We start from the raw sequence: 69,845 nt of genomic DNA, 5'->3' as shown, positions 1-69,845 counted from the left end.
AATTTGGAAGTGTACTGCTCAACCTACCTTTGCACTCTGGACTAAGAAGGAAAAAATGTGAAAAAACATTTGGCATCAGTATTAATGACTCAAAACTGTGCTAGAATTTATCTTTCCAGTTTAATGTTTATATTTGTAAAAAAAAAATATCTGGGTTTGTGTTACTTGATGATCATAATGATTATTATTGTTGTTATTACCGCCCTTTTTTTTTTTTTACATTGCAATCAAATCTAACATCACTGCAACATCAACTCCATACAGTCTCACCGCCGAACCAAGTTCTGTGATCTTAAACATATAATTGAAGCTTTATCAGGCAATGGAATGTGTGCAGTTGTCATTGTCATCCAACAGAGACACCCTCTTGAACTATATAGCGTGTGGCTTTAATGCCAAATCAGTATACATGACCTGTGCATTTTCTGTTGTGCATTTCTAAATTATTGACGCTATGGTTGAAAAGTGGTGCAAAAAGACTTCTTTATAATATTTTTTTCTTTAAATAATCCAGTCTTTGTGCAACCTGAATAGAAGGCCCTCCATTTCCACAGTTGAAATTTTATGGTTCTTTAACTTATGTAATTTCATTTGATCTTGCACTGAGTGTTGCGGCACTCATGATGCATTCCAGAAAAATAAAACCATTTCACAACCAGCGTGATACATAATTTATGCATCTCAGGCAACAAGGGAATAAATATGCCTTTTGAACACACATTACAGAGGCATGGCCTGACAAGAAGTAGTTTTATTTTTCCTTTTACATAGCGTGTAAGGAACATAATAAAACTCCCCCTCAAGACATTTAAATTGATAATCACCACATAGCTTTAATATCATACAGACAATAAATAATTAAGACAAACGTCCATTCGCGTATTTCATTAACTCTCTTTTAAACCTCTCCTTATTTTCAATCTTTCTGACCTTGAAACACTTTAATCCACTGATGTTAAATGAGATAAAATCATAATTATGGCAGCTGAGTCTGTTATTTAAACCAGATCAAGGACAAGAAGGACTTTGGGGATCGTGGGATGTAGTACAGATAGCCATGTAGTTGGAGTAAGAGAGGGCTGTAAATGGGCCAAATCCTCCTAGACCCTTGTTACTTTGTTAAGGTGTATTTTAAACCCATAGACCATGAATGTCTTTACGAACTAATATAGAATCTTTTATACTCAGGACAGGAAGTGTGTGAAAATAAGTAGATTCATAGCAATCCACTCAAGTGAGATGAAACAGACAGCCAATGGTGTTGATGAAAACTCTCAAATCGTGGCTGTTCTTAGAGTCAAAAGCGTCCTTATGCAGACCATTCATAGTGTCAAACAAAGAGGATGTTTGAATATACTGTATTATTATTATTATTAACACAATTTATGTCGTCGCACCAGTGGAGCTGAACGCAACCCAATGCAACACTGTTTTTTACCATCTGTGCTCTGGTATTTGGCACCGTTCATGCATTGGGGCATTTTATGCAACTCTTGCATCAGTGAACTGTGAATAAAAAAAACCAAACAGTATTTGTCTTCTCGGTGACTTGATACAAGTGCAAGAATGAAGTAAATACAGTTTTTGTTATGACCTGACAAAGCGCACCAGTCTGGTGCGGATGGTGTGCAGAGGTGTGTTCACTGTGTGTGTTTGTGTGCGGTAATGGTGGTGGTGGTGGTGGATGGTGGCCTGGCCGGCATCACAGCCACACACGTCAGTGCTCCCCCCATAAGTAGCCACCTTAGCCTGGCTGCAGAAGTACAGGAAAACCACTGCAGGAATAACAAGTCCAAGATGTTGGATAAAATCAGGTCTCTATCCACAAAAGTCAAGAATCAACATGAAAAATGTCAATGTTTGCGCAAAGAGAAAAAAAAAGACATCTTAAAATATACATTTATTCAGAGCCTGTGCAAGATCAAACAGCAAAATTGATCTGCTCTTCCTTCAACCCTTGCTCTGCTCCCTCCCTTCAATTCCACTCCTCACCTATCGACTTTCTGCACAGGCCATCGCCATGACGACTCCAGCTTGGCCTGCTGTCACCTCTCCTTGGGCCAGAACCCTGACTATTATGGGATAGGGTTCATTTGACTGCCGTGGGCAATGAAGTGTCTGGCAAAGTGCACGGATCCCATTTCACACACACACACACACACACACACACAGAAAGGTACACACAATCATAAACTTCTCACCTGGCCCCTCTTGGGTGAGATACTGTTTCCCTAGGGGTCTCTTGGACCACAGACTATGGCCTAATCAAGGCTGTGAATGCCTAATGCTTCAATTCTCCTGGATCTGCTCAAATTGATCCAACAGGAAATCAGATTACTCACTGTGCCCCTTCAAATTTAATTATCAATCTGTGTCTTTAAATTGTTTCTTTGCACTAAAGACGTTTCAGGAAAAATAAAATGAACGAAATGAACAAAGTCAACGTCCTGTCCTTAAACAAAGCTTACTTAAGTGCTTTCTGCTTGCTATTTTGCTTTTTGTTTTTTATTCCTTCTTTCCTGTTTTCACTGGCCATCAAGACCATTAGTCCTAACACTTGGCACTTCATGGATGGAATTTTTGATGTTTAATATAATGAGGAACAATGGTTACAGAATTGTATCAGATATAATGTATCACATGATTGCTGCTTTAAGAATTGGCAAATAATAAATCTACACTTTAAAAGTGGCACTTCATTTTTCAGTAGGAGGTCATTTATATTGGCTTCAATTGTTTGAACAGTTTCAAAACATTATTGCCAAGGAAAACTTGCTACTGTTGATAAATACATGCCATGAAGACAAAACCACAGATTTGACATAGTTCGGAAGTGATAAAAGCAAACATATGTGATAATGAATCACGGAAATCATGGATAATATATTTATTCAATTCAATATATTTTCACAATAAAAGCTAATAATGTGTGATTTCTCTCAAGCCGATTTAACTGAAATTATTTTTTAAGCATGTCAGTAATGTTAAAATCTATGTATAACAAATCAAATCTCTCAAATCCCTCTGGGCTGCCGTTCCTGTTCTCTGAAGAAAGAGTCACAAAAATATCTTATTTTAAAAATTATTAAAAAATAGAAACATGGAAAACACTTCCATAGTGTATTTTAGTGAACTCGACGTCATCTGTTGTAAAAAAAAATTTAGCAACACCCATGGGGCCTTCACAGAGGCACATGTTACTTGTGCAATGTGCGTGAATACACTCCATTTTTCCAAAGTGGTGAATCTTTACTTTTGAAGGCCTATCTGATTTCCATCCATCCATCCGTCCATCCAGTGAGTGCTGGACCCAGTTCCAGCTGACTGGGCGAGAGGCAGGTTACACCCTGGACAGTACATCATAGTGCTTACAAAGAGACAAGGTGAACCATTCATGCTAACATTCATATCTATGGCCAGCTTAGAATCATCAAATAAGTTAGCATGCATGCCTTTACACCCTGTTACCTGCAGAAAGCCCTGAGACAGATTCAAACTCACAATCATCCTGCTTCAAGGCAAGTACCATGCGTCTCTCCTTTCCCGAGATGCTCTTTTTCCTTGAAGTCCTTAAAGCAAGACTTACCACTCAGGAACCATGCTGAAAAACCTCTGGGTGATTCTGTAGGCAGCTATTTCAAACATTATTTAAATTAACTTTCGTTTCTTTGGTCACTTGGATTTAAACACTACATATACAGATTAGTAAAATCTTACAATAAAAAATAAAAATAAAAATGCTAAAAAGGTTTTTCTGCAAAACATAAACTCTCATGAGTTCTTTCACCCGTATCTGTAGCTGCAAGTGATTAAACCTGATTTTCTTAAGCTTTCTGAAAGTTCAAATGTAATGCTGGCATTCAATCTAAATCATATTACAACAGGTGGACAAGAAACAAAGGAATATTTACACGCTTGATATGCTGTAGATAAATCAGTTGATTAATTAATTCTGTTTATATTTGCACTGTACACCATCTCCCACCTTTTTGAGCAACCTTGATTTTCATTGAATTTTGAAATGTAGTCTAGTTTAGAGAGTGGAAATCCAAAATTCACTTCATCTGATAAGCGCTGTTGTCACTGGACGAGCACTGGGTTTGGTCCAGTGGTGCAGATATGGATGCAACAGCTCCCGTGGAGGCAGATCTCAAATTGGTCAGAGAGGAGGATCGATACCACCAGAAAGAGATCGAGAGAATGATGGGCATCCCAGGATACTCAGGGAAGTAAATTACATTAGAAAGTTAGACATTGATTCATGATGAAAACAGTAGAGAGGAGGGATAAAAACAGCCAAAGGGAGCCTTTCCCCCCCAAGATGAGTCAAATCTTACATTTATGAACCCTCAAATTTGGAAACATGAAATTATTGTTTGGGTTTTTTGTTTTTTATATAAATGATGTGTAGCTTTTCAGTCAAGGAATTTTAAATGGTAAGGGTCCTTTAGTTGTGACAAGTTGTGACAATTATAATTTGACTCAAAAGTCGCTAAAACACAGCACATGATTAAATATGTAACAACAATATTTGATAACTTTTTCTTTGATATTATAGGAAGGTAGAAAAATTATGTGCATTATCCAAATTATTTACTTCAGTATTTGTTTTGTTGATGTTTTGTTTGTTTGTTGAGGTTTTGTGTATAATTTTAATATCTGGGGAAAAAAAAAATTCTTGGGCTCTTCTTATGATTTCTTTACAAAATCTTGTTGTCTAAGGTCAAGGTTAAAAAATTAAAAAATAATAGTTTGTCAGAATTGTAGTTATGTACATGTACTTCAATACGTTAATAATTTAATATCATCAAGTCTGTCAAACCACCTTGAGGGCCACATTTTTCAACTCCAGAGTAAGTCTATCTGTGCTCCAGTTCCTTGACCCAAAGCTCCTCCTCTGGTCAGAGCTCACTGATAATGCATTTCTTTTTTAGAACAGTCTGCTGATGATCTTGATCTGCCTCCCTGTAGTCCACCATGAATACTACTCGCTGCCCACTTATTGTGTAATGTGACAGTGTAGATGTAGGTGACCAGTGGGTGGGCCCCGTGAGATCCAGCCCAGAGGTCAGCCGGTCACTGTCCCTACGAGGCAGCCCTGCCGTGGGTCACCTGCTGCCCGCTTTCCCCTCATTATTTATCTCTCCCTGGCAGTTCATTCCTCTTCCTGTCAAAGCCCCTCCTCTTCCATCTCCCCATTTTCTTCTCTCCTCTGCTGAGTTTGGCACCAGTCCTCCAATCCTTTCGCCAATACCGGCTACCCAGGCCAAGGTCCACTGAATCACCAACCCCTGTCTGGGTCATATGACATCGAGGTTCAGGGACCTTTCTTGTGATGATGGCCAGGCCACGGTCCTATATGTGAAAGTCCACTGTGCGAGTTGCTCTGTTTGGATGGCAGGGCTCCTCTCAGCGGCCCACGAGAGGGGTAATTACTTCCCCGCACTGGGCTTGGAACTGGACTCTTTGCCCCCTTGAGTCTCCGAGGACTGGCTGGGACGCAGCACCCCCTTTCATTAGGAGAACAGCTTATAGAGGGAAAGTCTCTGAAACAGACAAAGTGAAGGCCCTCCTTCGGCCGGTGATAAATTGGTTTGCCTCACAGGCGAGGTGTGGGGGGGGTTGGCGAATGACACTCAGAGGACATGAAAAGGATGAGGAAGTCACAAATACAGTGCAGGAGAGGAGGGACTGTGCAGATAAAAATATCTTAGGTTGAAGGTACAGAAGGAAAGACATGCAAGAGCTGCTTTTTTAGCAAAGCAGGTCTGCTCTGGGCAGCGCTCATCGAGCTGGGAAGCACACATCAAGGTCAGAACCCAAGTGGTGGGCATTAATATCAGTGTGGCGCATTAAAAAAAACTTCACAAGGAAAATAACTGTTGTCATCTTCTCTTGGTCACTTTTCTCAACTCCGGTTAGAGCATTTTATACCTTCCCCTACCTCCCAGTGATCATAGGCAGTATGAAGTGACATGGTGAGCAGAAAGAGGAGAGGAGTGAACGTGTAATTAGCAAGTGGTTTTATAAGAGTGCTCTTTGATTTATAATTCAGCATAGCAAGAACCCCTGCTACCCAGGGCTAGTGCTCCTCTGAATTAGCCCTGCGACTGGGAGACGCAGCAGCGAGGAGTGAGGAAGAACCTCACTAATTTGTGTTCTGTTGAGCTGGGTTTGAAAAAAGAAGAAGACGTGAGGTCCATACCTGGACATCGCATCGTAAGATACACCATAGAGGGGTTTAAGGATGAACTGCTATGTAGGCCTCTCACTCCCTGAGAGAGTGAGACTTGCAGAAAAGTTTAACATCCGGAGCACTGCTAAATTGTGATGTGAATCTTACCCCACTGATCTGTCAGTGGCAGCGTATTAATAAGGGCGATGCTACAGTTTTCAGGTAAAACTTGTGTATGAAGTTATTTTCTATGGGAATTGAGCAACATTATTCTCACTCTAACTGCGTCTTTGATAAGGGAGGCTTTTTTTGTCAGCAGTGGCCTCGTTTTTTCCTCAGCTCTGCATGCTACATACTGGATTCTCTTTAGTTCCCCATGGGTCCAATGATCCCCAGATCATCTATATTCTGATGCCCTTATAAAGCTAATGTGCTGATTTTACGTTTTCAACCTGCCATGATCCCCCCCAATCCCCTCTGTTCCCTCCGTTTCCTCTTTCACACTCAAGCGAGGATCCGCTGCCGCTTTGATCACAGTCCCCCGTTAAAGGTTTAAAACGTCTCAATTCCTGACGATTGTTGGGGCCTCTGTGGTTTACTTTAAGCATTTCCCTATGCCCCCTGTCCAAATTCACTACTCCTAAATGAGGTACCCTTTCTCCCAAGCTTCCCATCCCTGCGCTGCTTTCAAGTTCCCCCGATTGGGTGCCGCAGCTGTAAGCCCTAGATTTTGTCTCCTCCATCTTTGTCAAGCCCATTTGCCAAATACAAAAAAGACCCAATAAGCTAAGTCTTCATTGCTGCTCTCCAAAGTAATCCCCAGATCTCCCACTCTCTCGAAAATCAATGCAAAGGTTGAGATGAGGTGAATCTCCCTTCTTTAACTCATCGTGCTGGGAAGACTCTTATGATCACTTTTTTTTGTAATCGTCGTGCCTCCATGATGAAACTAATTGTCCTATTTCGTGCACTCCTCAGATTTGCAGCATTACGAATGTCCTTTATCGCCACGCTTAAAAAAACAGAGCAGCTGAAGACGCTGGCGTTAGTCGTAGATTAAGTCGGAGTCGAACTAAGTTTATTCGTTTGCGAGGACAGGACTCCGAAGCAAACTTTGAACAGCAAAGTGCTAACGACTGATGTGACAGAAAAGAATCGCTTAACTTAGCAAAGGAAAAACATTAAAGCATGAACCTCCCTGTTGAATGGCTGTCCTGTATTCACTCACGCTGTACCTGAAAACACACACAACTTTTCTTATATGGGATATATGTGAGAAGCATCAGAGTTGGATGTATCTCTGTAAATTAAATTAAGACGTTTAAAAGTGGTTGAAAATTTTAATGTTGAATTTTTGTGGGATTGGATGAATGTAACAACAAAAATTGTATTTTAACTGAGACATTTGAATAACTAACATTCAGATAATGTTTAACCCTGGCACTGACATATCTCATCTAATCTCATCATCATCAAAAGTGAACCAAACAAGTAAAGGCATATGGCTAATTTATGGTTAAGGGCACTGATAATCTGCCAAGCTGAGGGAAAATTCACAGTCATTCCCTTTGGATTGCTTAGTATAAATAATAATTTTAGCATTCTGTTTGATTTATTATTAACACAAATGATCTGTACACTGCCACCTGCAAATATTTTTACTGTTACTAATTAAGCTGTTTACTACCAAATACATTTTGTCTTAAATAAAATTCAAATCCAACAGTTTACATTCATTATATTGATAATACAGAGAGTATGTTAGAAACTTAATGCAACAAGTGTTAGTACATCTTTCCATACTGACATTCATGGAATGTCTTTCATTGCTTTGTGTGTCAGCCTTTATTTTCCAATGAGGATTGTGCTGTTACACAAATTGTTGAGAGATGTTCTGCCATTCTTTGGAGTCTGTTTTATAGCTGCTCTTTGCTGGAGGGGTTGTGTTGCTCCATCCTTATCTTTCAAATACTCCAAATGTGTTTTATTGGATTCAGGTCTTGTCCAGGTCATATTTATTTTTCTTTTATCATCTTTAGAACGTCTCTTGTTTTTGCCAGTACGATTTGGATAGCTACCAGGCTTGAATATTTCACTTTTGCTGAGCTTCACCATTTGGGGGGGTTGTCTTTTCAGTCCCTATTTTTATTTATCCACATAATTTATATTGCCAACTATAAATGCTATCTCCCGCCTCTGTGCTTAACTGCTGGAGTTATGCATTTATTGTATTAGACAGGTTTATGCAAAGCATTCTGGACCCATATGACCACAGGAAGAGTGTGTTTCTTTCACGCTCTTCTAGAATGGCTACTCTTGTAATATTGTGGTAATAAAAAAAACATGTTTTATTTTCTATAGGAGGCTGTCATTAGATGTTTTCCTCTGATAACCCCTGAATTTAATGCCACAGTTGTGCAGTGACGTTAACATGTTCTCCCTGTGAATCTGTATATTGTACCTTCCTCTCACGGTCCACAGACATGCATGTTCGGCTGTTTGACTATTTGGTATTTTATAAAGTGCTTAATAGGGATGGGTATCGTTTAAGTTTTATCCGATACTGGTGCCAAACCGGTACTTTTGAAACGGTGCCGGTGCTTAAACGGTGCTCAAACCGGTGCTTAAAGAATGGAGAACACACACTTTGTCCAAAAACCTCTCATGTTTAGCTGTTTTTTTGTAAAAAGATAACAATGTTAGCCTTTTCTGCAGCTATAGGGCATATATGGTATCACTCTTGGCTGGAAGCAGTGCTTAAACAATGGAAAAAACACAAACTTTGTCCAAAAACCTCTCATGTTTAACTGTTTTCCACTTTTTCTTTGGTCATTTTAGCCTTTTTTGCCAGGGTGAAGGGAGCATCTGCCATCAAACAAGAAGACAGCCACATGTAGGACAGTGTTTGCTAGTTCACCTTACATGCATTAATGTAATAACGTGGTTAGCCTACTCAACGTAAATTACACACGAACAACATTAAGCTACTCACACAGAGAAGAACGGCTGCTGCTGCCATCATCATCCGTCATGATTTCTGCTACACTGGCAGGGCTAGGGGCCAGGACTCTCCTCTGGGTTTTTGGGGGATGTTGCTAATTCCGGGACCGATAACAGGCAACCCACCCGCAGTAGATGTGCTCGGTGTGAGGTCTCGCAGCAAGCTATCAAATACGGCGCATTTCTCGGCTTTTAAAAAAAACGCTATGCGTCGCCAGGTGTTTCATCAGATTTGAGGTGTTACCTCCTTTGCACAGTATCACAGTATCAGCTTAAAGCACTTGTTGCAGGCTGCTGAGTTTGCATCTTTTGCTGTGAAGTACAGCCAGACTTTGACCGCTTCGCCTTGGGCATTTTTAATCTGTAGCTCTGCTCTAAAAGAACGTACGTACATGGACCCGCCTACTATCCTCGGAAACGTAAAATGATTGGCTAGAATCTAAAGTGTATCACAGCTCAGGAAAAAAAAGCACCGAAATAAAGCACCGAAATGTGCGCTGCTTTTCGGTCTGGTTACTACCGTTTATGTCAGAACCGGTGCCATCATGGCACCAGATACCGGTACCCATCCCTAGTGCTTAAAGTATTTTGAAAAAAAGGCTTTAGGAATAATGGCTAAATGTTAAACGTGGCTTTGTGGTGGACCACTAGAGGGCTCCACTCACACCCAGTGTATAGGAAGTGTGTTCCTGTGTTTTGTGGCACGATATGCGCAGTTGATGTTGGAGACGAATAAAGAAGGAGTGAGAACTGAGAGCTCTGTGTCGTTGATGCTTACCTCCACATCTTATAGTTTAACATGCTTTGGCTGGTCAATAGGAATAGAAAGGCAGAAAGGAAAGTGTCGGTCCATTTGCATTTACACTGTAGGTCATTCTCATTTTATACTGCCTGGCTGGAGGGTCCATATGCACAACACATGGAGACAGAATGAAAGCCCAAAAATGGATCTTTAATCTGAGTCAAATGCAGAAATGCTGGCAGTGAATGATGCAAGTGTGGGGCAGGCACCCCAGAAGGTCGTACACGAAAATTAAAAATGAGGAATAAAACAAACCACAAATTGGCAACACTAGAAAACAAGGTACACAAGAAAATGTGCAGAAAGCTGGACTAGTGCAAAACGGGTAGTGAATTGAGAGTGAAGCAGGTTTGGACAACTTATTTCCCTTAATAAATGAAATAATCACTTAAAACTGCATTATGTCTTTACTCTGGTTATCTTTGTTTATCTTTAAAATTTGTTTGATGACCTGAAGCATGTAAGTGTGTCAAATGCAAAAGGAGACTGAATGAGTGAATGAACACAGCTGTGGCACAAGAAGGGCGACAAACAGAATGAAGGCTAGAAGAAGACCGGAGTGAAGTTCAAGATAATCAGGAGAAACAGGAAGTGACTAAACTCAACAAAATTATACTCATCACTGCTGAAGCCACATTTCTAGGAAAGACAGACAATCAGACTTTTTTCTGTTCTTCTAGCAGTCTTATTTTCAACGTGGAGCCATGTTCCGCTTCAGTACATAGAAAGTGGTCCATAACTGGTCATTCTAGTCATGTTCCTGTAAAATCAGCTTACTGGAAATCACGGGCGCGATTAACCACAATTTTTTTTAAATCTTGTGTCGGTGACCACAGGTAAATTCACTTTTGCTTAAAGTTTCTACTTTGTGGCTGTATTTTCCAAAAACATACCTTCAAAGTATTTCTTGTCAAAACCATGCCTTTATTGAGAGGTGATGCAATTTTCAATCAGTTAGGCGATCTTGCACATCAGTGTGCCCGCTTCTGTTACAGAGCAACACTAACATGTAATACTCTGTTTGGATAGCACCTCAACTCAGACACAAGCAGTCGTGGTTACACCAATCCAAACTGCTGCCTCTGCATCCGTGCGGTTTGGTTGAAAAAGAGGGGCTAGTGCTGGGACAGCAGAAATTCTGCCAGCTAGTCTTGGCTAATGTCAGCCTGATGGAGGCTCCAAACCAGTGGGGTGGGATGTACCACTACAACCCTCTGCCCTATGGTCTACCATTATAATTAATATGTTGTTGTATCAAAGTTGAAGCATTTGCCTCCAAAATGTCCTGCGCCCAGCCCCCTTATTAAAGACCTGACCTCCAAGCAGCTGAAGGTTGCTCTGCAAACTTGGCACACCCCCGAGCGAAAACATCTGCTTTCCTCACAGGCAGGACCGCCACGGACCCCACGTCTCAGCTGGTTCCCACAGCCCAGCGAGAGAGCCCTTCCCCTGTCCTCGCGCACTGACCCCCACATTTATAACCACACCCCCACCGCCACTGAGACCTCCTTAAGCCTTGGGCGCAGGCCTGGACCTCTCCATCACCTCACCCCTCCCCTGTCCACATGTAGCACTGTGCCAGTGTGGTCACTTTACTGCTGAGAGGACTGCTCCTGTCTTGTTATCCCCGCATCAGAGCCTGTCGAGAGGAAGGGAGGGATGGAGGGATGAGAAGGAGGGCAGTCGTGGAGGGAGGGGGGAAGAAGGCATCTGCGCTGCTCCCACAAAGCGGCGACTGTTGGAACGCTGACAGAAGCATCTGTCATCCCCTGCCTTCACACATCCACCTGCTGTCCTAGTCCCTCACTCTTTCCATCTTCCTCCTTTGTTTCCTCCCACTTCCTCTCCACCTTCCTGCCTTTTTGAATGTTTTGGTGATTGTGTGGAGCTCTTGGGCGTCTCCTTTAGAAGTCCCATACTCTGAACACCCACTCATTCTCACTTTTAATGAATTAGAGCTCCAAGTGCAGGTCCAGACTGCATTAAATATGGCACCTGTGCTGGGAACTTTTCTTTCGTCTGGTGACTGCTTTCCACCGTACTTCTTCATCTCTAATCATCATAGGCTTTCTTTGCCAAGTCAGTGCCAAATTAAGCCATATTTATTAACAAATATTGCCACGGTGTTAATGAATGTACTGACCTGTCTTGTGACTACTTTATCATTCTCCAGTGGCACCCCGGCCGTTCCCCTAACATGCTGAAGGGTTGCCAGCAGTAAGGGGAAAGATGCCAATCCATGTGTATGACACACATACATACACATAGACACACACGCACACACACATAAAAAGAAAGCACAAGCTCAAGGACACCATCATTCATTCAAGTCAGGAGAAGGTGCCCTTCAGATGATGCCACAGAGGAGTGTGCAAAAACCCAAATCGATGATTTCATCAAAGTTTGACGGGGAAAAACCTTTGTACCTTTTCAACATTACTCGTACTTACACTGAAAGACAGAAGATAGTCTTGCTTGGCATTAAATTCTGCTCATTTTACTCCACACTATGGATTTTGGGGGTATTTGTTTTTGTTACAAAGGCTTTAAGAAGGGGGGGAAATGCATCTTGTACAGATTTGGCAATCTGGAGCTACAAACCTGACAGACGTGGACTCTAATTTTTGTCTTAGCAGCTTATCTGTATATTAGGGATAGGTTTAGTCAAACAACCAATGTGCACACGCCTTCAGATACAAGCACAAAAAGCTTGATTGCACATGAAATATGCACGAGCTTAACCAACTTGCACAGAACAGAAGTTTTATTGTGTAGATTTAAACTTTTTTAATTAATGTAATTTTAAATCTAAATGCAAACTATTCCGATGTTTTATGATACTCTACTGGAACACGTTGTTTGCTTAAAGCTATTTTTTTAAAACCCCCATAAGAGGATTTTGTGGCTCTGCTCCCACTTTTGTCCTCTGATTTCAGCTACACAGCCACTGAACAATTATTCAGATCTTTTAATTGAGTAAAAGTGGAAACACCACAGTATGAAATCACTTCATTAGAAGTAAAAGTCCTCCTCGGAAAATGGAACTCAAGTAAAAGCTGATTTAATTTTTTTGCAAAATGTGCTCAGATAAATAAGAGATATAGTGCAGTTACAGAGCATGCACACACCTATGAGAGACAGCACTAAGACGATAAAAGCTGGACTGGTTAAGTAGTGGTGTGGCTAATGGGGTGAAGAGAACAGGTGTATTGGCAAGTGTGACTGAAAGTAGTGGAAAAGTCTGAGGCCATCTAGTGGCTGGCTAAAAAAACAGGTCTAGAAAGTGTTGGAGGGGTGCATGAACCTGGTGGGGGGAGTTGGAGGCAGGGACAGGGGCAGGAATCCTGTCTGAGCTACGTCAGCTGTTTCATACGCTGCTGGCTTCATGTTTTTAAAATGACATTTTATGTATAAAATATTAATCCATGAAATTCAAAACATTTTTTTCAAATACAAAACCTTATTGCCAGCATACATTTTTATGGCATTTGTGATTTTATTATTTTTGCCTTCCATGGGTTTTGCATTATGTTTTTTCCAACACAGTTGGAAACACAGTTAACTCATAATAGAACAAAGTGTTCTTTTTTCCATGGTTGCGATTGCACTGCTTAATATAAGGTAAGGCTTCATGGACTTTGTTTTTCTTTGCAGGGAACCTTTCTGAACACCTGCTTCCTTTATTTGGAAAACTAACATAAAGTGCCCTAACATCAGAGCTCACCTGAGAGTCAGACTTTTACCTTTTTGGTGTCTGTGTGTGCTAGTTAAGCAGCTCCATTTGTCTGTGGCAGCTCTGTGGCTCTAAATGCTGCACAGCTTCCATGAAGTCCAGCTGTCTCCTTTCTAGGCTGTCTCATTGTCATGGCGGTCCAGAGGACGGCACTAATGTAGGGAGGTGATTTTGAATGGCAGTGGTCATATATAAAGTAGCTTCCCTCAGCATGAGCGAGGACGCCGCGAAGAAGAGAGGCAGGTTAACAAATGAGTGAGGAAGGATTGCAGGACTTTGTGGCCCTCAGAGACAAAGTGGGTTGGGATGTTCTGCCAACTCCTCGTCTGGCAGGGTGAAGGATACACATTCACATCCATGCACATGCACACATACTGTCATCTCTCTATACCTTCATCCCCGGGCCTCTGCCATAGCCGTGTGTCTAAGCAGGAACCCCACTAAGCTGGCTGGGATCCAACTCTAAGGTCTCTCACCTCACAGGCTGGGCAGGGGGCCTGGTAGCTCCTGTGAGTTATTCCTGGGCATGGACCTGGGTTCCACCTCGTTCTCTTCTCCTTTTGTCTCATCCACCCTCCTCTGGCCCACACTGGCCTCCTCTTCTCACTTATCCCCCTCTCTGGGACTAAGTGGCTGGTGCATCTGTCCTTCAAATATCAGCATCTTCTATTGTCTTGATAATACACACAAGCACACACACACACTTAGATTTATGTACACTTGTGTATCTGTATGGCCACAAGTGCTAAGGTCACCTTCATTTACCTACAACATTTGAGGTCTTATAGTAGTATAAAGTGCTTCAGAGCCTTGTGGATGACTTATGGAAAGATATTTTTATTAGTTTGATAACTTTTCCTACAGTACATTTCAGCCTGTATATTAAAAATGGAGGAACAAAGAAGAGAATATTTACATTTGTGAGAAAAGCTGATGCAATAATACATTTATATAGTCATATGAGTGTGTATTATATATGTCTGTGTCTGTGAATATTGCCTGTAGCCAACTTTAGAAATAGGTAAATATGCTACTCTCCAGTGTTTTATCACTCTTAATTAAACTGCCTTTGTATAATAGTGAGGTCCAAAAACTAATTTCAGAAGCTTTTGGTCAGACAGAGCACATCTGAAGACTTGCATTAAGAGCCACGAAATTAATAAGGAGATTTAAGCAGCTAACTGATCAATTAAGAGAACAATCTGGGCATCAACTGATAAGAAAATAGCAGTTATAACTCTAAGATTAGTCAGTAAAACAGATGAGCTTGAAACTCTAAAAAAGAGATTCCACTGTCCATTGGTAGTTTGCAATATGCACTGTAGTATTGAACTCCTCATAGTACCAGGAACCGAAATTTTTTTCATGGGAATGTAATAAAATGAAGACCACACATAAGTATTTTACTGTAATAATTACAAACTCGGGACTGCGTTTAGTCAATGTGTTATACCTAGATTTGTCCACTAGATGTCACTAAATACAAACCAAATTGAGTCGGGACGTCAGCCATCATATTCCAAGTGATTACCACATCACGCACAGGCTTTTGCACCTCGTGATGCTGGTTTACAATAAAATGAGAAAATTAAAGGCCTTTTTTGTCTCTCAGGTAATATTGCATTAAAAATAAGATTAAAATATACCATCCCTGTATGAGAGATAGATGGCATCCGCAGCATCAGGACCAGCTGCCGACCTCCCACTCTGACTCTCACGTCCCAGGAACATGTACTGAGCGATCAGACTGTTGGATCAGAATTAACGCTGAATGTAAATGTTTAGAATTCTTGTATCTTTCCTTAGTCCGACCCTTATAAGTTTCCATAGTTACAACTTTGAGCGTCAAAGCTTATCGGTTTAAGCTTTTATATAAAAGCGCATGCGCAGACGTTAACGCCCACTAAAGCTGCATCCATTCCAACTGGGTACTAGCGTTATTACCCCTCAAATACATGCCGCACAAGACTCCAGGTAATCATCACAAGCATTTGGCGTTTATTTAATTATCGTAATGGGTTGAGCTCGATTTGATACACAGAGAAAAACCCAGGTAGTGGCTTTTAATTAAAATCGACTCCCCCCGATCTGCCCTGTATTGGTACAGTCTATTGACGTCCTGCGCGGGAGCGGAAAACGTGCATCCGAGTGTGCGGAAAAGGAAAGGAGCAGGTTGTTTTCTTATTAACAATTCTGATATACTATCGATTTTTCGAACCGCAGCAAATAGCCTGCTTCCCCGCGGAAGTCTCTAAACGCTAGAGGTCAGTGGAAGAAGCTGTTTTGTTAGCAATTAATGGCTAAACGCTAGCTAGCGTGTGTGTTTGTTGACGAAGCGTTTCGCTTTTCTTGCATCGCTCGCGCGTGTTAATACACCTGGCTTTCACTTGTTTTTAGCCAGCGATGAGATTAGCATGAACACATTAAACAAATCCATATAATATATGGCTGTTTTATCACAGCAAACGTGACTGTCATGTTTGAATGAACTCCGGACTCCAGAGGATGTTGGTTGTGGTTAGGGGAGGGGCATTGAATGAGGGTTTCCCATTGGTGAGAAGACGCATCACAATGTGGTACATTATATTGATGCAAGTTTAAATTTACTGATTTTTCCAGCTTGGTGATACGTCCAACATGACTCGAGATTGGAAACCTGGCGATCTGATTTTTGCCAAGATGAAGGGTTATCCACACTGGCCTGCAAGAGTAAGTGCGATGCTTATATGTAGCTTGCCATCGCCAGTGTGTGAATGTGTGTGTGAATGGGTGAATGACTGAATGTAGTGTGAAGCGCTTTGGGGTCCTTAGGGACTAGAAAAGCGCTATACAAATGCAGGCCATTTACCATTTATATTGTGGACAGACATACAAATAAGGCAGATCGTGTGCAAACAAGCACCCAAGCAAATAAGCCACTACCATTTACAGCTGTAAGCAAACATCTGCTTTTTCTTATGTCTTTGCCAGATCGATGAAGTACCCGATGGTGCAGTGAAGCCATCCAACGTCAAGTTTCCAATTTTCTTCTTTGGCACCCATGAAACGTTAGTAACAGGCAGCTTGACACCTCCTTCAGTTTGATGTACTTACGGTGTTCTGCATGTTTCATTTGGTCTGAGTGATCTGAAGAGATTCAACTGGGTAAACTTGTTGAAGATCTTTACAGAGGTGTCACATGACGCAGACTCAAAACTGTAGAAGGATACATGTGACCTTTTCATTGTATTTATGAGTCATTGGAATGACTGGAAGGTGACTTCAGTGGTTATGGAAGTACATTTTGTTATTGTTTTAAAAATTTTAGAGACCTGTCAGTCCTAGCAGTGCATGTACTCACCGGACTTTATACTACACAGCAAAAAAAGTATTAAATATACAAACATCTTTTTCTGCAGTGCATTTCTTGGCCCCAAAGACATTTTTCCATACCTCCCTAACAAAGAGAAGTATGCCAAGCCTAACAAGAGAAAAGGATTCAATGAAGGATTGTGGGAGATTGAGAACAACCCAAAAGTGGAGCTTACTGCACCCAAGGTATATCCTCTTCTTTTCTTTTTTGTCTTCTCCAAAACCTGTCCCAGTATTTGTCCTGCAGACATCAGGGCATTGGGATTGAATATACATCATAAAACTTGTTGCCCGGCTTTCTGTTTTGCTGACAAACATAAGTGGGCACCAGTTTGCATTCAGAGCATTTAGCCTTTAGCTACCTAAAAACTCAAGTATGGTTTGTTTACAGGAATAGTTTGGGTCATATTTGTTTAACTTCAAAGAAATTACCTGTTTCCTGCTGCCCTGTTCGGATCATCTGACATTACTGAATGTGCACAGCTACTTCTGAGCCCTGTTCTTCTTGTGTTTTTTTGCCCAGTTTAATTTAACCAAATTCCTTTTTGTTTGTATTTGAAGCCGGTTCCCCCTCAGTCTTTTGGTGAGAAGGATTCAGACAGCAGTCCAGAAGGAGAAGAGGATGCAGATGACAAGGTGATCAAAGCCAAAGTAAGTTTTTCTCTTCAGATCCCCCTCTGCAGACTGTATTTCACTTCACTGCACTCACCTTCTGCTCGTTTGTCCCTGTGTCACCAGCTTCTATCCTTTTGTTTATTTATTTGTTTTTTTGCTAGCCCTCAAGTCTTCTTCTTGCCTTCTTTATGATGAAAACCATATGACTGCAGCCAAAGCTTCACAGATTATTTGCTATTCTTTGATAACTGCTTCAGAGGCTTTTATGCCAACAGTTGTGTGTGTGTGTGCAGCAGAAGAATACTCGCTAACTTTTCTCCCTTTCAAGACTCGTTCACCCCACCACGCTGCGTCCTATGCTGTGTCTTGGGTGCATTCAGGTTCCAGGAAGTGAGGCTGAGCAGGAGAATGAGAATGAGGAGGAGGAGGAGGAAGGGTCTCTGATCTCTGAGCAGGGTCATCAGGACCAGGATGTACGTACTTTGCATGTTGTGACGCCCTAAAGCGGTGCAGGTTATTCTGTTCTCCTTGGGAAAAGCATGTGACACCTGGTGCTTTTATTTAATTGGTCGAGTTTTTGGTTTGTTTGTTTTCCTGTTTGACTCAAAATTCTTGTCGTTGGCCACAAAACTTCCCCGGTGCTGGACGTTTCGATCGGAGAGCCTGGTGTTGGTTTTGCTGTTTTTAATGCTTTTGAGGTGATCGCTGATTTAGAAACTGATAGGTTTCTAAGAAAGCAGTCTGTTTGTTTTCACTAGATGAAATAATAATAATAAGCTCAGGTAAGGTCAAAGCTACCAGTGGAAATGGCTGTAGATCTAATCTGTCTTCATTCAAGACCCAGTTCTGTGTGCGGCTATAAAGAAAACACAAAAAGTGTATTTTCTTCTTCGTCTCTTTCCACCTCTTTGGGATTAATCTGACGTCCTGCTGCAGCGCTTTGCATTTCCTGCTTTTTCCTATCCATATAATGCACAAGTACTGTTTTCAATCAGTTAATGGTATTTTATTTTGCATGGCTTTCTGTGTACCTTGGAGAAAGGTAAGTCGGGACTCATAATTCAATTAAATTAAAATACATTATTTTACTATGACATTCTTCCTGCTGTGACTGCAGTAATTTAATGACTCACAAGTTGTCCTATTTCTTTAATAAATACTGATTCATACTGAAGTTTTCATACCCCAACAGGGTGTAGTATTTCAGGTATACCCTAGATGGTGCCACTGACACCCCCTCCCCCACTACCATCAGCACCACCACCAAAGTCAAAGACAGATTGATGCTTTTTTTTTTTTTAAATCGGGGAGGACATTTACCTGCTCATTCTCTTACTGCTACAGCTTTCCTTCTTATATTAATGAGATAACAAAGAAAGCTCAAATTTGATGTGCGTTCTGATTAAAATAACTGGATGTGTCAATAATTTTAGGACTCTGCTCAGAAAGAATCACCAGATGTACCTAAACCCAAGCGAGGAAGAAAGAAAAAGGTTGGCACTGGCTATTAATTTGTTTAGTTTAAAAGAAAAAGTGTAATAACAATAGATTGTAGTTTTGGGTTTTTTTGTTTATTAGTTGGTCTTTAGTACTTTGTTTTTAAATTCTTTTATTTCTTCCTGAATTTCAGAGTGATGCTGACCAGGAGAATGACAAAGATGATGTACCAGCAAGTCCTGTTAGTCCCACCGGTAGGCTGTTTGTTTTGTGGTGCTGGTATGATAATCATGTAGGAGCAATGAGAAGTTAATAAATCAGAAGCTCATATTCATGACAATACATCTAATACACAGGAACGAGGTGGGAATATACCCATTACAGCTTGTAGCCTGTATGATATATACATTAAACTTACTGGCAACTGTTAATAATGCATTATTATAGGACTGGACAGCTGTCCTTCATAACTTCTGCATATGATCAAAATGAATCGTGCGTCTGTGTGTCTCCATTCATGTGATTAGGTGGAGAAGGCCCTAAACGAAGAGGCAGGAAGCCCAAGAGTGAGAAGTTGCTTTTGCTTCAGCAGCAGGAACAGCAAGGCTCCGGCAGTGAAATGTAACTACATGATTATCAACAGACACCGTACAAAATTCATGCAGACACAGAAGCTTCATGCTTTCTTTGCACAGTTTCTGCAGTGGCTCTTTGATGCTCTTCAGCCTGCATAAAGGCCAGATCCTGAAACCCCGATTTCACTGGAATGTTAAAAGCCAAATCAGCCCAGCAGTATAAAAACAGATGCATTTTTCTCTTTCTTTTTTATTTAGGGAGATTGGAGAGTCAGACAAAAAGCGAAAGAGGACAACAGAGGACAAGACCCAAAGTGGAGAGGAAGAGAAGAGGAGGAAGAAGGAAGGAAAGGACACAGAAGTAAAGGAGCCTGAAGCTAAGAAGAAGAAGTCCAAGGATGACAGTTCCTCTGGCTCTGACGATGAAGAGGCAAGTATCTATGCAATTAGTCTCTCCCATTGCCATCATTGTTTCTGAAAGAGGTGTCATAAAAAACATGCTTTTGAGTACCTTAATCTCTCTTAATCTCAGAAAAATAAAGGCAGAAAGAAACAGCAAAATGCAGATGTGGACAAAGATGTGCGGCGGCGGAAAGCTGATGAATTGAGAGAGTACGTTTATACACAGTAGTCATCAGAAGCTCAGAGCAAATGATAAAATGTAATCATGTGTGTCTTAATCCTGGATAGAGTTATGACATGTTGCATTTATTGCTATCTCGTAGACCAGGTAGAGATGAAGAGAAGAAAAATGAAGAGAGGACAGGAGCCAAGAAAAAAGGTAATTTTGCCGGTCAAAACAAAAAACATATATATTCATATTTTTGTGGCAAGCTAAAAGTCAATTGTAGGTGCAAAAAGATTTTAGTGACCAATCAAAATATCTATTTCTTATTTATATTTCAGTAAAGGTTTTTAAAAGTAGTTATTTAAGAATAATCATGTTTTCTTCCCTTTTCTTTCTTCACTTAGAAATGTCAACTGACTTGAAACTGCAGAGACTGCACAGTGAAATCAAAATTTCACTGAAAATTGACAACCCTGTAAGTTCACATCACTCAAATCTTACATGATACTCAGTCCACATTTCTCTTCTGACAACTTTATGAATCAGTGTTCTCCTGCACTGAGCTGATGAAGACAAAAGGTGTTAAACCCGTCAATGCTTCATCTAAAGTATCCATCAAAGACTAAAATAGTATTTACCCATAGACGCATACCTTTCTCATTGTGGTTTTATTGCACTGTTTAAATTATGCCAGAATGCTTGGACTCTTATGTGGGTATCTTAAGGTTAAGAATAAGCCTGCTACTCCATCCTTGTTAATGCGCTCCTTGCATTATTCAGTCCGTCGGGGCTCAGATCTGCACATGAGCTTTTACTTTAGTTCACTCAGTTTTAACTGGGCTGTGGGAAAACATAACTGGCATTTTTTTCCTCCTATTTTTACCCCTCAACCATATAATGCTGATGTGGTATTGGCATCACCTCAAATTGATACCATAGGTGTATCTTCTAAAAATCTGTATTTTGGACTTTTTTTTCCATGCCATCTGTATTATTCCCTGTCTCTTGTCACTAGGATGTGAAGAAGTGTCTGGATGCATTAGATGAGATTGGTGCCCTTCAGGTCACAACCCAGCATCTGCAGAAACACAGCGAACTCATCGCCACGCTCAAAAAGGTAACAACATGAAGGAGTCTTATTTTGGATGCATTCTGCATCAGCGTTATTTCATGAGTGGTAATGCCTTCCTTATTTGTTCATGTCCTAGATTCGCAGATTCAAAGCAAGCCAGGATATCATGGACAAGGCCACCATGTTGTACAATAAGTTTAAGAGCATGTTTCTGGTTGGAGAGGGTGACTGTGTGCTCAGCCAGGTGCTGAACAAATCTTTAGCTGAACAACGGCAGCACGAAGAAGCAAAGAAAGGAGCGCTGAAGAGGGTTGAACAAGCCAAAGAAAATAATTCGGGTACAGATCATCACATTCTTTCTTTCTTTCTAGCCTACCTTTACAGTAGCTGTTTAGCATGCATGGGCCTATATATTTTTGGACACTTGCAAAATGTATTTTGCAAAAATGTTGCATCAAAGCAGAGACAATCTTACTATGTTGTGATTGCAGCCATTCCTGGACTTTGCGAATGGTACTATGGTTGTGTGTGTTTCATTTTTGTATTTTAGCCTTGTTGTGCTGGGTGGGGGATAAGCACAGCTTTTTAAGATAGACCACAAACATTATCAATACATGATCTAACATTTCACTAACTCTGTCATTCTTCCCTCGGAGCATATTTCTCTTACTTTTGTGCTCTGTTTAAGAACTACCATGTTATCTAAGAGCTTTCATAAGGGGTATGTGTTTTGTGAATAACTTTTATCTTTATCAGATTATAATCTTAATCTTGAGGGATTCTGTTGAAATATAATTCTAAGAACTTTGACACCAGCAGCTCCTTGTACTTGGAAGCTTTATATATGGTCCTTGGAGCTTGTATATTTTTTCCTGTATTATGCCACTGACATTGTATTAGAAAATCTGCTTGAGGTGTCAGTTATTTAGGGTTCTGTCTTTGTAGTTCAGGGGAGTCGATCAAAGGTTTATGAGTGAGTCAAAGAGTCAACGACTCACTGCGGTTTAACAGCTCCTCACCACATTAACTGTCAATGCAGACATTGGTATTAAAGCTGGTATAACTGCAGCATGCGAGCTCAGTGAGAGAGGTTTTCCACTTGACTGGTGCCAATAAAAGTTTACCTTAATTGGAGGTCTTATCCATGCACGCCTCGACTTGGTTTTTCAGGGTGTTTTCCAGTAGGTGATAGTACCTGCTACCAGGCACTTTTTTAGTACCTACTCAGCCAGGGTTCTCAGTGATCTGAAAATGTGATGTCAACAGACTGCACACCACTGATTGGCTAGTCAACTCAGTAAATTACTCAATAAATCACAAGAGTTTCTCCCACATGAAAATCAAAACGAGGGGAAATGGTGTCATAAAAAAACACCACTGTGGTCCTCGAGTCTGACAAAAAGCCATAAACTGAGCAGCCGGTATACCATCGCCTTGACGTCCCCCTTTGTTTTGGCGTTCGTGTCGCTTGCAAATGACATCACGGGACTGTCAGCTAATATAACAACCCCACGGATATTAGGTGGTGCTCGGTTGTCATGAAAAACGACCAAAACCAAGTCAAGTCGAGCCAAATAGGTACTAGTGGAAAAGGGCTATTGGTGTTGAATTCAGCCCGATATGATGGCTGCTCTCCATCCAGTGATTTGCAGGATTGTAATGATTCTTTAGGACTGATGATGCAGGTCTGTGTCCCTGCTGTGGAGCACTACACACAGCTCCTGGATGGAACATTTCACAATAAATCAAGAACATCACTGATTCCTAAACAGATGTGCAGTGCATACGATGATAAAGTTACAGAGTGATATGAAGATATTTTGACCTGTTTTCATTTACCAAAATATGCCAGACTGGCAAACAGGCACAGATGCTAAAAAGCGTGTTTCTACAGAAAGTAATGCACATTTATTATGGGTTGATACAGATGGTATGTAAAAGGTCTGCATAACCTCTAGATCTGAAAAGTGAAGTCTCTGTGCAGGTGCCTTAAACCGGCATTTGCTGGCCACCAGGAGCCGACTCCTCTGGCTTCAAGGAAAACAACCCTCGCCTCCCATTCTCAATGACTAATGACTGCCCTGATGAGATGATTTTAGTCACTGGTTTGGAATCTTGTTTATTACAATGTGACAGTCATTTAGGAAATTATGGTCCCCCACTGGACTTTAGAACAAGGATGAAACCAGATTGCTAGTTGGAGAGTGTGCGGTGTCCCTCAGATACTTGTGACATATAAGATGGCAAAGGCTAAAATGCTCAGATCAGGGTTTCCCAAGAGAATGTCACTAACCAGTAGGTGTAGTCATGGTAGCTGCATCCATCCTTTATATATATATGTTGTCTGATGGATTTTATTCTTATAACGGTGAGTAGGAGAAAGTTTTTATCAAATTGTGTGGAAATGTCAGAAATAACAGAAAATGTCAGTTTTCTGTCAGTTAAGGTAACACAGATCTCTTTCCATTACGTTAAGCAGAAGGTTTGCGCTTACTACGTATTCAGCCTTTAAGGGCGTGACTGAGCCCCGGGCACAGGCTAGTGATGATGGTAACTGGTATATGGAAATAAGATACCTATAAGCTATTTTGATGACTGCAAGGGAAAACAGTAACAGAAATGGGATAAAGTTGCATCTAGGACTTTCTGCTCATTATTTTAAATTCATTATGAACTTCTAACACACTTATAAATACCAGTAAACAGAAACAGTGATCCTCTGCTATCAGCTTCTTCTCCCCTTCCCAGGGGGACGTCACAGGATCAGTGTGGTTTGCATCCTTTCCAGAAAAACTAACCTTAATTACCACATCCTTGCTTGAAAATACAGTACTACTATCAAAATGTGTGCCTTTTATGAAAGGTCTTTTTTTTTAAAGTGCATAGCATGTCAAATGGATAGAAAATCGTATTTATTTTTGTCCGATCCGGACCGGTCATGTGCCATCACATGCTCCTGTCATGGCTCAGGTTGTGCAGCGATGACTCTGTTTGACTCAGCCTGTGCGTCTCTGCCGAACAGACAAAGTGACAAATGGTGATGTCGGCCCCGACGAGAAGAAGCAGGAGATGGAGAGAGAGAGGCTTCCCGAAGATGCTTCAGCAGGAGAGAATCAAAGGTAGCTTTGAGAACACAAGCTTGATTGTGATCCTCCTGCATGCTTGATGGCCTCAACCGAAACTGTCAGTGTAAATCAGTTGAACCCATTAGTGCTGGTTATATAACTCCAATTCATAATGTATACATAGTTTTCAGGGCAGTGCCACACATGTGGGTTGTTAACTTTTTCCCCCTCTTGGTCCATTATACAAAAGGTCATCCTGGAAGGTGCTGTGTGATACCTGCCCACTCCCACCTCGTCTTTGAGGTTCATACAAGTCACAAAATCAATGAAGGAAATAAAGCCTTTAGAGCTTATTTTGTTATGTGCTGACTTGATAAAGTTTTCTTACTTCCATTAACAGAATCAAGGCCCTTGCCTCCTGCTCATGACTTAAAGTAGGCATTTGAAAATGCATTCAAATATATGGTTTCATTTTTTTAAAAGAAGTCTTTGTTGGGGAATATTTAAGAGATTTGATGTTAAAGGGGATGGGAACTTCTGTTCCTATGTTTCTGTTTTGTTTTTGTTTTTTTAAATAAAGAGCATTAGTAAAATATAACATTCAGTTTCTCAAATACACTGTAGCTCTTGATCATCACAGTCTAACACAGAGTCAGGTAAACTGCAGGGGTTTCAGTCTGTCCAGTTAGGAAGGATCAAGCACTGTGAATGCATTTCATCTGCTTTGGTGCAAATTAAATACAGGTGCACTGGAGAAGCAACAACAAAGAGCATCCCCAGGCACGTGTATGCTTGTGATTAAAATTTTTGGTATGATTTTGAATCTAGCCTTCACAAGGGTTGATGATTTTAGTTTCCATTGATTGTGCACAAGTGCTACATGAGCCATACGTGTTAGAAGGATAAAGTTTGGTCTTCCAAGGATTTTTACTAAAAATAAATGAGTAAATATAAAATATCAAGACTTTATCCTCACTATTTTTTAATGAACTGTTTTAACCTTTATCCCTTTATTATTTATTTTGGACTGTAGTGCCCCAAAAACTCAGGAGGAGTCCACTTGAGTGTCTTGCAGGCCTGAAGAAGGGAGATTTGCTGCTGTAAAACTGGGCTGATCACGTGAGATCTCGTGCCCAGTTTGTGACTGATGACAACCACTGGTTTCCAGTTTAATTGATTTGTTTTGTTGTTGTTGTTTTTTTTTCTGCATTGCTGCTGCTGAAAGCTTTCATCAGCCCAACCCCAGGATCGCGACTGATTGCATATATTTTATTTTTATGCTGTCTGTAATCTTTAACTTCTAGACACCTTTTGCTTAGATGCATCTGTTTGAGTAGTGACACGACTTGTAAATCTGCAACCTTGAGTTTGTCAAACTGTAACGAGGATGGGAGAGAGCTAGTGCAGGAACCATGGGGGGGGGGGGTTTCAGCTGGTGGAGATGGTTTTGATTGTTGGAGCATTTACTGATTCGACAGATGGATCTTAGCCTCAATTATGGGAAGTACAGACGATTATCTGTAGGTAGAAGCACCTTGAAAATGTCTAATAGCAGTAGATGTGTTAACTCTGTAAAGCGTGTTTCATACATGTCCACTTCAGATGCACGAAAACATAATTGTGGAGATTGCCAAAGTTTCTAGCCAAGAAAATGCTTTAATTTCTAGTCGGCGCCTGTTTTAGGTTTTTTTTTGTTTTTTACATAGATGTAAATAAGAGTATTTTTGTGCCTGTCTGATGACCTGTTTCAGCATCCAATAACAAAGTGGTAGCTGTAGTACAACTTTAGTTTTTAAAGCTGATAGCACAGATATTGTGTGATAATATTAAACAAAGATTAGCCCACTTTCTGTCATCTGGATTTTTCTTAGATTTTTTTTTTTTTTGCCTGTTTAACCATAGCGGTTATTGTTGTTCTGTTGCTGCCATTAAAAAAAGAAAAATCAAATAAACATGTTGAACTTGGATTGTGCCCTTTTTTTCTGGGTAAACCAATGGATGTGTTAGCTGATTGCGTTTGACTGTGTTTGTGTTTGTAAGAGTCACTCAAAGCCGAAAGGCTTCATCAAAAACTTAGAAGTACCGTGCAAAAGTCTTGAGCCATCCTTCATTTCTTAATATTTTTGCTAGAAAAATGGGACAAAACTGCAGTGATGTATTCAAATATGTACAAAAATACATGAAGGAATAGTATATCCTCCTGAGAACCCCCAAACATTGATTCTGTTCATCTGGGCTTTGATCAATGGTCATGAGAATTTGTATATTAAGGATCAAGGAACTGACCTCCCAGCCCATTGTTGACTTATTTGAGCTACCATACTAAGTCCTGATGTACTAAATGGAGGACATACAGGGTGTTCCATTGATATCTCATGTGTTTGGGTGGACTCCTTTAGCTCCAGAGAAGGGAAATCACAAAAAGTTCAACGGGAAGATATAAGGCAAAAAGTTCTTAAAATTCCAACAACCCTAAAGTCAATAGTTTAGGTTTAGTTACCTTTATTCTTGAACAAAGCCTAAACTCTCTTAGGCAAGCATTTATCTAATTTCTTTAAGTAGTCTTCGGGAATAGTTCTGAGGTCTGGGCTCTGGGGAGGCCAATCCATGACTGATAGTTTTCCATTGTGTTTTTCAGTCCAGGTATGTTTTTTACTGCTTTAGCAGTGTGTTTGGGATCATTGTCATACTGAAAGACTTACCTCCATCAATGTACCTCCGTACATGATACGTACATGACAATTTTCAGTCCAGTTATTGTGCAGTTTAGCATACCTCTACCCTTTTCTCTTAAGGATGCCTTCTTGACAGCTGCTTTTCCACTGAGGCCATTTCTGATGGTTTCAGTGAACAATAGATTAGCCTTAATCCAGATGCATCACTCGGGTTCTGTATCAGGTATGTGCTGGAGTTTTTTTTGTCTGTTTTCTAAGGACTTACGACACCTTTTTCAGCATCAAATTCAAGCACTTTTTAAGCACTTTCAATGTCCGTTTTCAAGCTTTTCCAGCACATTAGCAAAAAAAAGAATGCATGTTTCACTTTGCATCACCTCAGTAACGCCATGTGAAAATTAAAACAAATCATCCTAGGTTGATTTAAATACCTTTGTTCCTCTTTTTGCTAAAACAAAGAAAAACGCAGCACACAAAAATAATGCAAAAGGAGGTTACCTTATATGCATATAGTGTATAAACTAAAAAAAAACCCAACATTTCACTTAAAAATTAAGATGTGGAAATGTGAACAAATTAACTTGTTAGAGATGTCATATTCAGTGAAATTCGAGACTTTAAGAATGCACAAGCATCTACCTAAAATCTATTTATTTAATCTATCATCTATGATATTATTATGTACAATTATAATGTATTCTTCCTCTCCCTTAAATAAACAGGCAGCCTTAATATTGCCATTATTCCCCCCTAGGTGTTGCCAAACGCACCAAGTTAATACTTGAAAAGCTGCAGCAATACAAAAAAATATGACCAGTATTCTAATTACTTGGTGACAACTTTGCTTTTAGCCTTTAATTGGCTAGTTATGTAGTTCACAGCATATTGCATAAATTACCATGCCATAACTAACTGCTTTAGTAGCGCTGCCGTATTGCATCACACTCAGTGCATTTCAATAATTTAACTCACAAGTTTGCAAGCTAGCAAAAAAAATAACTAAAAATTAGCATGTGTAACGTACACATACTCAAAAATGATTTACTAGGACTTACGCAAAGCCCCCTCCATTGTGAAAAGGTGCAAATCCTTCATGCAGACTACTCAGGTGGGGGGGGGGGGGGGTCTAGTCTGTACAACGACTAGCCCAGAGAACACGGAATCACTTTCAGAAAGCCTGGACAAAGCTTTGCTCAAGACCACTTGAAAAATAAAAAAGTTTGACTAACTGGAAACAAAATACAAAATAGAAATGAGAAAGAAAAGAGGGGCGGCTCAAGACTTTTGCACAGTACAGTATAAAGGTGACAAATAAGACAGCCTTTTAAAATTGTCACCTCACTAAGGTCGAGTTTCTGTTCTGTGTCACCCTCATTGATTTGAAGTACATCAAAATGAGTTAAACAAGCTGTATAAATGTCCACCAATCAAACATAACAACTCTGTTACTTTTAATGAATTCAATCAATCAAAAAGCTGTTTTGTGCATTTAAAACTCAATAACTTTACACACAAAAAAAAGACAAACCCACACACAAGTATGCTAAACATTAAACTGACCGTGCTGCTGTCAACTGAACTGTTTATCAGTAAATGTTACTGTTTAGCTCAAAGAGGAAAATCAAACCCTAAAAAAACAGTTTTGATGACGTTGCAAGTATCAGAACATTTCCTTCTGAAACACAAACCATGTAACTGTATTATACAGCAATAAGTCATGAGAACCATTAATTAAAGGCACCCCGGTCCACATAGGGATAGGCCAAGAATTCTCCCAGTTTATTGCCTTGAGCGTCGTAGTGCATCATACGAAAGCATTTGTCACAGAAGAGACATGGGTCACTCGGAGCAAACTGGTCGTTGGTGGTATACCATCTAGAAAGACGAGATACGTGATCAGCCTTTAAAAAAATTAAAAATAAAAATAATAACACAAAGCTTCCGTTGTTTATGCAGCACCTGATGTCTCCTCACCTTCCAATGAAAACATGGCAGACAGCACACTTCTGGGTGAGGACTCTGTGCTTGTGCGTGAGCAGTGGGTACAGATTCTTGTCTAGACAGTCGTTCTTGTGGGCCAGTCTGTAATGGGTAAAGAGCAGGGAAGAAGATGACATTCTCACAGGCACTGAGCGGCAGGAACACAGATTTGTCTCACATTCATGATATCAGGAGCTGCTTTCATGTGCGGTCGGCCTGCTTACGCCAACGCTACATAAGCTCGAAGATAACTACGCATCCGTTAGTCTTGTGAGACATGTTAAATCCCGTCTGACAATGCGTCTCATTGTCAGACGGGATTGCTGCAGCTGACAAATCCACCTCCTGTACTACAGTAGTAATCAGTTTATTACTTTACGGTTTATTAAGCACAGAGTTTGATGTTAACTCAAACCAGATAGGCATGAGTATTTCTTATTCATACCAAGCATCTTATTCATGAGGAGCTGAGATAAGCTAAAATGATCCTGCCTGGCTGCATGCTTATTTGGTTGTGTGATTATCTGGATGTACTTTACTGTGAACTCCACCAAACAAGAGCTGGAAACTATTAATACATTACCGGACTAACAGAAGATAAACATTTCGATGATTTTAGCTCGAACTTTTCAACTTTGACTTGGCCGTATTACCGACAGCTGAAATGTTCAGGTTTTAAGTTGCTCACTGGACACAAATAGAAAACTCGAGTTTACTGCAAGTGTGTGTTTCATGTTTGCACAACAGCAATAAAAAGAAATAAAAATGACTTTGTTGTAATGAAAAAGCATCCATTAAAGCAAGTAAAGAATAGTTCCTGGTTGAACCTGGAATCATGGTGTGCACTAAGGTGTGTATTGTTAGGTGAACTGTTTATTCTAAATTGGCTAAAGGTGTCAACAGTTATCTGCCTCTCTGCGTCTGCCTGTGCTTTCCATTCACACTTTCACTTTAATGCATGGGGTTCAACAAAAATCTTGCACTAACTGTTTAGGAACTGGAGCCTTTTTTATATATAGGGTCTCCTGTTTTCCCCTGACGGGCCTGACATGGTTGAAATTTTTGCTGATAGCCAATAAATATTACTAATTCCTGTTATCCCTTGTTACAGAGCGAGACGTTAGAAAAGAACCAGGTAAATGTTAATAATCAAACTCTTTCACCTTGAGCTATTCAGCTGATATCTATCCATTTAATGTTCACAGGACACAGTGGGCTAAATCCTTCTTGATTTTATGTAGTGGTTCAGTAAGCTTCCTAAGCCTCCGTCCTGGTAGAGCCAACAGTACTGCTGGAAGCATGAAATTAAACCAGTTAATCAGTTATTTAAACTTCAGGGGGCCTAGTTTCATTATTACTGTACCAATTCATCTTAAAGACAGCTGTTATTCAACTGTTGCTGAACAGAGGTGCAGGTGTATAACGCAGTCTCTCTGTAATTTGTTTTAATTGACAGCAACACACAGAATATGACAAATGTTATTTGAGGTTGTAATAGTTATAGTAATAGTAATATACAGTAATAGCCAAAACTGAGCAAGAGTTGGAGTGGGCTCTGTAAAGAAGTTGAATCGCAGAACTAGACAATGAGTAGCACTAACCTAACATCTGTGATGATGACCAGATGTTCGCAGTCGCCCTGGTGACAGTAGAGATACGGGAATCCCACTTTGACTTTCAGATCCTCCAAAAGTGTGTCCTCCATCTTGGCCTGGCTGTAGGATGGGAAGTTATGGGACTTAGCCCATTCAATTGTAGTCCTGCATCATAAAGCAAGAGGAGATAAGATGAGAAAAGATGTCTGTTATTCATCCAGAAGTTGGCAAAACCCCTTTTTATAATAGTTAAAGATTAAGTTAAACACAGCAAATGTTTAACAAACAGTGTCTATGAAAGCAAAGAATAGTTTGTAGCTTAAAAAAAGAAAACACAACAAAACAATTGTATTAGGGTAGAAATAAAGCTGAAATCAGAGTAAATATAATAAAGTAAAATAAGTGAAATAGAAAATAATGAGAATAATGAGAATAATTATAATAATAATAGAAAGATTTAAAAAAGTGAGCTGAGTTGAAAATTAAAAGATAAAATAATATTTGGCGTATATTTTTTACATGAGTTCCATGGTTATTTCACAGAATGATACATAATTTTGCACAAGAGCGCTTATTGTCAGTGATGGATTTATTAAAAGCACAGCAAATATCAGATGACGAGTCCTTTCAGTTCATTAAAAGTCCCTACCTCACCACAACAGATTAGCCTGAAAAAAAAATACCAGGGGAAAGATACACTTCTTAATATAAATTATGCAAAACTTTGTGGATTTTTAATGGATTTCTAACAGAAAACAAAAAACATTTGAAAAATCTCAGTCCAATTCTATTATAACTGTAAAACTGTGCTTTTTACAGGCCCCCAAATCTGCTGTCAGCAAGCCGACATTCAAATATCTTCAAGCATCCTTTATTCGATGTTAACTTGAACTACACTCCTGAGTAAATATTCACAGAGCCATAGCAACAAACAAAACTGAAGGACCGAGCTTAAAAAGTTTTCTAGAAAATGGAATTTAAAAATTATACCAGAAAAAATGTTCCTGATTGGATCTTGGGAGGAGCCACAAATCAAGAAGGACCTATTAAGTAGAACTATCCTCTGTCAGATCTGAGATGATCAGCTGGGAAGTTGTTGTTGGGCAATGCGATAAAGTGCTTAGTGTGTGTTAGCTTCTGCTCTTTAACAAGCTTCATGAGAATGCTACACAACAGACCAACATGCACTTTAAAGGGCTGAGCATTTCTGGAGATTACGTCCTCATCGATTACTTCAACTGGATTTATGTCTCTAGGAAACAGATGACTGTATCGATACGACTGTAGGTTGCAATCCAATGAATAAAGACACAAAAAATATCAAATCCGCTAAAACTGTTGTCTTTATTTACTGTGACCGGTCTACGTTTTATAAATGTGAACAGTTTGCAACGGTCAGACTAAGTACACTCTTCAAGCTTCTATCTTTATCTGCTTTCATAAGCTGCAGATATCACAGTGATTATTTGAGCGTTTCAAGTTATTTAACAAATCATTAAATAGAACTCTTGAATAGACCTGGTATTCATAGAAATCCTGCCCAAAGCCAACATTTAGATATTTTATTCCATTTCATTTTACTAACCTTTCCACAGCTCTCAGCTCCAAGCCCAGGTCACTCCTTAGACACAGTTTGCAAACTGCTGAGCACTGTAGAGTTATTAAACATTACTTAAACAGATCTAATAATTTTATTGTTTGGAATTCTTTCCAGACATGTAGGTCCATAAGTTTTTGGGCAGTAACCTAATTTTTGGTATTTTTGCCTCTGCACCAATGCACAATGCAGATGTGAACGAAGTGCAGACTTTCATCTTTAACTCAAGGAGCTGAATAAATATATTCTATTAACTATTTAGGAATTACAGTAATTTTTATACAAAGTCTCTCATTTTCAAAGGCTCAAGAGTAATTTTGAATTCTGGACCTAAAACTGTACTTTAAGACTTTTTAACCGTTTTTACAATTTACTCAAATAAAAACTGAGAACAAATTTAAGGTGGCACAGAAGAGGTTAGCATTGATTCCTGCCGTGTGTGTGGAGGTTTTACTTCTGCCTGTGCAGGTTCTTTGTCTTCCTCCCACAGTCCAAATAGAGGCATGTTAGGTTAAAATGGCTATTCTGGTTAAGTGTCAGCAGTCGTTTGTGTCTGTCTTAGTGACAGACTGTCAACCCTGTCCTCTCACCCTATGACAGCTGGGACAGGCTGCCAACCTCCCGCAACCTCGATTTGGACAAGAAAATGGATGACTGGACATACAGACGAATGAATAATTGGAAAAAACAATCCAATCTAGCGATTGCTTGCATATATGCCTGCAAGTGTTTTGAAATGAAAGCCTTGTTAAGAAGTTAAGGGTTTTCAGCCACTGTGGAGTCAGGACTGTTAATATGAAATGATTGCGCTAAATTTGTTCAAGTTAAGCACCTTGAGGGGGCCATGTCAGGGAAGCATGTTAAACTATGATACATTTTTTCCTAGGTCAGCTTTATAACGTTTGCAATTCATTCACTCATGTTGCATTTCATTTTCAGAGGAGACACATGAGTGTGGTTGATAACCGTTTTGATTGGCAGCCCTGTGCAGGTGAAATAAAAAGATGTTCTACTCTCTAAATAAGAGCAGATTGCAATAAATAATAACATGAATGATCTCTCTTTAAACTGCCTAGTGAGTGAGTCATTGCTTGCTTTGTCAATCAACCCAAGACAAAAGTCAAAGCAACATGAACAAATGAAAATGTCAGTGCTAGTCTTGTTTACAATTACTTGACCACTTCCTTTGGTCAAATAAATAAATAAATAAATAAATATGGTAAATGGCCTGTATTTGTATAGGGCTTTACTAGTCCCTAAGGACCCCAAAGCGCTTTACACATCCAGTCATCCACCCATTCACGCACACATTCACACACTGGTGGAGGCAAGCTACATTGTAGCCACAGCCACCCTGGGGCGCACTGACAGAGGCGAGGCTGCCGGACACTGGCGCCACCGGGCCCTCTGACCACCACCAGTAGGCAACGGGTGAAGTGTCTTGCCCAAGGACACAACGACCGAGACCGTCGGAGCCGCGGTTCGAACCGGCAACCTTCCGATTACCAGGCGACCTCCCAACTCTCGAGCCACGATCGCCCGAATAAATAAAATAAGAGGCCCGTTTTTAATACCAGCCTTCTACAGATTTAGGCCTGCTGCCTTCAACTGTTGTAAAGGTCCTGGTTAAGAAATGCGTAATCTTTAAAGCTTCCTAAAGCAGGAGGTACTTACGAGCTGATGTCCTGGCACTCGGGAAACCGCATGTCATTGTAGAAAACTCCTTCAAAGAAGAAGAAAGCTGACTTGTAATGATCCTGAAAAAGAGCACATAAAATATTTTTCTCTAGCTTACAACAGATGCATTTTTAAATATATACATACACGTATGAGAGTCCAGTCACACTAAATGTACAGAAACAGTTACATTTAGATACGGAGCACAGCAATATTATTCTGTTCGGGTCCTGTATTTACCTTGCTGATGAATTCTGGAGCTACGTCAGGCGTGTTGCTGAATTCTCCACACACTTGCAAGTCACTGACGCAGCAAACAGCATCCCTGAGCTCTGCCAAGCTGTGGGAACCCGTCATCAGGAGAGTCATGTGGGGTCTGATGTAGTTAAACTGCAGGAAATGCGCCATTAAATATGGTATTCAATTACAACACACAACACTGTGGCTTTTTAAAAAAAAACAAAAAAAAAAACAGTTTTATGACAAAACAAACAAACAAACAAAAAATGTAACCCTTACTTTGTCGAACACAGCTGGGTAGTAGACATTGATGGTTAGAATGATCTCTCCTTCGGGAACCATGTCAGTCACCGTTTCTGGTTTCCTGCCAATGGTTAGACGCTCCTGAAAAATAAGAGAGAGAACCAAGCCTCACGTTTAGATACAAGATGAAAGAGAAAACTAAAAATGTCTGGGAACCTGTCAAGAAGCCCCAGGGGATAATAATAAACACCTACTTTAGAGCGAACAGTAAATGCAAAGGTTAATTATGTAATCTCAGTCCCTAACTAAATTCACCCACCAGTTCATCTGCATAGAGGTCATGTCTGTTCTTTTTAATCTTTTTAAGAGAAGCTCTGTGGTCTTGCCTCTTCTTTCTTTGCCTGTATTAAAAAGAAAAGAAAAATCAAATCACATTTAAAATTACATTACGATACTGATCAATCGTTGACAAGCATTTTTCATTTGTATGAACTGAAGTAAGGTCATACACTAGTGTTCTTAATGTGGGATCTGGAGGTACAACTTCTGTGTCAGGCTGCTGATCTTCAGGGTGACATCGAAGCGAATCAACACTTCAAAAAGAAAGAATAAAAACAAAGTCATTTGACTATCTTTGGTAACAAGAACAGATCATCTTCACAGAGTTATCAGGTGAGAGTCATGCGAGTATCAGAATCAACAGGACTTTTTTTCTTTACTTGCAGCTCAATTCTTGTTCTGGAGTTTGCACTAATTGATGAGCCTACTGTGAAACTCTTGGACTGAAATCAGCGTTTGAAATAATCATTTATTTTAAAAGCAACCTTCCAGTGACCACAAACGTGATGAGACACAAAAAATAAACATCACCCACTGTCATTAATAAATGTCATTTTAGTCACCAAAAAAAGGATAGCAGCCGATAAATCGGCCCATCTCTGTTTAGTTTACAGACTGTGGAAGGAGTTTATATTTTTACACTGTTAAAGCTGCCATTCATTTCTTTAAAGAAAAAATAATAACGTTTTTGTTAACTGGATAAAAACCAAAAAATAAAACATCATTTAGTTTTTATGGAAATTATAATAAAGATTTTACAAACTATACAACTAATCAGGGAAACATGGTTATATTTGACTTAACCCCATAACCTAAAAAGCTTTAGTTTTAATTGACATTTTTACACGACTTACTTGAACGTAACATGTACGTTGTTCTATATTTCAGTGTCTTTACGCCAACCTCTGCAGTTGTTTTCCCTCTATGTTTGACCACGTGGTGGTTTTTGTTGTATTTTACGGTACTTTATGTTTCTGCCGCACATTGGGACACTCTGTAACTCTTAATTCATAGTTATATATATAAATGTTACAGACCTCTTCCACGTTTGGTGTGTTTACTATCACCTGTTTTGGGACAAACTAGATTCAGCTATCAGCTAATACACCTCATTATGTAATTTAACTAGTATTCTTAATATCAGTTTACCATTACAATTACTGCAACTGAACTTAATTACCATTAACATATTATTATGGTGCACATGCCTGGTCTAAACGTTTATCAAATGTTGATCTCGACTACCTGCACACAGTCTTAAGTTCAGCCATGGTTTCCGCACCGACCCCCATCTCTTCAGCAAAGTTAGCAAGAAATGCGTCCTCATCCGCCTCGTCATACGAGTAGTCGCTTGGCTTCAGTCTGCTCAGCCACTCCTTTTTAAAAGAGCCGATATGAAATGGTTTTGTATTAACATCGGGATATTCGTACTCCGGGACGTTCAAGTTTGCATCTGTCGTCTGCTCGGACGCCGCCATGTTTCCCAGAACCCAAAAGTGCGCCGAGAATCTTGGGATATGTAGTTTTAGCGCTACAGTGCCGTTTAGACCTTGTATGATTAGGCAAACGGGAAAAATATTGGACAAAAGAAAACCAACAAACAGCTTTCCAAACATCTGTTTCATATATTATATAGTACTGTACAAAATTCTTGATCCACTCCTCATTAATTTGTATGTTGCGTCCGAGGAGCCAGACTTTGTTGTAATTATTAAAAGTGATCTTGAGCATTAGTCCTCCAGGGTTTGGACACTGGTGGTAAAGGCTCTAAATACTACATTTTTGGTTCAATTTTTGTCTCATATACTGTATTTCCATGTGTTTGTGCATGTTTCAGCAAATTGCTGCACCTCTGTTCTACATCACAATATAAAGCCTCAAGGGGTAGCTCAAGACTTCTGCACCCTTCTGTATCTACATCTATTGTACTTGCTTTTTTTTCCCCCTCTAATATAAATTTTTTTACATGGTATTACAGTCCTGTTGTGGACAAGAATGTCAGTACAACAAAAAATTGAGGAAAGGCTAAAGCTAAATTTGTATTAAAACAGACTATTTATGTTAAATGACAATAGTGAATGAGGCTATTTAGGCCTCCTTTCTTTCTTTCTTACTAAATCATCCATGAACTGCTCTTCTAGTATGCTGTAATACCTCATTAGATTGATTCGCTGAAGCTTGAATGAATGTGTGTGAAGTAGTCTGGCTTAAGAGTCAAGGAAGGTGGTTGGTAAGCAGACTCAGCAAACATTTTAAGTTCCCAAAGATAAGCAGTTTATTTACAGTTACCGCCATAACGTGAAACTTAAACCAAACCATCCCAAACAAACTCACAATAACTAAAAACCAAAAATGACATGAACTGTGCAACAGAGCTCACCTTTCCTCCCTCATCTGAACCAACCTGAGACTGACTATATATAGGACTGTCAATTCACCTTCGGTTTGTCTAGCCCAGGGGTGGGCAATTCCAGACCTCGAGGGCCGAAGTCCTGCAGGTTTTAGATCTCACCACACCTGAATCACATGATTAGTTCGTTACCAGGCCTCTGGAGAACTTCAGGACATGTTGAGGAGCTAATTTAGCCATTTAAATCAGCTGTGTTGGTTCAAGGACACATCTAAAGCCTGCAGGGACACCGGCCCTCGAGGCCTGGAGTTGCCCACCCCTGGTCTAGCCTGTACCACTAGCTTAAGCTGCTGAATCTAAAACACAACACAAATAGCAGAGAATCACAAAAGGCTCACTGCTCTCCTGATTAACCCATTTAAACAGTGAAATGGCTCTATATAAGAAAATATTCTCGACAAATCACTCCATAATCCAAGAGACAAGCAAAAGAAAACATTGCTATGGAAAAAACAAAAAAAAACAAAAAAAACCCTCCTCTTGGTTTAGCCTGGGGGTGTGACACGTGACATCATCAGCACTTTAAAAGTCAGGGACTGCGGGGCAGACCCTTTTCCCACACCTTTCCTATAATGTAAGACCTTCTGGTAACGCAGAACAAAGAAAGAATGGTAATTATGAACAAATGGGTTAAATCTGCTACATAATAAAATATAAAGCAACATATTATTGAATATTTGTTTTAATTTGCTGACTGTTTGATTCTGACTGCAACGTAATGCTTGGGGGGGGGGGGGGGGAAACCAAAAACGGTATAGTAAGTAAAGCAATGTTACTTTGGCCATAGCTAAGCATAGCAAATGTAGCTACATGTAGAGAATAATGTGCTTTGGTATAAAATGTTGACCCTTATTAGACAAGTGGTGAGTAGAAAAGTCTCCTGACAGCTCACTCACTTTATCACAGTGGGGTATAGCGCAGCATGAGAAATTAGGAGAAAAAAAAAAGGAAGTGATTTAGTTATGCAGGGACGTCACATGCATGCAGATAATCAGAAATTGTAACCCGTTCCAAGTAAAACACCCTGCGTATTGCCACAGCGCATTTACACCACATCAGCTGCATGGGGAACAGCTGGAGGGATGTACCCCTTGATGACATAATAGTCTTTTGTATGGGAAAAAGTTTTCCTCGGGTTCTCCGCCTCCCATTCCCATGCACTTGGTGCAGTTTTGAGATAAGTTGTACTTGACTATCTCCTTTTCATCTTTTCTTTGGGTTACCCTTTTCGCTCAGATTCATTTATCTATTATCGCTCATCTATTGTTATATAACAAAGTCAAACTGGGGCTGATTGTCAGGGCAAAAGTTGAGACATTTATTCGCTGAATGTCCAGGAAAATATAGCAGTACATTTAATGTAAAATGTCTAATGTCACGCCTTTCAGTGTAGGAAGAGGCGTGCTTTTAAGGAGAAAATTTAAAGATCTATTTAAAGCAATGCTTTGAGGCAAATTTGTGGGCTGGTCCTAAAAATCCAGGCCACACCCAACTTCTTACCTTATAAATGGCAAACTACCGTTAGTCTGCGATTGGAGTCAGTGTCAAGACTTGTTGCTACAGGGAGAAATATCAGACCTTTTATTTTTCAGTGACTTGGTTTAACTGCTTTTTATTTAACTCTAGCATCAAATGGAGGGTGAAGACAATTCATTACAACAGGTAGGTTCCCTCAGTTTCTCTAAAGTAATGTAATGAAAGAGGCGAGCTTTTAAAGGTGAGTGAATTTTAATGGTTGTTTCTGGCTTAAGTGCTTTTATTATAACTTTTATTTTGCATGTTACTTTGAAATATTGAAGTTACATGATTTCAAAATAATAACACCCAGTAAACCCAGTACCAAAAAGCCTTGGAGAAAACTCTGGATAGTTTCATTTGTTTAAGATGCTGTGGCAAAGGGCTTTACTGTGCAGTTTAATCAACACACTGAACATCAGCTCAGTGTGAACTGAACTGAAATGAATAAAAAGGCTAACTTACACATTTTGGCAGCTTTGATTTCAAGTGTCCCTGCTTGTTTTCAGGTGGGTTTGAAGCAGCCCAATGAGGATGCAATGTAAGTGACATCATGCGATGAATATGCTTATTGTAAGAATTCTAATGCATTTATCCTTCATATTTCAGAGTTATGCAACAAAATTCTTTAGACTGGCTCCATCATTTGGTTTTTGTTATTATTTTGATTTTGAATATTCATTTTTGACTCTTTGAAAAAAAAAAAAAAATGTATTCTTATTATTCAGATTGCCTGAAGAACTGCCTAAAATGGGTTTGGAGACAGCATTGAAAGAATGCTTCACTGCCCTCAATCTCTTCCTGAACAACAGGTTTGCCGATGCACTGGCTCTTTTAAAACCCTGGTAAGTCACTGTTGCTCTAACAACCTGACTATGTCCCCTTTAATTTGTTCATGTATTGGAGCTTTATGACGGTATTTGGATACAGGTTGTATTTTTACTGGGGATTTGCAAAAAAAATCCCCAAATTTTGCTGCCTTCTTATCCTCTAGGAAGAGTGAAAGTATGTACCATGCGATGGGCTACAGTAGCATTCTGGTGATGCAGGCTGCCATGACTTTTGATGCAAAGGACATGGATGCTGCCATGACATCACTGAGAGAAGCCTTGCAGGTCTGCCAGAGGTATCCCAATAATTAGAATGACCATTTGATAAGGTGTAAAGTTTTAGGATCTCTTTGGGTTGTTAAAAATCAGTTTCTTAACTTCTTTAGATTTCGGAAGAAAACTGGACTAATGGAAAGCTTGGCTAACCTTTGGTACAGACAACCAGCTGACAATCTGACAGAAGGCGAGTGAATTACTGTATCTGCTGACTTTACAGCTTGGGGAATTAATGAATTTGATCAACATGGTGAAACATGACATTTTAATGGCTGTGTCACCTTATCTGCCATTTATTAAACACACAAACAAAACAAGACATTTGTAATTTTTTTTTCCCACACATAACATGATGTTGCATTTCTCATTATCAGAAGAGATGCATGCAGAGCTGTGCTATGCTGAAGTCCTGCTGCAGAAAGCTGCCCTCACGTTCTTGGATGAAAGCATAATAGGCTTCATCAAAGGAGGGATGAAAATTCGACACAGTTATCAGCTTTACAAGTAAGAGGTTTGGAGGCGGTGTTTATAATAGAAATGGCCACCAAAAATTTTTTATTTTTTTTTAAAGAGATATTTTATTATTTGAATTAATGTAAATATGTTTTTCCAAACCAGGGATTGCCAGGCCATGGAAAAAGTCACAAAGGATGAGGAAAAACAGAGAAGCACACACATTCATTTTAGGGGTGGGGTCAGCATGGGAATTGGATCATTCAATCTGGTGAAAAAATAAGATTTGTTCCAAAATATTACAAATAGTTTTATTTAATATATTTAGTAACAATGCTATATTATTTTTGGTTTATATTTTGTTACCAGATGCTGTCTCTGCTTCCGTCCAGAGTCCTTAGACTGATGGAGTTTTTGGGCTTCTCTGGAGACAGGGTAGGTGAGACCACATACATACCAACAGAGAACTCAGTAAGTGTGGACAGCAAGTGGAAGTGGGTCTGGAGAAGTGGAGTTATGCCATAGAGAAAAGAGGAATGAAAGTTGGTAGAGACGGAATACATGTGTGAATGAGAGGGAGGCAGGCGGAAAGGTGAAGTTGTAGTGAAGTTAGACGAGTTTAATGGCTGTAGTGAAGGAGGACATGCAGAGGGTTGGTGTGACAGAAGAAGCTGGGGATGGGGTGAGACGGAGGCCAGTGATCTGTGTTGACGAGTCCAAATGGGAGCGCCCCAAAGAAGTCATCCTGTCCTTAATATTTTGTCAGTTAAAAGAACTGAACTGTCTCACAGGAAGTGGGTTTGTCAGAGTTGAGAGAGGGAGCAACTACCAACAACCTGCGCTCCATCCTCAGCACCCTCACTCTGCTGATGTTTCAGCTCTACATCACAGTGATACTTGGTGAGCACACTGTAGGCTGGGGCTGTTGCTTCTCCTAAATTCAAAAACAGTGTCTAATCTTAAATAATACCAAAGTTATCATTCATTTGACTTTAATTAATGTGAAAATGATTCTTTAAGGGACTGCTGATGTAAACCTAAGTGAATGTGAGGCTCTGCTGAAACCCTACTGTGAAAAGTTTCCTAATGTAAGTTGTGGGTGTACCTTACTTCTCGTGCAGATATTAATCTTTTAATGCCTTTTTAGTGTAAAAACTCTGACATTTTTCCTTTATAGGGGGCTTTAATGCATTTCTTCAGCGCAAGGATTGCTGTGCTCAAAGGAAACTTCACATTTGTAAGTACTCATGATGTCTAATGTATGTATTTATAGAGCTTTCTCTCATGTAGTTATTGCTCTGTGTAGGCCCAAGAGAGGTTCTTGGCATGTATTGCATCGCAGGAAGAGTGGCGTCAGATTCACCACCTGTGCTACTGGGAGCTGATGTGGGTCTACTCCTTTGAACAAAACTGGTTGGAGGCCTATCGATACGCCAACCTGCTCAGCAAGGAGAACAAGTGGTCCCAGGTATCTAATGTGACAAAATCTCTTTAACCCTGTAATCACATTACTGATTCTTTTCTCTATTGAAACCTTTCTGTTGCTTTCTTTTCCCCACTTCTAGGCCATCTATGTATTTCAGAAAGCTGCCATCTTGAGCATGATGCCAGAGGAAGAAGTGAACAAGCTCAATGAAAATGTGGTGGAATTATTCAGGTGTGCAATATACACTATATATACACTAACGCTCCTTCATGCATCTAGGATGCAGCAGTCTGTCACTGAAGGAGCTCTGCAGCTCAGCAACATTTACATGCATGGGGTGGGAGACTCTGTCCATCAGAAGTTATTTTGGCCAGAGTCCTTCTGTCTCCCACCACCTGCACTAGGTCCAGGGTGCATCCCAGAACAGAGCTGGCCTTTCTGATGTATACTAACAGTACTATTTAGTTTGTATCAATAAATAAAGTCACTGTGAAATGTGGTTTGAAGGCAGGTGGACGGCCTCAGGCTGAGATTTGCTGGGAAGTCGATTCCAACGGAGAAGTTTGCAGCGAAGAAGGCCCAGAGATACTCCTCCTCCACCCCCGTGAAACTTGTCGTTCCTGCTTTGGTGAGGACACGTTCTCTCAGTGAACTGATGTGTCTTTTATATTTGCATTTGTAAGCAACAATCATCTGTTACCGCAGGAAATGATGTATGTGTGGAATGGCTTCACAATAGTAGGCAAAAGACCCGAGCTGACTGAAGGAATCCTGTCAACTTTAGAGAAAGCAGAAGAACAGCTCAGAAATGATCCAAGTGAGGAAAAATTTCTAATCAGTGGGTGTTTTTTAATACTGACACAAGGCTTACAGTTTACTGTGTGATGTGCAGACCCATCAGAGTACCACACGGGTGATGAGTGCGTTGTCCAGCTGCTGAAGGGTCTGTGCTTAAGAAGTCTGGGACAGCTGGTCCAGGCTGAGATCTGCTTCAATCGTGTCATCTCCAGGTGAGCTTGTCTTGATGTCACTGCAATACACCAGAAGCATTAGAGTGGGAGTCTACTAAAAGTCCTCAGCAGAAACTTTTACTTCAACAATCCCTTCAATAGACTAATTTTCCAAGAGCTGATCTGTTTAATGTCCCACTTAGGGTCTTCTGCAACCAATCAGCACTGGGGATGAATCAGAGGGGAGAGCAGGTTAATAAGGATGACAGAAAATCAATGGCAGAATGGTAGATGTGCTGACGCGTCAATGCATAAATAACAGGCATATTATTTACATTTTTTAACTCCTCATTGACCCTTTAACAACATTTAAATGTTTCCAGTCTTCCCTGACTCTTAAAAAGGACGAACACAACTGGCATAACATGTATTGCGCAATATATTTTAATTAAATGTTTTAATAATTGATGATAAAGCAGATTTCTCTGCTTGATTACTGATTATTGATGCATAAATATCTTATCTGGACAATTTTACCTCCCTGTGGTGTTAAAAATAAATCTTGCTGCTGCTGTTGCTTTTTATAATGCTTCTTAACAGACAGACTGAAATGACTTTCGTTTTTTTGTTTTGTTTTTTCAGTGATGGTGGCATCAAGCATGATAGCTATCTGGTGCCCTTTACCATGTATGAGCTTGGCCTATTGCACAAGCAGAAAGGTGAAATCAACAAGGCCATTGCTGTAATGGAAAATGTCATGTAAGTCTTTTCAAACTGTCTTTTAATTTGAATATAAATAAACTTTGAAGTTACCTTAAAAACAATGGACAAAATTTCAAAAAGATGTTTTAAGTTTGACGTGTTATCTAAAGCACTTTGAGTGGCCAGTTAGAGTGGAAGTCTGATATATTAACTCACCAGTCGCTTAAGTAATTACACTTTGAATTTCGGTCAACCAAACAAACCCACACATGCAACACAACGGCTACCTGTTTGTTCTAGCAACATCTAGAACCTGCTGCCATGTTACATATTACTGACTCTTTTAATTTTTTTGCAGGACGAACTACAAGGACTACAACATGGAGTCGAGGCTGCATTTCCGCATCCATGCAGCACTCAACACCATGGGCTCCTTTGCAGCCAAACTTCCACCATCACGCACGGCAGCTTAAGAGATCCCATTACATGAAACTTGACAGAAAAAGGGCTTTAACCCTGACATTGTTTACTGTGTTTCATCATTGTCTGTTGCCTTCAACTCTGAAGGTCCTTGGTCTTCTGCTCTTGGTTGTTTTTTTTCCAAAGCATGCTGTGGTTTACTTTGCAAATAAATTAAGGGTTCACTCCCTGCCTGTGCTGGTCGTAATGCTAAATCTGCAAATTATTTATTTATTTTTTGTTGTGTCATATTTATGAAAATATAACCTATTTAGTCTATAATTAAATGAGAAACAAGGAAGCAAAGGCTCCTAGTCTGCCCTTATGATTGCAGCTTACCTGGTATTTTAAACAGCATGCCTGTATCACAGATTGCAGCTTAGCCATGCTCTAAGGTCCTTCTGTACATAGCTGAGTGCCAGATGAAACAAAGTACTGGGATTGGCATTTTCAGAATAAATATTACTAATATTGTTCACAATCCTGTCTGCTGCTTGTGTTTGTGTGAATGTTTCTTCTCGGGCCTCTTAAAAAGAGAATTTAATCTCAGTAAGATCGAGTTAAGTGAAGATTTCTGTGGAAAAATAGCATTGGTGTTTGTGCATTTGATTACTGAAGGTGAAATAGCCTTTGATCAAATACACGATTCCCACATGCATCACCTATACAAAAGTACAGATGAGGTTGATGAAGTAAGGCAAGGCTGAGATTGTTTGGACAGATATGCTGGCCAAAGGGTGTTGATGATAGAGGTGCCAGGCAGGAGGAAAAGGGTAAGATCACAGAGAATATTCTTAGATCTAGTGAAGGACAGCCAGGGGGTGGTAATAAATGCTAATAAAAAAATACTCTGTGATATTCTATGAGGTTTACGCCTCAGTAACCCTCTGACTGACGCTGCTGTCAGTGCCGTTGACCACGTGGTATGAGGTGCTCAGCTGACTGCCGGGGGAGGAAGAGGAAAGAAGATGGAAGGGAACAGAGACGAAGCAGAAAAATGTATAAATATAGCAACAAAAGCTCTCGAAGCCGGTGATAAGGAGAAAGCGTTAAAGTTTCTCAACAAAGCAGAGAAGCTGTATCCGACTATCAAAGCCAAAGGTAAGGCTGTTTGTGGCTGACTTGTACGTTTAGCTAACCAAGCGAAGGAACAACCTGCTCCTCATCCGCTGATATTGTGTAAGTGTTAGCATGTAGCTAACATCTGGTTACATCGGCTCGTCACAGGCCATCTGTTGAATAGTATGTAACAGTGTCAAACGTTTGTCAGATTACTTAACGTTTATCAAAACTGCGCTATGTTTTATACACAGCAACATTAGAAACACACGTTTAAATTAGCCAAGATGTGGCCTGACAGCTAACCTAGCTTGCGCTTTCCTTTGGGCTTATCAGTAAAAAATGGAATTTATAGTTGTATGGTCACATTAAGTTAATAACTAACTATTATCCCGTCGTGTTTTTTAAATAACGCCTTCTAACTGATGAAAGGTCTTAGCTAAATGACGAAACGTCAATTCACTAACAAGCCATTCATTCAATTTGACCCAGGCTAGTTATCGCTACTAGTGACGTTTTATCTCAGTAGTAAGCTGGTTTTCGTTTATTTGTTAAGCTGTTATTTCACTTTCACTTCATTTCGGCACACATTTTTAAAGTATCTGGGGATTTGGGGGCAAGAGCGAAGCTGGAAATGTAGGAATATGTGTCCATGCTGTCCAGGCCACACAGCCACCCGGTCAATCCTTTAATTGAGTGATTGACCAGGGAAAGGCTTGAAGTGAAGGCTAATCTAGGACACACGACCGTCTGTGGGATGGCAGTAAACCAGTAATAAGGATGAGATTGAGACCGCTTTGGATTATAGTTTAGAAAAAGTCTTAATTATATAGCATTGTGAGTGATTACATAACAACATAGAGGAACTTGCTCACTGATAATTAGTAACTCCTCCGCTTTTAAACTGTAACTCGTTGGTTGAAATGTGTCTAGCTGTCTGCATATTTATGTTTCTACACTGTCAGCATTAGCACTGTGTGTGTGTGTGTGTGTGTGTTAACCACTGCAGTTTTCAAGATGCCCACAAGAAGCTTGGATAACTTGCTGCCTTTTATTTGTTAGCCATGTAGTCTAACATTAAAAAGGCCCCACTCATGGCACAATTCCACAAGGAGACATCAGCATAAAAATAAAGACTAAAAATATAAGGGAGCAGCTGAAAGTTTCTTTATCTTTGGATGTTTAAAACAACCTCTGAAAACAGATGACATCGGCTTTTGAGAATAAAAAAAAAAAATCTAATTTTGTGACTTTATTGACAAAGCAACACATTAGAGAAATAAATATAAGTTACAATAAATTACAACTTTAAAACGGTAATGAAAGTAATTGGTGCACGAGATGCGCACTAAAATAAAATAAAGATCGTCACAAAGATGTGTAGCTAACGCTTAATACACATTATAAAATTGCATAATGAAGAAAAATATGAATTAGAAGTTCTAAACTGTGCAGCTAAAGAATAAAAGCCATACTGTTTAGGAAAATGTGGATTTTGTGTTTGAGGGTGAGTCGACAGTCTAGAACTCAAGTCCCTGGCTGTTATCTTGCTCACGCACTGATGTAATTACTGATAAAGATTAAAAATTGCTGGCTGAAGTAATCCTGAGTATGCGAGGAATTTCTATTAAAAAGGTGGACTTATTATTATTGTTATTATTGTTATTATTATTATTATTATTATTATTATTATTATTATTATTATTCATGGGTTATTTGTGCTGGTGAAATGTTTTTGCATTCACAATGAAGGCCTGACGGAGCTGCATGTAGAGGGTTTACAGTCTCATGAGCACCGCAAATGTAGTTTGTAGATGGGTTTAACCTTAACGTGGTAAAGCAATGTGTCAGGTCCCCTGATACTGCTACTGCAGCTTTGCTTGTGGCTGTTTAGCATGAACTAATCTCATGTGGGTTATGGCTACAACTCTGTCTGTAGTGCATATATTCACATTAGAGAGAATATTGCTTTTAAAAATGCATATAAATGCAGTATTATTAATATTCAGCCACGACCACTGTAGGCAGATTAAATTTTGGCAGCTGTAAAATTATATTTGTGAATTTCCAGAGCTGCAAAATATAAGCACATTACTAAAGTACAAATTGGCTCAACAAAAGATTACACTAAAGAATCCACTGTTTTCATCATATTTGGTAGCCGAGAGGGCTGTGGGAATTTGGCGAATATGGGGACTTTTGCACCATTTAGAGGACAGTTGCACTTACATTTCCTGAGTGATGTTAATGAATAATGCATTGATAAACAATTGAAAACTTTTATGCTGCTGCCGAGGCAGAGATAATTGATGTGCTATATTGCTGCGTTACTTTGTTTGCACGTCTTTGCACTTCACTCACCAGGTCTGGCGTTCATGTCCTGTTGAGGATTATGCATGATTTGCAAAAACATAACATGCATTTAAATAAAATTTGATTTACATGAATTAATAGTGGCTCAAGAGTTGGGAGTTCGCCTTGTAATTGGAAGGTTGCCGGTTCGAGCCCCGGCTTGGACAGTCTCGGTCGTTGTGTCCTTGAGCAAGACACTTCACCCGTTGCCTACTGGTGGTGGTCAGAGGGCCCGGTGGCGCCAGTGTCCGGCAGCCTCACCTCTGTCAGTGCGCCCCAGGGTGGCTGTGGCTACAATGTAGCTTGCCATCACCAGTGTGTGAATGGGTGGATGACTGGTTGTGTAAAGCGCTTTGGGGTCCTTAGGGACTAGTAAAGTGCTATACAAATACAGGCCATTTGCCATTTAATAGTGCTGAGAATCAGCATTAAAAGTCTTTAATTCATATTTTATCTTTGCATTATTTCAGCTATAGGAAGTCTGTTAAAAGTGTGGAAATGTAATACACCAGACAGCATTACTGTCTTTTAACGTGTCTTTGTTCCCTCTTCTTTCAGCTTTGTTGGATGCTTTAATGAAGAATGGGAGCTCAGCAGGTAATGGCACATATCGCAGGAGAGCAGCGGAAAACTCAGAAACCAATGGTACTCAGTCAGAACGAGAGAACCCAGGATCTGGAGTAGGTGACCCACCTAAAAGCTTCACCAAAGAGCAGGTTGAAGGCGTGCAAAGGTGAGACTCGTTGTGCTTCATTTTCCACTAAAATCTGTCCCACTTCAGTCGGCTATTTTTGTGCTCTTCAGCTTTGCTGCAGTTGGCTTTGTGACAGCACCAGTGTTTCTTGGTTAAATGGAGGAGGACAGATAGGACACTCTAGTCTCAGCAGTGTTGTGCACACATGGCTATTGCTATGGGAACTTCTACATCTTGATAGGTTTCCCATTGGAATAGGCAGGTATTTAGCAGTGTGGACTAGATACTGGGTAACTTTACATGTGGTAATTTTAGAACATTAGAACTAAACAAAGAGAAAGGCAAGCATAGCACATTTACCCATATCCTCAAAAGATGTTTATGGCAACTTGAGTTTATTTCCAGGATAAACATGCTGCTTGTATTCCAGTTAAACTTAGCCACTCTTTCCCTTGTGTTTTTCTGTTAAATCCATTGGGAGACTTCTGTGAGTTAAATATTGCATCATAGTTTCTAGGAAAAAGAAACAAGGGTTGTACACTTAGTGTATATTAAAGGTGTCTTATTTGTGTAGTTCATCCGTAGTTCTACTCCACTGTTTTGTGAGCTTGGTAATTCAATTCAATAAAACTTTATTGATCCTGATGGTTGACCCCTGAATTATAACATGGTGTGAGAATTTCATCATATACTTTATTAAAATCCAGTTAATTTATTTACTTTTACTCTTTTCTTTTTGTTCTGGTTCTTACGTAGTGCTTTTCTACTCTAAGCAGTCATCCAAGCATGAATTGCTTGGATGACTGGATGAAATTCTCACTCATTCATATTCTAATGAATGCATTGGAGACTTGCCCAGTATTTGGCAAGCAGCCTGGAGCAGACCAGGATCGAACCACCAACCTTCTCATAGGTGACCTGCTCTACCATTGAACCACAGCCGCCATCAATATTCTAAAGTAGCAAAGTGCAACAGTATATTTATACATTTTAAATAAAGTAACTTTCCAAATAATTGTGCATAAAATTGAATTTAGGTGTCAAGCACTATTTTTGTGTTATTAAAACAAGAAAATGTGAATAAAATCATTTATATGTTCTCATTTTGCCTGTTAGCACATCTGCAAAAACAAGAGCAAGACCGATATATCATTTGCCTGATATTATCAGCTTATATTAGATATTTGCTATTATATTGGCATTTAAAAACAGCAAATACATAAAAATAAAAATGAGCAGGCCTCTTAGTCATATTCTGACTGATCACATTGCATAGTTTGTCACCCAGAGGACACTCTGCAACTTCCCTGCTGGCAACACATGTTTGTTTTCACAAACAGAACAGCCAGCTAATGTTTTAGTCTGAGGTGTCAGGCAGACTGTAAATGAATAAGGAACACATAACAAATGTTAGGGAAATCAGTTCATGTTTCTTGCGTTTGAAAGAAAAAAACTGTATTGTCTGATATATCACAATTTTCACTTTTTAAATGGCTAAATATCAGCGCTGGTATTGGTCAAACATTCTACATCAGTTGGGCCCAATTTTCTCCTTGACTGTCTTCATAAGTTTTACTTCACTTAACATTTGTTTGTGTATTTTATTCACCTGAATTTGAAAAGTTAATTGAATCAAGTCCTGATCCAAATAATTAGAAAGAAAATGTTTTTCTTCCACTTCACAAAATTGTGTTTTGCCACAATTGAACAGTCCTGGTAATACCACCCCACTCCTTCCAGTTTAGGCATTCTGGAAATTTGAATTTCTGCGTAACAATAATTCAGTTGCTCATACAATTTTAGATGAATTTTATCATCACACCTGCAGTTAAAAAGTCACACAAAACATTTAGCCACAAACCTACATTCGAATGACTTGGTTTACCTGATGTGTGGCAGCTAGGCTGCTGACATACATAACAGACTCAGAAAATAAGAGATGAACTCAAAGTTGTGCATTTCTCCGCCTGTGTGTGAAGCACAGTGCTGCAACATGTTAAAGAGCACCACCTCTGCTCCTGCCACAGATGGAGATAAATGTGTTTTCTGAATATGAAACACAAAAATGCATCTTTTCAAAACTGAGAACAGTTTAGCTTGTCAATATGGTCGTCTTTGATTATGTAGCCAGGTTTTGGTACCCACAATTACACATGCAAAGTATAAAAGATGGATTGCACTGACTGCTTATGAAAAGCTTTGAGTGCTGAGATATTTACAGTGTAAATGATGAATTCTCACCAGGCCCTTATCAATGATGTGTGTAGAATCTACAAAGGATGGAAACATAACTGCTGTGGCATCAAAAGGTTATTCGTGCTCTCAGGTGTTCAGTTGTGGTTAAATATCACACATCTGATCGATTGGGGCCAGGACCATTAATATTTTAGTGACAAAATGTTCTTGCTTCATCCAGAAGGTGACAGGAAAAGAGTGTGAATCTGAAAGCTTTTTATTCCATTCACACATTCTGTTTCTGTCTTTCAGAATAAAGCGGTGTAAAGACTACTACGAAGTGCTTGGTGTCAACAAAGAAGCCGGTGATGATGAGCTTAAAAAAGCCTACAGGAAACTGGCGCTCAAATTTCATCCAGACAAAAACCATGCACCTGGAGCAACAGAGGCCTTTAAAAGTAACTTTGTTATATTTTGCTTTGAATTGTGACTTTGAATGTGTGATGGGGACTGTTTGTTGTGTAGAGCTGACCTCTGGTTCACAGGAATGACTTGCTTGCTATGAGTTTTGTAGCCTCCCTGCTTTTGCCCACTGGACACAAGTGGCAGAGGATAGCTGAATTTCCTGCAGATTTCCTAAAAAGACTACAAAACCATAGTTCAACTAGTGGGCATAAGCAAGGAGATTAAAATGTTGAGGTGATATTTAAAAATGATGTAAATTCAGTGTCAAAGTGGGTTGCTTAAGCTCTTCAGTGTTGAAGCACTCTAATATACTCTACATTAATTTTTTTTTCCTTTACCAAAAATATAAAGCGCCTTGAGGCGACTGCTTCTGTGATTTGGTGCTATATTTAAAAAAATAAATAAATAAAAAATTAAGTAAATATAACATTTTTGGAGGAAGAAAAGGAAAAGAGGAGATTTTCTAACTCCATTCTACTAACTCTGCTCTCTTTTCTAGAGATTGGCAATGCATATGCAGTACTCAGCAACGCAGACAAACGACGGCAGTATGACCTGACAGGAGGAGAGGAGCCGAGCAGCCCAAGTCACTCACATGGCGCAGGCTTCGACTTCCACAGGGGCTTCGAGGCTGACATCACTCCGGAGGACCTCTTTAACATGTTCTTTGGAGGCGGCTTCCCATCCTGTAAGTGTGCGCATCAGCACATAAGGACACAAATGCAGAAAGAATTACTTGTTCTAAAAAAATGTTGTTGTTGTTTTAAATAATATAATTTTTAATTGGTATGGATGTCTGTTAAGGGTGACATGAGAAATGTAATTTTGTAAAAAGAAAATTGCATAAAATGTTCAAAATATTAAAAATCCGACTGGTTGTTTGGGTACCTGGTGACAAAGGTCATACCCTTGTGTCTGACCTCAGCTGTGATATTTTAATATTCTGCAGCCAATGCACACACTTTCACCAACGGCAGGACAAGTTACAGCCATCAAACGGATTACAGGCAAGAGAGGACAGAAGAACGAGGAGATGTACGTAGACTGCTCACAATTTCTGTCTTAAATTTTTAGAATTCTTTTTTAACACTTTTCTGTTATCACAATTTTTGTTGATACTTGATGGCTTTATAAGCTCTGTACTAATTTTAACATACTCTGTTTGCCTCTAGGGTGGTTTTTCAATGTTTATTCAGCTGATGCCCATCGTGGTCCTGATTTTGGTGTCATTGCTGAGCCAGATGATGGTGTCTCCTCCACCCTACAGTCTCTATTCCAGACCGTACGTGTACACACTCTGTCATTACTGACACCTTTATACATGATAAGGTGTAATTTCATGCATTACTTGGCAAATTTAGCACAAAAAGTAGTCTTGTAAGACATGTTCGGTGCTCATCTGAGCTTTTTGAAGTCTTTCTTGAAAATTTAGTTCAACTGTGCAATTTACACAGCTGGCTCCTTATTGGGAGCCGTGGGTTGTTTTTTTTATTTTTCTTTCTCTCGCCCTCTCTTTCGCACTTTTTTCCGCTTCAATCCGCAAGCGAGCCTTGTGCTTTGCACTGGGAAGGGGGGGGGGGGCGGTAGAGACACTCGCAGTAGCGCAGGAACAGAGCAGGAGGGAAAGAGAGCCAGGGACAACAACGTCACATTAGAAAGGTATAGTAATCATCCACAACTATTTTCAGTTGCGGATGATAAAGGATTCAGAAAGTTTATTCATGCAGGCCCATATGACAGAGAATGTGCATCTTCTTTTTTTTTTCATATTTATATTTAATTGTGTTGTGGTCTTCTTAGAGTTTTGAAACAAAATGTGTCACCATATGTGGAAATTGCTGCTGTTGTTAAGGATTTTTTACCTAAGCTTGTGCCTCCCATCTCCTCCAGGTCAACAGGTCAGACCATAAAGAGGCAAACAGAAAACCTGCATGTTGACTACTACGTCACCAGAGATTTCAAGTCAGAGTTTAAGGGCTCAGCACTGCAGCAAATTGAGAAAAATGTAGAGGAGGACTATGTATCAAATGTCAGAAATAATTGTTGGAAGGAGAGACAAACGAGTAAGTAACCACAGTTATAAATTCACACTCAGAATAGTTTGTGCTCTTGAAAAAATGTGACAGTTTCTTCCCCCGTCTCATCCAGAAACAGACCTGCTTTACGCCGCTAAGGTATACCGGGATGAGCGAATGCGCAAGAAGGCAGAACTCATGACCATGGATAACTGCAGGGAGTTGGACAGACTAAATAACCTCTTCAGAGGTGGATGAAATGGATGCTTTTAGGTCTTGTAAATCTATATGAATAGATATGTATGTTCATTTTTTTTATGAAGAGTCTTCAAACTTTAGGGCACTTGAAGATATAATTTAGCTCTATTGTTGTGCTTTTTCCCCCTCCTACTCTCATCCTCCTCCTAACTTTTCTTCTTCCTCATTCCACATTCCACTTTGGCCCTTGGAATCGCCTTGTTATGTTGTAATTGACCAATCTACACACAATATAGAACGTCTCAGATGTTTTTCTTTAAAAAAAAAAACAAAAAAAAAAAACAAAGAAAAAAAACAACTCTTATTTAAGTGTGTTTTCCTTAAAATGGGAAAGAAAAGGACACTTGATTGTAAAAGGCATGTGCGCTTTGAGTAGTGACAACCTGAGAGGCATTCTGCACAAGCAAATTAATGTTGTTAGACCAACAAGCTGCTTCTGGCATCATCTGCTTGTCATAAACATCAAATGGGAAACAATAAGTTCACCTGGAGGTGTTGTCCCCACACACAAATCCGTTTCTTCAAGAATCACATTTAAGAAAAAAAAGAGGGAGAGCGAATGCTTGTCTTGGCTCCTTACTCACCTCCACCTGTGGATGAAGATCCCTGGATCATGAAGAGTCATCACTGACTTTGCTACTAGAGAACATTTTATATCGTCCAGTCTAATATGTGACTTTGGTTGGAACTAAAGATGAACGGACAGTGAAACTGTTACTCATAACTGGCTGTACATTTTCATTTTTGAATGTTTAAAGTTTATGCAGTTATTTAAGTAACTATAGAGGGAAAATGATTTTTCTTCAATGCTCGCCTGATCATTTAAATAAAATCAAATTATTAACATATCCTGAAGGAAACTGTCTTTGAATTATGATGAAGAGTAAGTTGGTTTAAATTACACAAAAACCTTCTCTCATATATCAAGTGGTGTGTACTTTTAATGGATCTATTTTTTTTTCCTCACATAATTTAATGGTTAATGTTAATTTTGTACATATGTATTTTACAACTGACAGTAAGCTTAACCAGTCAGGCGTTTGACCGGTACCTCAGATTTGCACTGGGCCTAGTTCTGTGAAAGCTGTAGACTAGCTACAATCTGGTTGCTCCCAATATTTTCACACAGTCTGCAACAGGTAATCAGGTAGGCTGTGGTAGTTGGCACTAAGGGAGTGCAAAGAAAATATAGTAATAATATATGCTTTTGTTTACACTAAATTCTTGACCCTACCATCCAAATGCTGCTGCTGCAGAAATTTGGATTCATCAGACCAGGCAATGTTTTTCCCATTTTGGTGAGCCTGTGAAAATTGTTGGCACAGTTTCCTGTGCTTATGTGACAGGAATGGCACCTGGTGTGGTCTTCTGCTGCTGTAGGCTATTTGCATGAAAGTTTGAGGTGTTGTGCAGACCATGCTGAGCTCTTGTATACTTTGCACATATAATTATGTAAAAGATTTTTTTAAATTAATTATATTAAGCCCATGAGTGCATTTTATTTTACTTTATTTCAGAAGTATGTGTAATAGTAGAGTTTCTACCAGTAGTTGGTACTACAGTCTGCTGTGACCCATGGATGATGTAAGGCGAAGGTACGTTCCGAAACATAGTTAAAAATTATTTTTAATATTTCTATAACATTTAAATTACATAAATTCGAATGTTGGACATGGTAGAAGTAGAGATGGCGATACAGACTAGTGATGTGTCGGTCGCAAACGAAACTGCTCTTAGAGCCGAGTCTTTGAAGTGAACGACGCGAGCTGGCTCCTTATTGGGAGCCGTGTTTTTTTTTTTTTTCCTTTCTCTCACCCTCTCTTTCGCACTTTTTTTCCGCTTCACTCCGCAAGCGAGCCTTGTGCTTTGCACTGGGAAGAGGGGGGGACACTCGCAGTAGCGCAGGAACAGAGCAGGAGGGAAAGAGCCAGGGACAACAACGTCACATTAGAAAGGTATAGTAATCATCCACAACTATTTTCAGTTGCGGATGATAAAGGATTCAGAAAGTTTATTCATGCAGGCCCATATGACAGAGAATGTGCATGTTCTTTTTGTTTTCATATTTTTTCATATTTATATTTAATTGTGTTGTGGTTTGCAGTCTTTTGTGTTGTTTCACTTAAAATTTGTTTAAAAGGAAAAAGCTGAAAATTTTAATAGTTAAAATTTGAAATTTAAATAGTTGTTTTTTGTATTATATGATTTATATATTACATTTTATGTGGAGTGAATAAATAAAAGTATATTTGCGGTGGCCCCTAGAGACGCAGCACGTAAAAACTCCGAAGCATGTACAAAACACAACAGAAGTGCTCCAGGATGCTAGGGGCAGTGTTGAGCTTTTGTTACCTAGTGGCTACACAAGCCACGAAGTACCAACGACCGGATTTGGTGTGTGGTAGCAACAGGTAAATGAACCTTTTTTTAAAAAAATTATTTGAATATATATGTGCTTTGGAGTTTGTACGTGCTTTGTCTCTAGGGGCCACCATATATATTTATATATAAACATATATAAATAAAACCACATTGTTTTTTTTGTTTTTTTTACATTAGTAATTCCTTTTCTGCATAATTTTATATTGTTGTTAATTAAAACAACCTGAAGATTCGAATCTTTTTAGTGAGTCGAGCCGAAAGAGCCGGTTCTCTAAAAAGAGCCGGAAATCCCATTACTAATTTTTTTTCTTTTTTTTTTCAAACTTTATTTGAAATTATAAAGCGAACAGTCAGTCATTCCAGTTCAGTTTGTACAGTAGATATACAGGGCAAATAAGAGTAAATCTCATTACTAATATAGACAGCGCACTTTTTCTTTTAACGTCATCATAATTTGTTTACCAGCGGTCACGTGACACCATCAAACCCGGAAACAACATCATAGCTCATGCCACCTATGTGTTTTTGGAATGAAAACAAGCTAGTGTGACAGTTAAAATGCTATCAAGACAACGTATTTAGGAATAAATCAAAACCAATGTGCAAGAAAACGCTGCTTTTTGGCCCTGACGATAAGTAGACCATGAAGTACCCCAGCTACATCTGTGTCTTTCTGTTGGGTTTCTGCTGTTGCGGATATTTTCCCCGAGTGTCTGCTAGCAACCACGAGCCGGAGACTCCAGACTGGAGGATGACTCTAAAAACCATTCGCAACGGGATCCACAAGATTGACACGTACTTGAATGCAGCACTGGACTTGTTTGGTGGGGATGACGGACTGTGTCATTACAGATGTAGTGATGGTAAGCTTGGTCATTACTCCAGCTTTCAAGCTCTTTCTCCAATTTAAGAATGGGTTTATTAAAGTAATTATTGGCTCATGACATCTAGAGTGTGTAATTTAGGAATTTCCCTGTTATTAGTCAGGCTTGAAAATTAATTATTTATGCCACAACTTTCTCTTAGATCAGTTTGAAAAGGGTTTGCGTTAATTTAATAGTTGGCGCGACCATCTTCAGTCCTGTGTAGAAGTCTCAAACAACCCTCATCTCTTCATACTTATGAAAAGAATGAGAAATTAATGCAGAAATGAATGAATTGAAACATGTGCAAACATACATGGAAATACAGTATACAATGCAAAAACATAATTTGGTATCACCTGCATTATTCTTGAACACAGCCTGAACTCTCTTAGATAAGTTTTCTTAGAATTTCTTTGGGTCGTCTTTGTGAATGTTTGTCCAGGCTTCTTGAAAGACATTCAAAGCTCTTTTCTGGATGTTGGCCTTTCCTTCTGTTCTCTGTCAAGATGATCCCACACTGCTTCAATAATTTTGACATCCGGGATCTGAGGAGGCCAATCCATGACTGATTTTTTTACACTGTGTTTTTCTAACCAGGTATGCTTTACTAAATTGGTACTGCATTGCCAATCAGACGCTTTCCAGATTATAATGCATGGTGGGTCAAAATGTGATGGCACTTTACTGTATATTTCCATCAGTTTCGAAAAGACCCAACACCACTGGCTGAAAAACATCCTCAAAGAGCTTCCAGTTTGTTGTACAGATGGTTGTAGACACTCCCTGATGTACCTTTTTCCTGACCACCTCTGTATGTATTGACACCCAAAACATTTAAACTTGGATTTTTCACTCCACGAGACCTGTTCCCACTAATTTTCAGTCCAGGTCTTGTGTACTTTGGCGTACCACAGCCTTTTCTTCCTGTTTCCCTTAATTAAGATTGGCTTCTTGACAGGCATTATTCAGCTGAGACAGTTTTAGATGAGGCTTCAGCAAACAATAGATGGTCAGCTGATGCAAGATGTATCTCTCAGGTCCTGTGTTAGTTATGTCCTTTAAAAATAGCAAAAACTTTTCAGATACTGTACATCAGCTGTAGAGAGGCTTTTTCATGTGTGCCACTACTTCTTCTGTCCTGCACTTGTTGAGTTTCCCCAATTTTTTTTTAAGGATTCCCTGAACACCATACTGGTTTTTAGCTAATAGCTCTTTGGGATTCAACTTATGGATGTAAAAATACAATCATATGCTTGTCAAGCTGTGTTGTCTTTAGCATTTTCACAGATTCAATTATAGTAATGGGAACAGAAGCCTGTTGTATTTTTGCAACAAAGAGACTAAAAATACATTTTCATTTGGTGCTTCTTTGCTAAGTTAAACTTCTTTTTTTTGTCTAAGGAGCTTTTTTTGCTCTTTTTTTTGAGTTAAGACCCTTTTTTTGCGTGAATGGTGAAAATGGCCAGGTCCAAGGCTTGGACTCAAGATGAATGAAAAAGCAGAAAGACCTTTGAACGACTTTCAGAAAGGCCGGAGAACTATTGCTTGAGACCACTTTAAAAATGACAAGAAAGTCTGGGTTTTTGAAATTAAAATGTAGAGAAATGAGGGGTGTTTCAAGACATTTGCACAGCACTATCTGTGGCACCGCTAGCCTTTTTAAATTATCTGTAAACATGTAACCTCTGACTGCAAGATAACAGATAGTTGAAGAGTAAGAAATCTAATCAACTTTGCTCCTGTCTCAAAGGGTACAAGCCGGTGCCTCGTCCCAGGTACAAAAATCCACCGCCCAACGGATGTGGTTCCCCCCTGTTTGGAATTCAGGTAGTTCAAAGCATGTTGCCATGTGCATCCAGCATGCTGAAGGGCATCATTTTGTATATCATTTTGTTTGTCTTATTTAAATATATTGAGTATACACACAGAAATACACACGCAAGTCCATAGTACAAGCTGCAGTTTGTGTAAAATGTAGCTAAACTGCCTAGGTCAGTATTATTGGCAGGTTAGCTCCAGATACATTTGCTTCAGAAAGTATTCACTTCACTTTTTGCACGCGTTAAAGTTCTGTACATTTATTCTTAAATGGCTAAAATTGGCATTTTGTTCCCATAATATGCACTTAATAAATGTCATGTAATAATCCTTGAGATAGAAGAACACGTGTTTCAAATTTAATCTATATGACACAAACACCAGTGTATAAAAGATACCATAATACACGCTGAAATCCAAGGAAGTCTTTGAAAATATTCACAGTAAAATTCAAAGTTCCTGGATAGAGAATTGACCAGAAATCCAAAAGTTTCTGACCACAGTGGGTCAGACCAGAAACTAACAGAATATTGCTGGAGTGGTCTGTAGATGATGAACAAGGCTGTAGAAACATGTTTAATCAACTTAATTAATACAGTTAATTGAATTAACTTCAGCAACAGAGCACAGAACTGTAGTACTATAACTTATATTTACAGAAGCGTGCATCTCATTCTGGTAGCGTCCTTCTCTAGTCAAGTCCAAAACGTGTGTATAACCAACAGCTGCTGAGTAACTGATATGTGTTCATCCAGTTTGATGTTGGCATCCCGTCCATGACCAAATGTTGTAACCAACATGACCGCTGCTATGACACCTGTGGCCGGGAGAAACACGACTGTGATGAGGAGTTCCAGGTCTGTCTGGAGAAAATCTGCAGGAATGTGCAGAGGACTCTGGGATTGGCCAAAACTGTCCAAGGTAAGAGATCAGTGGTTTAGGAAGTAATTTTAAGAGGTTGTGCAAAAAGGCAAACAGATTTTTTGGACTAAGTTTGCTTAGGTGCTACGTTTGGAGATCTTTATAGAAATGAATAGAAACTCAAGTAAAAAACAAATATATCATACCATATTATACAGTAGTTTTGCATGTCATACAATACAAATCTGTTACAACTACAACATACATATTTGCTCTCTAAATCACTTGTCTGTGTTATGATTTGATTGGCTTTATCGAACATGCCGCTCTTACAGCCTTGTAGGATTGTAAGAGTGCTACGTTAGTAAAATTGGGAGGTTACTTTAAAGAACCTGTGAATCACCCACAGCTTGTTACACAGGTGATAAAACACATCTTAAACAGGGGGAAGTGCACTGCTTCAATCTGTTTCGATTAGCCAGTTAGCCAGACTCACTGTCACACCGTGACACTTTATTTAAACAGAGGCATGGTGTTAGTAACTCAGCTTTTACAATCCTAAGTTCCTTTCAAGCCTTTTTCCTGCTTTTTTCACTATTTTATTCCAGGAAGTAATCAAACAGATGCTATAATACTGCACAGGAATGATGAATATTCCGAATGACTTGAAGCAGTCATTTTAGTATTAATAAAGTTTTAGCAATATGCATACTATAACTGTAGCGGAAAGGTGTAAATGGAGAAAAGCCCCTGAGACCCAGCTGTTGTTAATGGTGCAAAAGGCACTGTTCAGTCATCCTTCTATTATTGATAAACTGAAGAAATTAAGAGTTTTGTAAGTGGGGTGATCTAAAAATAGTTTTTGCTGTCTTTTTGTCTATATTTAGGACTAAGGGAAAGTCAGCGATTAATTCTATAATCCTGGCAATTCTCAGCAATTTGGATGCCTACGCTGCTGTGTCTGTGAATACAAAAGTTATTCATGGAGTTCTACGAGGTTCTGTATTGAGTCTGATTCTGTTTATATTACCAGTATGCATGCTTCCCTGAGGCAGTATTATTAGAAAACATTTTCAGTGCTATGCAGACTCCAGCTTTATTTATAAATGAAGCCAGATAACAAAATTCAATGAGTTAAACTACAGTGACGTATTAAACACCTGGATGTCCTGTAGTGTTTTTCTTATAAATTAAGACAAAACTGAGGTTATTATATTTGGCCCTAAGTTCTATCATATTATCCTAACAAAGCACTTCACTCTCAGACTGCAGGCTTACTTCTTTTTCCTAGAGTTTCTAAAAGTTGAATGAGAGGCAGAGCTCCCAGTTTGAATTTGGAACTCAGACACGTTCTCTAGTTTTAAGATTAGATTGAAAGAGTTTCTTTTTGATAAAGTTTGTGGTGAAGCTTGGTCAGGTGACCCTGAACCACCCTTTCAGGATCCCTTGCTGCTAAATTGTTCAGGCTGCTGCAGGATGTAATGTGATACACTGTGAGCACTTCTTCTCTACTCATCTCCTTTTATTTAACCCCACAGGTTTATATGCCACCGCAGCATGTCATTACATTTTTGCCTCTCTTCCTGTTTCTTCCTCTTTTCTTTCCACTCTCCTCTCACCCACAACCATTCATTGCAGATGGCTGCACCTCACTGTTTCTTTCTGTTAAAAGGGAGTTTTTTTTACTCCCGACCATCATAAAGTGTTTGCTGTACAGTTTTTACCCCACAGTTTAAAGCACTTTGAGGCAGCTGTTACGCTTCGGTGCTATATAAATGAGCTTGAATTGATGTGAGCTGATTTTTCTGTTCATATTATTTCTCGTGTTGTCTGTTTTACAGCATGTGAGTCAGCAGTGACTTTGCTTTTCGATGCAGTTATGCACTTGGGATGTAAGCCTTACCTGGACAGTCAGCGAGCGTCGTGTGTGTGCCAGTATGAAGTAAAGACTGAGCTGTGACGCCACCACAGTCACGAGACTGTCAGGCTGACCCTTTCAGAAACTCAACGCTAAGAGAAGGATGCTAGCAATAAACTTTCTGTCTTTCTTAGATGTTCTCAGGGAAAGAGCTACTGGGTTTGCACTAATCTGTGTCTGTTGCCTCCTTTTTTAGATGGAGAGTGGACAATTAATATCTTTCCTATGTCATTGATTATTTATATATATTGTTCAGGGTTTCTGTGGTTTGCCTTTAAACCAGCAGTTTATTTTATATTTCTGTGAAGTCTGCATAACTTCCTCAGAAGTTTACATTAAAAAAAGAGTGTGACCATGTTCAGTTTGAACACTTCTGACTGATCTGTTTTAATTCAATGGGAAAAAACTGTTTTTACCCCTCAGCTGTAAAAGGATAATGAGTTTTGTTTTGTCTTGTTTTGTTGTTAAAATTAATGTACGGTTCAGCTTTCCCTGCCTAAAACATGTCATTTGTTGACGATGAGAAATATATTAAGTATGTATAAATATCGCTTCCAGTACCAAACCATTATTGGTTGCTTTATTTAATTATAATAGATGGAGCTGTTTTGTTTTTTTGTTTGTTTTATTTGTTTCACCCACCCCCAGAGATCAGTTCACCGATTTCTTTTAAGCTCATCACAACCTGAGTAACCTGCTAGAGCTTCGTCTAGATTTCCTGAAATCACTTAATTTTCAAGATGTCATTAGCAAATAGTGAGCTGTAAAAGAAAACAGCACAGCACATTTCCCTTTTCTGTGACAATAACAAGAACTTGTGATTAAGTTTATGTTTATCTCTACTGTATCTGAAGTGCTGACTGGTGCAGATGTGACTTGTTGAAACATCTTTTAAATTTGCAATAAAAATAGTTGTGCTTTAACTGTTACCTTGTTATCCATCTTTTTTAAGTAAATGAGTCTTTAAGTGTCTAAGGTGACATGTTTTAATCATATCTATATATATGTTGGATAAGGCCAGTGAATTGGCACAGGAGCAGATCCATCTACTGTTTGCAAATCCTCATCAGAAATGGTGTCAGTGGAAGGGTTCCTGTCAAGAAGCCATACTTAATGAAAGGAAACTGAGAACAGACTGGGGTTTGCCAAAACACGAGAACTGGACTAAAAATCTGAGATAACAGGTCTTGGATGTCATGAATTCAAATGTAAAATCTTTTGGTTCATTTTGGTCATCACTATGGATGAGGTCAGTAGAGCGATACAAAAGCAAGCGTCTACATTCATCTGTAAAACACAGTGAGGCTCTGTCATGGTTTTGTGCTGCATTTCAGTCAGTGGTGTTGGGAGTCTTGATAAAATTAATAATGCAGAAAAGTACCATTATGTTTTGATCTACCATGTAATACTGGAAAGTGTCTTACTGGCATTAGCTATATTTCTCAGCATGACAATGATCCCAAAAAGAGTCCCAGAAGTCCCAGTTCAATAAAAGCATACCTGCATAGAAAAACACACAGTGGAAGACTATCAATCATGGATTGGCCTCCCCAGAGCCCGGACCTCAATATTATTGAAGCAGTGTAGGATCATCTTGACATAGGTTAGAACAAAAAAGCAACCAAGATTCAAAGAAGAGCTTTAAATGTCCTTCAAGAAGCCTGGAGAACTATTCCTGAAGAAGGTTTTATGGCAAAGATCAACCCAAATGAGCTTTAATTTACACCATACCTAAAAAACATGACAAAAAAACTCAGTCATCAGACTTGGAGATTGATGAGAGTGTGTTTCATTATTTTATTTCATATAAGCATGCAGAATGTCAAACCACACTCCAAAATGGACCAAAACCTGCATCAGACATCCTACACAGGTGACCCAGCTGAGGTTGATCAAGCCCTGACTTGTGCCCCAGCAGAAACCACCCACAGGTCAGCCCTTTAATCAAAACCCAGCTTCACTAATGGTTTAAATGGCCATCTTCTTTGCCTCTCCTGTAATAAAAAACCTGATACAAAATAGCCAGCCTTTTTGAGCTGAGCTGACAGAGGGCCCTTTCCGTCTCTTCTCAATGGGCTCTTGGTACTTTGCATGTTTTGGCTCAATTGCTTCTTCCACATCCTCTTCCCAGGGCACTGCAAGTTCTGGCATGGTCAGTTGTTTTGTCTCTTCAGAGTAGATGATGATCTTGTGTAAACCTTAGCCCTTTGTTCAGATTGATATGTAACTGTCAGTCGTAGGCCACAGAGAGAAGACTTAGATCCTCAGTTTTGATTTTGGGTAGGGTTTCTTTCCAGCTTTCATAAAGGCATCTTCTTTATGGTGATGGTAAATGCTTTATGATGGTAAATGCCAGACTGGCTGCTCAAATATATTTAGTCTGATTTTCTGGTCTAACTAAAACATAACAAGAAAAAATCAATTAGATGTAGCATGATTTTTATACATGGGAAATAAACAGTTTAAATATAGGTACAAAAAAAACCCTTGCTCGCAGTAGTGAAATTTTATTTAAGCAGAATAACCATGAGTTGATTACAAAAATTCAATTTAAAATTTTTCAGTTTAATCAAATTTTCATTAACTAAAAACGTTAAACACTGTAACCTAAAATCATATATATGTCGATTAAGAGGATTTTACTTTTTCAGTTATCCCAACAAAAAACGTTTTCCTTTGGGCACATTTGGAAACACATCTTTATAATTTTATTAAAAACTACATTAGGGGAAGTGAAGAAGGGGAGACTTACTAGAAACTCCTGAGAATATTGTCGTCATATTGGTTCCTGATAAGATTGTCAAGTTTTCACCTCATCACATTAAACAATCTTACATACTATTAGCCTGACACACACTGACAAAGCGTTCCTGTTTGACTTTCCACTTTTGATATCAATATTTAAAGTTAGGTAAGAAAACAGCGCTTCCTTGTGGTCACTCGGTAGCACTACAGCTTAAACGAACACCTGCTGCAAACTACTCCCTTTAACCGAGAAGGGTCTGGCTGCAGCCAGGTGCTCTTGTGGGCTTCAACCACCAAGAACAACACCGGAAAGAAACGCATGTTGTATCAGGTGATCACGTGACAGGATGAGGCAAGGCGGTAATGACCCAACCTCTTTAGGCCAAACAGCAAAAGCAAAGATTGAAGAAATATTTGCTTTTGAGAAACTGGGTACAACATGTATATACTGCAGTGCAAGTTTGGCTGTCAGAGCAGGCCGTACGCACCAAACTTTATAATGTCAACTGAAGTTTGTCATTACAGGCTGTTCAAAGGTCACACTGACTGTGGGTCTGAGCAGGCAGTTGAGACACCATGAGTTGCAGCCTCTGTGTCGGTATCTGCTGCTGGCAGTAGAGACACCTCCCCCTGCAATTAAGATTCCAGTGGGCGGGGCTACAGCCTGGTTCTTCATTCATGATTTAATCTGGCAAATATGTTTTTCTCGCTGTGTCAGTCGGAAGAAAGGTCTAACAGGGCAGAAGACTATTGTACAGGTAACAGATTAAGATTTTTGTTTTAAATTGAGAATAGACGCGTGACCTATACAGGTGCTGTCACACCTTTGCCTTAAATTTGATCAGGTCAGTCACCTTTTGAATCAGGTGCCTCATGTTGTATCATTTACAAAGTGAAAACTTTTGTTTCTTTATGACCTTCCCAGGAAGTGTTCCTACACAGACGACCACAAACTAACAATATGACAGGTGAGCATTTCAATGCTACAAGCTTCTTTTGAAATAGGGAAGAGAGAATATTCCTACAAAGAAAAAGTGAAACAAACTGTAAAACAAAGCCAACAGGGTGACATTAATCATCCACTTAACTTTCCTTTTGATTTGACTGTCATGCAGATAATAATTATAGTAAATATCATTCAAAGTGACTTGATGTCTTGAGGAAACTGACCTGCATAAATCTATAAAAGTGCTTCATATGCGTGAATGGATATCCAACAGTTTTCCCCTAATTACCTGTGCTGGATTTAAAAAAAAAAAATGAAAATAAAAAAATCATAGCTGCATGAAGGTTATTGAGGCTGGATTTTGCTGTGTCGCAGAAGATATACAGTTTATAGAGAGACAGCAGCATTTATGTCAAGACACCTTATTTAGGCAGTGTTTAAATAACTATAGTATAATACATTTCGGCCTCTATGCCAGACACACCCATTCTGCAGAATGGGTGTGGAGAATAGAGCTGTTCCACACGGCTTCTGGTCTTTCAACAGTCTTTCTCCACCTTTCTCCGCCTGTAACCCAGCTATTGACAACTATCAGGACTCTGAGTGTATGGAAAAATGGCTGCTTGACCGCAGCACTAGCAGCACTTATAGCTCTATGGTTTAACAAAAAAGAATATTGCAGTATTTAAATAAGCTGTAAAGCAAGATTTGCATTATTACACTGCATTATTATTTTGTAATTTTTGCACTGGTTATTTACTATTGCGCTTTTTGATAATGTGCACAGAGAACCAAAGACAGAATGAGGCCACCATTGGAAGGTAAACACTATTAGCTGGAAAATCTTACTTTATTCTGGTACCAGACACTGAGAATATTGCCTGCATTTACTGCAAATTGTTTACTCTAAAATCAGCTCCTCGGATGGTGCAGAGGAGTACCAGATGGGCAACAAACGACGAGGTCTTGCACTCATTTTTAACCAGGAAGACTTCTTCTGGCGCCTGGAACTGCGAGAGAGGCATGGAACCAATGTTGATCGTGACAACTTGGAGAAAAGGTACAACTTCCTAGCTATCTGCTGAAGAACAAGGAAACCTGTTTTTGGCACAGCTTCATGCTCAAGAGCATGCCAGCACGTGTTTAGAGTTGTTGATCATTTCTGTGGTAAAACTGAATCTTTTTCTTCTTTACTAGTATCGCCCCAGGGCTGCAATCTTTTACCTCTGTGCCCCAGCGAGTGCTAAAGACAATATGTCATATGCTATATTTTTATTTTTAAGTTCACAGAGAACTTGGTGATTGTTTTTCTTCTTAATAGTGATGACCCTGATCACAATCCCCACTACAGAGTGTGATCGTGGCCCTATAGAGGTTGATTTCACAGTGGTCCAAGTTGTTCCCACTGCATCAACAACTGAAGAGATGGTTGTGGATTTTAGAAAGAATCCTATGACCGTCTCTCCTGTGGTGGTAATAGATGATGCTTTGGAGTGTCTGCACCAGCAGAAGTGCTGTTGCAGTATAATTTGTAGGACTCTGAAAAAGGTCCAATCAATCCTGATCCGAGCAGATCCTTGTCTAAGGAATTTATATTGCTCATAAAGAACAATAAAAATATTTTTGACCCTTGATCTGCTAAACTAATCGACTCATTTTCATTTTCTGTTCAGACTGAAGGATCTAAACTTTGAAGTGAAGTGTCACAATAACCTCAAGCTGGAGGCAGTCCTAGATGAAATCGCAAAAGGTATCCACATAATCATTTGTTTCTCTCAAATGACTAGCATGCATCGAGATGGACAAAGAAAATCATCACCATAGTTTGAGTTCTTACATAATTCAATTTGTTGCTTTGCTGCAAAAATATCTTTGTCAAATCCAACTTTCGCTGCAAGTTTAACAAGTACTTGTTGTCCCACCAGCTGCGGAGGAAGATCATTTAGATGCTGATTGCTTTTTGCTCGCCTTCCTGAGTCATGGAGATGATAACCACGTTTATTGCCACGATGGAAAAATCAGTATCCAGGAGATCACGTCCATGTTCAAAGGGGACAAGTGCCCGGACCTTGTTGGAAAGCCAAAGATCTTCATAATACAGGTACAAAACACAAAAACCCATACGAGTCCATCAGATTAACCTGGTGTAGCCATTTTTTAAAGATTCAACAGGTTTACAGTCATTCCAACTCATAACGTAGTCATGAGTCTCAGTCTGGATGTTTTGTTGTTTTGCCTTCTTTGTGATGAGAGTTGGGTAAACAAAACTGTCTCATATGTGCCAGAAATGAGTTCCACCACTGCTGTGTCATCTGCAAACTTGACATTGTGGCTGAGCACTTATAAGAGAGTAGAGTGTGCAGCAGGGGGCTTATAACACATCCCTGAGGAGAGCCAGTGTTGAAGATGATGGGGAAGGAGGTGTAGGAGGAAGTGAAGTCTGTCAGTCTGTCTTCTGTTTGTCAGAAAGTCCAACAACCAGTTAATTTGATTTAATTCAACTGGAAACCAATGTTCATCTCCCATCTCCAGGCATGTCGTGGAAAAGAGTTTGATGTGTCAGTTACAGTGACCGGAGCTTCTACGATGGAGTCTGAAGAAAAGGTGTTCATGGATGCCAGCACCATACAGACCCTCCCTGCTGGGGCTGATTTCATCATGTGCTATTCTGTGGCTCAGGGTGAGTCTTCTGGCATTTGACTAAACCTTTTTATTTTTATTTTGACTGAGAGGAAATATCAAAGACACAAAGCAGAGTGTTTTTTTTCCATAAGGTAGAAATGTGATGTTAGTATTATTTTAAAGGCTAGACTTCTGACAAATCTTCCCTGCTTTGGTAATGCTCTGAGTGTGTCACCGTCACTACAGTGTCACAAACTATCCAACTCTTGCTATACACTGTTTGTTTATATGTGCTTGTAAGCTCATTTATTAGTGAGCAAAAACTGAATAAATGCTTCAATAGGATTTTATCTCTTAAGTGAAACCATAAGAGTCAACTTTACTAAATCCTGGTATAAAATATTTCATATTTCATAGCCCTCAGAAAATCTGTCCTCTTTACTTTTACCTCAACATCCATGTTCATTTTTGCCGTTTTGCTGTTGTCATTATTCGTTAGGCTACTACTCCTTCCGGGAGAGGGAAAACGGTTCGTGGTATATCCAGGATCTCTGTCAGCTGCTTCAAAAGTATGGTGATAGCCTTGAATTCACAGAGTTACTCACGCGGGTCAACAGAAAAGTGTCACTGAGGAATATTCCAACACCATGTCAACCAGGATTTATCGGGAAGAAGCAAATGCCTTGTTTTGCTTCAATGCTCACCAAGAAACTTTACTTCCAACCAAAAAAGTAACAATGACACACCTCAGTCTCAAAATGATCAGGTTTATATTTGTTTTTCAACTATGTTGTTCTGTGTCCCTATTATTTTTAAGCTTTAGTGCTCGAATTGCTTTAAAATTGCATGCTGATTATGAACCACAGTCTTTGTAAAACTACTGTACTGAAATGACTCTAGAAGCAACAGAATGATGCTTTATTGCACAGAAATGCATTATTTTGCCTTATTTTATATCAAGTTCAGAACAGTTTACAGTGGAACCTTCCACCGAAGAGTCAGGGAGTCTTGGCGGTTGAGTCAGTTTCGACTTTGTCTTTGAGCCAGTTATTTTTGGTGACGAGACAGCTTAGCAATCAGGAAACGAAATCGGGATTTTTGTACACATTAGTTTCATCCTTACATATCTCACTGTAAGCCTCAGGGATCCAGTAACATTAACAAACTGTCTAAACATTACATAATCACAGTGTTTCCTCAAGCTTACTACTTAAAAAAGGGAATTTCTGTTCTGTAATGTGTATTTGCATTTACACACTGACAGTGTATTTTTTTGCATTACTTTAATGATTTTACTTACTGCTTTGCCCTCAATAAAATTTCTAACTTTATTAGTTTTCTTGCATTAAGTGTGTGTGTGTGTGTGTGTGTGTGTGTGTGTGTGTGTGTGTGTGTGTGTGTGTGTGTGTGTGTGTGTGTGTGTGTGTATTCTCTTATTTGTCCTGAAATGGTTTAGAAGCAGGTTAAATCAAAACAAAACTGATTTACAGCAAAGAAGTAAGTTTTATTACTTTTCACAGCACCTTGCAAGATAAAATCACAAGGTGCTCCACATCAAATACAAACAACAAAACAGGAAGGAGACATTACTACAAAATAAATCAAAGTGTCAGTTCAAAATATGAGTGTCTTCCACGTCGAAACCACTGAGGTGACTTGGGAAACCAGTCCGTGCTTGTCATACTCAGTATGAGATAAATGCCAGTAGCCAGTATGTTATGTGTTTTACTTCCTTCTTTTCCCAGTGTTTGCACTGAGTAAGAAGTCAACAGGCTCGTTCTGTCTGTCATTAGATTGAGATTATAATAATCGGACAATCTAACTTGTGATTTAATCTTTAGCAAAGTCACAAATCTATACAACTTGAATCATCCACAAAAACATTTTTCATGTCTTTATTGTGATTTAAACACTGAGTAAGAATTCATGATCGATAGTAAAAAGTGTCGAAGTGTCCTCTTGACTTTTCCAAAGGTTAGTTTTTCAGAGGAGACTAACAACCTACCATCCTGAATGCTGCTGTGAAACAGAACTAAATTTGCCTATCATTGAGTGATGTAAATATTCTGCTTTCCATAGATGGGTTGTGTACTGTCACACGACTGCCAGTCAACTAAACACAGCAGAGCATGGAGGAGGGGGCGGAGCAAAGCGTGAGAGGTGGGGTGTTTGCACAGACCTGTTTTCAAATGAACTGGAGCAAAAAACTGAACTTAGAGGAGAGAATCAAAGTAACAGTCTTTGTGCTAGTATCAATCTCATACCAGTACCAGTGTTGGTATTGACGCTATTAATATTTACACTGGTCCACCCACAGTGTTACAGATTGTCTAGGCGATCCTTGTTGGGATGCAAGCGCATCTCCTCTCTGAGATGTTTACAATCCATGACATGAACATGCATAACAAAATAAACTTGATCAAACTAATATTTAAAACCATAGTTTTTTCTGATCAATAAGCAGACGTTTGATTTCTCCCATGATGAAGAACAGCAGTTAGGCTTTGCTGGTAGAGTCTGATCGCAGGCACTGAGAGAGCAGTTTATTAAATCAACATAATCATTCTTATGTGATTCATGTTAAATTTAATCTGTGCAGTTTAATCATTGTTTTCAACCTGATCTAGTTATTCAGGTCTAAGGTTGCTGATGCACTGATAAAAGGTGATCTTTAACTGTAGCAAAAAAGTCTTTCTTATCTACATTACTTCCTTCCCCTCAGCATCATAAATAAATAAATAGCCTACATCACCCACCTCCTTGTCTGGTTTACACTCCTAATAATTTCTTGAAAGCTCCTTATAGGACACACAAAGGCTGGTCTAACGTTTAGCTATATTTGTTTTCAACGATATCTTGTGCTTTCTGTATGTCAGCTGGTTGATCTACATATCTTTGGACTGCAATCA

At 39.4% G+C, this 69,845-nt stretch overlaps 6 protein-coding genes across 8 annotated transcripts; 5 read left to right on the top strand and 1 right to left on the bottom strand.

The window, feature by feature from the left end:
- The first annotated feature begins 15,823 nt into the window (after positions 1–15,823).
- Positions 15,824–26,360, top strand: psip1a (PC4 and SFRS1 interacting protein 1a). 3 transcript variants are annotated; one of them, XM_084931549.1, is made up of 17 exons: positions 15,824–15,882; positions 16,330–16,419; positions 16,681–16,757; positions 17,109–17,247; positions 17,623–17,712; positions 18,057–18,149; positions 19,110–19,169; positions 19,307–19,367; positions 19,641–19,734; positions 19,947–20,118; positions 20,221–20,300; positions 20,414–20,469; positions 20,661–20,731; positions 21,272–21,373; positions 21,465–21,666; positions 24,351–24,447; positions 25,427–26,360. In XM_084931549.1, the coding sequence occupies exons 2-17, from the start codon at positions 16,348–16,350 to the stop codon at positions 25,455–25,457; spliced, it is 1,497 nt and encodes a 498-aa protein (XP_084787675.1). In that variant the 5' UTR covers positions 15,824–15,882; positions 16,330–16,347; the 3' UTR covers positions 25,458–26,360. The 3 variants fall into 3 exon arrangements, with proteins under 3 accessions (XP_084787675.1, XP_084787674.1, XP_084787676.1); XM_084931548.1 differs by having other exon boundaries at positions 15,825–15,974; XM_084931550.1 differs by lacking the exon at positions 18,057–18,149 and having other exon boundaries at positions 15,826–15,974.
- A 2,142-nt stretch (positions 26,361–28,502) lies between these two features.
- Positions 28,503–36,230, bottom strand: snapc3 (small nuclear RNA activating complex, polypeptide 3). The gene is made up of 9 exons (XM_084931547.1): positions 35,985–36,230; positions 34,910–34,993; positions 34,720–34,801; positions 34,437–34,541; positions 34,158–34,307; positions 33,915–33,997; positions 30,650–30,808; positions 29,043–29,150; positions 28,503–28,943 (listed from the first exon to the last, which is right to left on the bottom strand). The coding sequence occupies exons 1-9, from the start codon at positions 36,215–36,217 to the stop codon at positions 28,796–28,798; spliced, it is 1,152 nt and encodes a 383-aa protein (XP_084787673.1). The 5' UTR covers positions 36,218–36,230; the 3' UTR covers positions 28,503–28,795.
- A 1,457-nt stretch (positions 36,231–37,687) lies between these two features.
- Positions 37,688–44,228, top strand: LOC146385703 (tetratricopeptide repeat protein 39B-like). Its single transcript, XM_084930010.1, has 19 exons — positions 37,688–37,760; positions 38,776–38,811; positions 39,174–39,205; positions 39,393–39,509; positions 39,659–39,790; positions 39,881–39,957; positions 40,145–40,274; positions 40,389–40,494; positions 40,593–40,658; positions 41,015–41,123; positions 41,244–41,311; positions 41,401–41,460; positions 41,530–41,691; positions 41,789–41,880; positions 42,157–42,277; positions 42,355–42,466; positions 42,542–42,659; positions 43,242–43,358; positions 43,660–44,228. The coding sequence occupies exons 1-19, from the start codon at positions 37,758–37,760 to the stop codon at positions 43,772–43,774; spliced, it is 1,773 nt and encodes a 590-aa protein (XP_084786136.1). The 5' UTR covers positions 37,688–37,757; the 3' UTR covers positions 43,775–44,228.
- Positions 44,229–44,680: 452 nt separating this feature from the next.
- Positions 44,681–53,626, top strand: dnajb14 (DnaJ heat shock protein family (Hsp40) member B14). The gene is made up of 8 exons (XM_084931546.1): positions 44,681–44,861; positions 47,730–47,904; positions 50,353–50,498; positions 51,005–51,193; positions 51,455–51,540; positions 51,678–51,787; positions 52,396–52,568; positions 52,654–53,626. Exons 1-8 carry the CDS (start codon positions 44,729–44,731, stop codon positions 52,776–52,778), a joined length of 1,137 nt encoding a protein of 378 aa, XP_084787672.1. The 5' UTR covers positions 44,681–44,728; the 3' UTR covers positions 52,779–53,626.
- Positions 53,627–55,605: 1,979 nt separating this feature from the next.
- Positions 55,606–61,552, top strand: pla2g12a (phospholipase A2, group XIIA). The gene is made up of 4 exons (XM_084931545.1): positions 55,606–56,023; positions 57,777–57,853; positions 58,600–58,765; positions 60,547–61,552. The coding sequence occupies exons 1-4, from the start codon at positions 55,804–55,806 to the stop codon at positions 60,663–60,665; spliced, it is 582 nt and encodes a 193-aa protein (XP_084787671.1). The 5' UTR covers positions 55,606–55,803; the 3' UTR covers positions 60,666–61,552.
- Positions 61,553–63,907: 2,355 nt separating this feature from the next.
- On the top strand, positions 63,908–68,243 carry LOC146385700 (caspase-6-like). The gene is made up of 8 exons (XM_084930009.1): positions 63,908–64,126; positions 64,294–64,336; positions 65,102–65,135; positions 65,231–65,374; positions 65,988–66,064; positions 66,240–66,415; positions 66,847–66,994; positions 67,436–68,243. Exons 2-8 carry the CDS (start codon positions 64,330–64,332, stop codon positions 67,669–67,671), a joined length of 822 nt encoding a protein of 273 aa, XP_084786135.1. The 5' UTR covers positions 63,908–64,126; positions 64,294–64,329; the 3' UTR covers positions 67,672–68,243.
- The last annotated feature ends 1,602 nt before the right edge of the window (positions 68,244–69,845 follow it).

The sequence above is a fragment of the Perissodus microlepis genome, chromosome 6 (assembly GCF_051167445.1).
Source record: "Perissodus microlepis isolate ML-2025 ecotype Zambia chromosome 6, ASM5116744v1, whole genome shotgun sequence".
NCBI classification, from domain to species: Eukaryota; Metazoa; Chordata; class Actinopteri; order Cichliformes; family Cichlidae; genus Perissodus; species Perissodus microlepis.
This window is presented reverse-complemented; position numbering and strand designations above follow the sequence as displayed.

Coding starts and splice junctions, on each gene's coding strand:
- snapc3 (XM_084931547.1), bottom strand. CDS start 36,217: ATGGCGGCGTCCGAGCAGACGACAGATGCAAACTTGAACGTCCCGGAG. Junction 34,542..34,719: donor ACCTCTATGCAGATGAACTG/GTGGGTGAATTT, acceptor CTTATTTTTCAG/GAGCGTCTAACCATTGGCAG. Junction 34,308..34,436: donor ACCCAGCTGTGTTCGACAAA/GTAAGGGTTACA, acceptor CATTTCCTGCAG/TTTAACTACATCAGACCCCA.
- pla2g12a (XM_084931545.1), top strand. CDS start 55,804: ATGAAGTACCCCAGCTACATCTGTGTCTTTCTGTTGGGTTTCTGCTGT. Junction 57,854..58,599: donor CCCCCCTGTTTGGAATTCAG/GTAGTTCAAAGC, acceptor GTGTTCATCCAG/TTTGATGTTGGCATCCCGTC. Junction 58,766..60,546: donor ATTGGCCAAAACTGTCCAAG/GTAAGAGATCAG, acceptor TCTGTTTTACAG/CATGTGAGTCAGCAGTGACT.
- LOC146385700 (XM_084930009.1), top strand. Junction 65,375..65,987: donor CGTGACAACTTGGAGAAAAG/GTACAACTTCCT, acceptor TTTTCTGTTCAG/ACTGAAGGATCTAAACTTTG. Junction 66,995..67,435: donor GTGCTATTCTGTGGCTCAGG/GTGAGTCTTCTG, acceptor ATTATTCGTTAG/GCTACTACTCCTTCCGGGAG.
- LOC146385703 (XM_084930010.1), top strand. Junction 41,312..41,400: donor ACTGTGAAAAGTTTCCTAAT/GTAAGTTGTGGG, acceptor TTTCCTTTATAG/GGGGCTTTAATGCATTTCTT. Junction 42,660..43,241: donor TTCAATCGTGTCATCTCCAG/GTGAGCTTGTCT, acceptor TTGTTTTTTCAG/TGATGGTGGCATCAAGCATG.
- dnajb14 (XM_084931546.1), top strand. CDS start 44,729: ATGGAAGGGAACAGAGACGAAGCAGAAAAATGTATAAATATAGCAACA. Junction 50,499..51,004: donor AGCAACAGAGGCCTTTAAAA/GTAACTTTGTTA, acceptor TCTCTTTTCTAG/AGATTGGCAATGCATATGCA. Junction 51,788..52,395: donor TACAGTCTCTATTCCAGACC/GTACGTGTACAC, acceptor CATCTCCTCCAG/GTCAACAGGTCAGACCATAA.
- psip1a (XM_084931549.1), top strand. CDS start 16,348: ATGACTCGAGATTGGAAACCTGGCGATCTGATTTTTGCCAAGATGAAG. Junction 20,301..20,413: donor AAAGCTGATGAATTGAGAGA/GTACGTTTATAC, acceptor GCTATCTCGTAG/ACCAGGTAGAGATGAAGAGA. Junction 20,732..21,271: donor CACTGAAAATTGACAACCCT/GTAAGTTCACAT, acceptor TCTTGTCACTAG/GATGTGAAGAAGTGTCTGGA.